This window comes from Pan paniscus, chromosome 2, assembly GCF_029289425.2.
Source record: "Pan paniscus chromosome 2, NHGRI_mPanPan1-v2.0_pri, whole genome shotgun sequence".
Lineage (NCBI taxonomy): Eukaryota > Metazoa > Chordata > Mammalia > Primates > Hominidae > Pan > Pan paniscus.
This window is the reverse complement of record NC_085926.1, coordinates 46368228-46439616: the sequence shown is the minus strand read 5'-3', so window position 1 is coordinate 46439616 and position 71389 is coordinate 46368228. Positions and strand designations below refer to the sequence as shown.

Genomic DNA, 71389 nt, shown 5'->3' with positions numbered 1-71389 from the left:
CTAGGTTTAATTCTCACGTCTTGTATTTCACTGCTCAGATCTAGTCTCAATACGTTCTTTTGTGTACTGACAATGGTGGGCAATGCAGAGTGACCCGTAAAATAACAAATCAACTTTGTCCAAAGCTGCACACAAACCCTTTTGAGGCCCGTGAATGTGCCATTGTCCTCTTTGTAGCTGGGACACACATTTCCTGCTATTACTCTCATGGAAAGGCCATGATGCTGTCAACAATTGACCACAAGCAGGTTTTAATTTGAAATTCCCAGAGCCAGGCCCAGCACCAGATAGGGACCATGCAGAGAAAAGCTTTAGTGCCTCTCTGGGTCCACGAGCAAGGAAGGAACCAACGTGCATGAAATAAGGCAGGAGAGTGGCAGGTCCCTGCAGCCAAGGGCATGACAATCCATCACCACAGGCACAATGGGCATGGTGTGGAAACATCAGAGTGGGGTTTCAAGGGTAGTTAGGAAGGTTGCGGAGTCCAAACTCTGGAAATGTGAGAAAAATCCAGGGACATGATACAGAGCATTCTACAAACCCCAGGAGCTGGACACAGCAATTTGTGTGAATAGGCATTGTTCTTGGAGGAAAATGAGCCCATGGTCCAAAAATTAGTTTTAAATAAAGTTCAAGGCCTCTACCTTTGGCTTCTATAGCAACAATGCCATTCTGAATGGCAGCGAGTCAGGGAGCTGGCTCTTCCACGATCCACCTGGGTGTCCGGGGTCTGTCAGTCTTACCATGATTAGAATGGAGCTTCTGATCCACCTCCTCCTCAATCTGCTTTATTCCCAGTCTTCCCCATCTCAGTTAATGAAACTACCTCCTTTTAGTTTCTCAGGCCAAACACCTTGGTGCCATCATCCACCTCTCTCCTTCACACCCCACATCCCCTTGTAATGTAAGCAAATCCCATGACCTCCTCCTTTAAAATATGTCAAGAATCCAGCCATCTCACTATTTCTCCACAGCCACATCCTAATCAAAGCCACTTCTGGCCGGGCGCAGTGGCTCACGCCTGTAATCCCAGCATTTTGGGAGGCTGAGGTGGGTAGATCACTTGAAGTCAGGAGTTCGAGACCAGCCTAGAAACCAGCCATGGTGAAACCCCGTCTCTACTAAAAATACAAAAATTAGCCAGGGGTGGTGGCACTTGCCTGTAATCCCTGCTACTTGGGAGGCTGAGGCAGGAGAATTGCTTGAACCCTGGAGGCAGAGGTTGGAGTGAGTTGAGATCGTGCCACTGCACTTCAGACTGGGCGACAGAGCGAGACTCTGTCACAAACAAACAAACAAACAGAAAAGCCACTTCATCTCTCTCCCAGGTCACTGCTGGAGCCTCCCTAATCATCTCTCTGCTCCCCACTTGTTCTGCCTCTCAGTCCATTCTCAGCCTTCTGCCTTGGCTCCTACATCCTCAGAGTAAAAGCAGATGGTCTTCTAGGTACCCACAGGGCCCCACAATTCCCGGGCCCTATAATCTCCCCCTCAATCACTTGGTTCCGGCCAAACCCACTTTGTGGAAGTTGCTGGAAGATGCCAGGGTGGGAGAGAGGGGGCTATGGGCTTTTCCCTGCCTGTCACAGGTCAGGCTGCCCCTCCTCCAGAGCTGCCACAGGTGGGAGGCAGATTCCCTACCACGCACAGAGCCTTGGGCACAGGCGTGGTTCTCCATGCTTCTTCTGTTACCGTGGTCCATGGACATTCTCATCTCCTATGGTGGTAACTGCCTATTCCCTTGTCTGTTGCCCTTGGGGGCAGAACTGAGTCTAACTCAGTTTGGTGACCCAGTACCTAACAAGGACCTGGTCCAGGGTAAATGCTCTGTGAGGATGGCTTTAGTTGAGGGAACCCCTCTAAGTGCAAGGAGTCAGGAAGCTGGATTCTACCTGGCCGCACCGTGTCAGGTCTGAGCAGGCCACACGCCCTCTCTGGGCTTAGAGACCTCATTTGTAAAATGGCATAAAAAATATTATTTTCTGAGAGTGTCTGATTTTCTTGGTCAAATTATTTCAAGGTAGTAACCTCAAGCCAGAATATTTCCAAATATCCTGGAAATTGCTCACTTTTGTGACTCTTTCCTCCATTTCCAAATAGCCATCAGGTTCTGCTTCATCTATGAGGTCCGGAGGCCCACCAACTAGTTCTTCATTCTGCCAGTCATCTTCTGCCCTACCCTCTTCTGTCCTCCCCTTGGCCCTCTAGCATCTACGTTGCATCCTGCAGCTGCTTCCTCATCCAGCTGCACTGTCCAGGAAGATGGGGAGTGATGGTTAAGAGCGGGGTGGACCTGGCCTCACCCCTTGGTCCCTGGCACTCTCTAGGGACCCTGCCCATGCCTGCTGATAGCACTGTGGAGAGCAAAGTGTATCACCTGCCCTTTGTCACCAACATAGCGACCTTCAGCTTCTGGGGAAGTGACTGAGTGGCCACATGGGTTCTGGGAAAGTTTCCCTTGTAGCCCAGAGACCCTTGGAGGGGGAGAGAGAAGATGTGTGGAGCAAAGCCAAGACTGACAGTCGGGACGCAGCTGGGTTACTGGTGAGCAGAAATTCAAGGAGGCCGCCCAGGCTGCTGAGAGGGGCCATTAGGAAAAGTCTCAGGGCAGTGGGGCGGGAAGAAGGCATGATGGTGAGAGAGACAGAGAACTGGAGAGAGAGGTGGACGTCATAAAAGAGAGAGGAGTGAAAGAGCTACAAAGGGTTGCAGATAACAGGACAGAATGTGGGCATAAGGAGTGTGGGTGTGGAGAGGAGCCCAAGGAATCACAAAGACAGATGTCTGTAAAAGGGCTGGGGCACACTGCTGGGTTAGCTTGAGAAGGAAGACTGGGGAAAGTGGCTCCCGCTCGGCCCTCTGTCCTCCCTGTAGGGTGAACTTGCCTTTGCTAACACCTTCTGTTGGATTGTGACTCATCTGGAGCCTGGGGAAAGGGAACTCTTTGCAGATTCCCAGGACTCTGCATAGGTTCTGGCTCATAGCGGGGCCCAGAAATGCATGGAAACAATAACAATAATAGTTAATATTGACTGAGTTTTCACTGTATGGTTTGGCCTTATACTGAAAATCTTACATCCATTCATTTATTAATTCACACACCCATTCCTTCGTTCAAAAAATATCTATTGAGCAGCCCCTATGTGCTGGGCACTGTTCTAAGCATCTTTATAAGTTACTTCATTAAGTTCTAACAATTTTATGAGGGAGATGCTTTTAGTATTCCTATTTTCACATGGGGACACTGAAGCTGAGACAGGCTGAATGACATGGCTAGATCTGGGGAGCGGAGAAGAGGTAGAGCTGGTTTCAAACTCCCCTGCCTGCGATGTTTAACCACTCTCATCACTGACCCTGCCTTTCGGGCACCAGACTACCCAGTGAATCAAAGGGACAAGGGAGTCGCCTAGAATGCAGGTGTGGCCTTGGGATGTGCTCAGAAGGGCCAGGCTTCATCTGGGCTTAGAAGAGCTGAGGGAGGAGGAGCCCTGGGCTCCCTCACAGAGGCAAGTGGAGGGAAGTGGTGACTCTGAAGAATATTGAAAGAACTATCCGCCAATGAGAAAAAGCCTTACCAAATAATCAAACAATGGACAAAAGACATTCCCAAACAGAGTGGCTGAAATGAAAAAGACAGACAATGCCAAGTCTTGGCAAGGATGTGAAGCAGCTAGAACTCTCATATACATTGGTAGGAATATGAATTGCTACAATTAACTTTGGAAAACTAGCAGAATTTTCTAAAGCAGAACGTAGGCATATGCTGTAAAACTCCATTCCTAAGTACATGACCAACAGAAAAGAATACATATGTTCGCTTCAGCACCATTGTAATAACCCCAAGTTAGAAACGACCAAAATATCTATCACCAATAGAATAGACAGGTAACTTTGGTACACTCACATACATAAAGATTATACAGAAGTGAGCATGTAAGAGCTATTTCTTCATGGAACAACATTGGAGAATCTAATAAACAAAATTTTAAACAGAAAACCTCAGGCACCTTCTATACAATTCCATTTATAAAAACTTCACACACAGTCATAATGAATACATTGTGTTAGATGTCAGGATAGTGATCACCTCTGGGGTAGTGATTGGAAAGAGGCATGTATAGAGTTTTTGTGGGCAGGTGATCTTCTCTTACTTTATTTGAGAGTTGTTTTTTAGCGAAGTGTTCAAATTTTAAAAATTCATCAAACTCTACATGTATGATTTGTGCATCTGCTGTTATATATGCATATGTATGCTACACTTTAATAAAAAGTGTGTTTTTAAAAGACAAATATTGCCATTTACAGACTGCATGAGAAATGTAAGTTTGGCTTGGTATTTGAAAATAAATTGGTATGATTCATCACCAAAGAGAAAAATCAAATGATTATCTCAGTTGATGCTGAAATTCAACATCCATTCATGTTTATAACTAACTATCTAAAGGGACTTCCTTAATCTACAAAAGTTTCTATAGAATCTACATATCTATAAAAAAGCCAACAGCAAATAGATATCATATTAATGGGGACAATGTTGAAAGCTTGCCTTCTGAGATCGGGAACAAGACCCGGATGCTGTTATCTCCATATCTGTTCAACATTGTACGGAAAGTCCCATCTAGTGCAAAATCACTGGAAAGAAAGGATAAAGCTCTCATTATTATGTTAGTGGAAACTCCCAAGTAATTAGATTTTATAAGTGAATTTAATAAGCTTGTCAAACAGAAGGATAAATACAAAAAGATTGTATTTCTAATACTAGCAATTATTACCAAATGAAATAAAAATTAGAAAATGAATTAAAGGATGATCTCACAAGCAGAATGTTGAATGAAGGAAATCAAATACAAAAGAATACATATTATATGATTCCATTTATATAAAATTCAGAAGTAGGCAGATCTCAGGTGTAGTGTAGAAATTATAGTAGTAGCTAGCTTTAGGGGTTGGGAGATGGTGTGGGGTTGAGCAGAGGCATAAGCGGTTTTTGAATGTTGGCAGTTTTCTTTGACCTGGGTGGTGGTTACATGAGTGTTCTTTGGGATAATATGCTCAACTGTACATTTATGTTTTATATTTCTCCATATGAGAGTTTTTTTTAACTTAAAAAAGATTACTTGGCCAGCTTGAGTTGGGTGGTCTCTAATGGTCAATTGGCTGCAGCTGGATCAAAGGAGCCACATGGTTCCCATGGTAATGCCTTGCAGGGCCATAGAGTTGGAGAGTAGATGAAGAGAGGGTGTGTGTGTGTGTGTGTGTGTGTGTGTGTGTGTGTGTTTAGGGGGAGAGCAGATGAAAGTGACTGACATCTCATAGGGAGTTTCTCCCAAGAATAACAGAGATGACCCTCTCCTTTTTCTTTCTTGCTAACAAACGGGCCTCATGGAATGTATTGGAGAGTATTTCCTCTTTTCGGTTTTGGAAGAGGTTGTGTGGAATTGGTGATAATTATTTAAATATTTAGTAGAACTCGACAGTGAAACCATTTGAGTCTGAAGATTTCTTTTTTGAGAGTTTTAAAATCATGAACTCTGTTTCTTAATTCAGATGATCTGTTTCATATTGTGAGTTGCAATAGTTTGTTTTTTTGGAGAAATTGGTCAATTTCATATCAGTTGTCAAATGTATGTGTGTAGAGATCTTTTAGTAGTCCTTGAGTTATCCTTCCATTGTCTTTAGGATCTGTTGTGATAGCTTCTGTTTTCTTTCTTTTGCTTGCTTTAGGTTTATTTTACTCTCCCTTTTCTGGTTCCTTGAGGTGGCAGTTTAGATTACTGATATGAGGCTTTTCCTCCTCTAATGTAATCATTTGGTGCTACAAATTTCCCTCTGAGTACAGCTTTAGCAGCGTCCCACACATTTTGATATGCTGTATTTTCATTCTCATTAAGTTCAGTGTATTTGAAAAAAGTTTTACTTGAGGTTTCCTCTTTGACCCACTGATGATTTAGAAGTGTGATATTTAGTTTCTAACTGTTTGGAGATTTCTCTGCTATCTTTTTGCTAGTGATTTCTAGTTTGATTTTATTGTGATCAAAGAATAAATTTTTATGATTTCAATTTTTAAAAAATTGTTGAGGTTTGTTTTATGTCCCAGGAAATGGTCTATCTTGGTAAGTATTCTGTGGGAACTTGAAAAGAATGCATATTCTGCTATTGTTGGGTAAAGGGCTCTATAAATGTTTATTCAGTTCTCCTGGTTGATGGTGTTGTTGAATTCTTCTACACTCTTGCTAATTTGCTCTCTGTTCTATCAGTTGTTGGTAGAGGGGTTTGAAGTCTTCAACTATAATTGTGGAGTCTATTTCTCTTTCTAGTTCTATCAGATTTTTCTTCATGTATTTTGCAGCTCTGCTTTTTGATGGGTACATTTAGGATTGTTATGACTTCTAGGTGTATTGACTCTTTTATTATTACATAATGTTTCTTTCTGCCCCTAATAATTTTCTTTGCCCTGAATTCAACTTTATCTAATATTAATGTAGCTCTTCCTGCTTTCTTTTTATTAATGTTTGCATGGTTTATGTTTTTCTATCATTTTACTTTCATGCTACCTACATTGTTATTTTTTCTAATGAGTTTCTTGTGGAAAGCTTAGAGCTGGGTTATGTTTTTTAATCCACTCTTCCAATCCCATTCTTTTAATTGGAGTATTTAGACTATTTACTTATGTAATTATTGATATGTTAGTGTTAAGCCTACCATTTTATTTTATTTTTTTCTCTCTGTTTTTAGATTTTACTGTTTTCTTTTTCTCACTGTCCTGTGGGTTACTTAAACATTTTTTAGAATTCCATTTTGATGTACCTATAGTAACTTTGAGTATATATCTTTGTATAGGTTACGTAGTGGTTACCGTAGGTATTACTTAGTATACACATGATCGGCCTTATCACAGTCTACTGGAGTGGTATGCTGAATAATGGACCCCAAAGATGTCCATGTCCTAATTCCTGGAATCTGTAAATATGTTAGCTTAAATGGCAAAAGGGACTTTGCAGATGTTATTAAGATCTTGAGATGGGGACGTTCTCTGGATGGTCACAGTATAATCATGACAGTTCTTACAGGAGGGAGGCAGGAAGGTCAGAGTGTGAGATGGAGATGTAACGAGAGCCACAGAGGTGAGAATGATGTACAGCCCAGATCCAAGGAATGGAGTCAGCCTCTAGAAGCTGAAAAAAAATAAGGAAATGGATTCCCCCTGGAGCCTCCAGAGGGAAAACAGCCCTACATTCTTTAGTTCACTGCTGATTTTGAAATTCTGATCTTCAGCATTGTAAGATAATACATTTGTGCTGTTTTAAGCCACTACATCTATAATCTTTAGCATTTTAATCTGTACTTAGTGGGAGGAATAGAGAGAGATATGCCTACTCCATCTTGATCCAGAACTGGAAGTTGGACATGCTGTTTTGAGGCGCTGGTGGAACTTCTAGGCTGAGCTGTTCTGTTCACAGTTGAGTACACATTGCCAGAGGAGAGTAGAATAAAGTAGTTTTCAGCACAGAGAAGGTATTAATCCAAAGGAGGAAGGAGAATGAGGTTCTTCAGGAGCAGATTATGGGAGAAGAGAGGAAGGGCAAGAAAATATTCCTTGGAACCATGGTTAGCTCTGTGATTCTGAAAGTTTCCCTCAGGGAAGTGTGCACTTGGGGAGATGAGGGTCAGGAGAGTGGTCAGAAGCTGAGGCAGGAGTCCAAGGTCATCTCCAGACCATGGAATGGAAAGGAACAGGCAGGCGCAAGAGGCAGGATGGAGGAAGAACTGAGTGCATCTGGGCCCAGATGACATGTAGTGACTGAAAGAGAAAGGGGAATCTGTAAGGACACACATGTATTGACCTAGAGACATGGGGAGTCTGGCCCCCGCCTTGCCAGATGAAGTGGGGAGAAGGCCACCTGGAGGGGTTCCAGAGAGGGATGATGAAGACAAAGGGAAGAAGCAGGAAGGATTGATTCAAGCTGAGACAAATTCTTTGATTGCTGAGTTTCCTTTACAAATGGGGCAACATTTGGCAACAACATTATTGGTTCAGAGGCATTGCTGTCCTGGACCCCAGCCCCATACCCACAGCTTCCCCCTAATTCCTCCAACAACACATGTTCTGGAGAGGTCAGCTTTACTCAAAAGGGCTGACCATGTGGCTGAACTTCAAGAGGATCTCTTGAGCCTGGGAGCTCGAGGCTGCCGTGAGATATACTGTGCCACTGCACTCCAGCTTGGGCAACAGAGCAAGAACTTTTCTCTCTCTCTCTCTCTCTCTCTCTCTCACACACACACACACACACACACAAGAATCTTTTCCAAAATTGATTTTCTGGAAATTAATACCCTCTGGAGGAAGACTTTGCTTAGGATGAAGTTTTGCTAGGTTGATCACGAAAAAGGGGCGTCTTGCTCCCTGTCTCTGCTCCTTCTCTGTCCTTCAACAGTAGCACACAGGAGGCTAAGGATGAGTGGACAGGATGCCCCGGAGAGGACTCTGGATGAGAACTCTCTGTAGCTTGCCTGCCACATGGCCTTGGGAGGGTGTAATTTCAGTAAAAACACATACTCTAAATACCACAGCTCATGGCAGGCACCTCCTAAACTCATATGAGTTTGTGCTAGCTTTACTTCTGGTTTTAGCTGAATAAGAGTAGAGGAAGAAATGGGGAGGGTAGAATCTAGAGCTGGGAGGGAGAAGGGAGGGAAGGGTGAGAAGGGAGGAGGGTCGCTGGAAAAGACTTATGCCCAGAAAGAGCGACACAGGGAGGCCCTGGGCTGCCAAGGACCCTCTGGAGGCTCCAACAAGCCTCTGACTGCAAACAAAATCGGCTAACATGACAGCATCTCGGCCTTAAAGTGGTGCGTGTTAAAATTTGGGGGAATTGTCCCCATGGCCCCCAGCCCCTATATTTCTTTTTGCTCATCATTGGCACTGCCCTGATACTCTCCCGGTGCCCTTGCTGCTTACCCTTAGAAGCTGATGGGGCTGTAGGAGAGGAGACCTTTCAGTAGGAGAAGTAGGTCCCAGCTTCTCTGCAGGCAGATGCTGGGTGCTGGGGCTGATGGAGAAATCTCCTCTTCAGCCTCTCCATCCTCAAGACACACACAGGTAGGTGCTACACAGGGCAAGGTAGGGGCCATCGGGTGGCCCGCTCCCTGCTCCTTTCTCCGTGTACCTTTATGCAGGGCTTGTCCTCCTCTGCTCCCCACACTCACCTGGTCAACAGCCCTGAGGGAGGCTCTCCACTGGGCCAAGCCTGGAGGTGGACCCTGGGGATGCACAGCTAGTCAACCATAGTCCTTTCCCTCCTGGAACTCAGAGTGAAGGCATGGGTGCAGGGACAGGTGTCGGTAGTTACAAGTACTATGCTAGAGGAAGCTCAGTCAGGGTCAGAGCCCCTCCCTATGGCAGGCATCCATAACCCGTATAGACATAGGTGTTTAAGACAGAGAGGGAAATAGAGACAGAGAGATAGAGAGGGAGAAGGTAAGCCAAGGAGAGAGGGAGAAACAGACAGAGAAAGAGAGGAGGCAGGGATTAGGACAGAGACACAGATGGAGAGTAGGCCAGCCAGACTGTGAACACTCTAGAAAAGGCAGGCAGCTGGGGGCAGTGTGTGCTCTCCTAGAAGGGCCATGTTGGAGAACAGACTCTGCCACTCTCTCCTCCACTCTCAAAACTCCCCGCAGCCTCTGTCAACACTGTCTGCAAGTAGGATGGCGACTCTCTGGGTCCATGCAGCCCCTCTCACTGACCAGGAACCGCTGGAAGCTGGGCTCCTTCCTGCTCAACCCTGAACCTCTGTGCCCAGCTGAGGTTTTTGCACACAGTGGGGGCTCATGAATGTCTGCAAATATCAATGACAGCTTGCCTGTACTGAGCACTGCACAAGCATCTCAACATCGGGTTTTAATTCTACCCACCTCATATGGTGGATATTATTTGTGTCTCTTTTTTACATATGGAGAAACTGAAGCTCAGATAGGTTGAGAGACTGACCTAGGTCCAGGGAGCTGTTTAGGGTGGAACTGGTTCAAACTTAGCCAGCCAATCCCATCTCTGAGCTTCTAACCACATCTCTCCCCATGCCTTCCCGTCTGCCCAGCTGTCAGGTGAATAAAGGAATGGTGGGATGAGGAAGTCCACTACCAGAGCAGTAGTGAGGCTTGAGGACTGGTCAGAGGAGCTGGGCATCTCTAGCCTGGAAGAGCTGGGGATGAGCAGCCTCACCCAGAGAAATGGAGGAAAATCATGCCTCCTCACTCCTCTACTCGCCCATCTCAGGCTCCTACTGAGTGAAGTATCCAGCTGATCTTGTCCTTGCAGGACACAGACAGCAGACACAGAGGCCTCCAGCACAGTGAAGCCTGTGGAGCAGTCCCCTCCAGAATGCAGCCTTGTAGGAGGGCAGCACCATGGGTCAGCAACTCAGGTACTTTCTGCCTGGAACTTTCCCTGGGCCAGGGCCTCATTCCTTCTGGGAAGAAATTTGCATGGCTGGCCTTGGGCCACACACATGCTCCCTCCAGGCCAGCACCTTCCCAGAAGGCTCTCCCCCAGGGCCTGACCTGCTGTACATTCTCAAAGGATATGGTGATTAGGTGCTCATTTCAGATTCTGCCAGGAACTTGGGGTGCTATCCCGGCCAGGAGAATTGAAAACTCAGAAGTGGGGTGGGACTGGAAGCATGAGCTCATTCCACTGCCCCTTGCCCACTGGGGAGCAAGCTCAGCAGGTCTTTGGAGAAGCCAGCCCCAGGAGGGCTGTCCCTGTGAGGAGAGGGCCAGAGGGCAGAGGGTCCTGCAGAGGAGGAGGGTTAGGTGAGGGGAGGGAAGAGGAAGAGGAAGAGGAAGAAGAGGGCTGATCCAAGCAGACAGAAGCTCCTTGTCTCTGTGGGGCCTTTGTAAATTGGGCAACATTTGGCAACAATACGTGTTGGCTAATGAAGCCACTGTTTTCCTGCCTGCTGCCCTTCAGCAGATCTTCCCTCCTGATGGAAGCTCCCAGGAGCCCAGAAACGTTCCCAGACTCTCAGGGCCTTTGGCTGTCTTCAAAAGGGCTAATGTGGGGCCAAATGTGAGGGCCTTTCTCTCAAGGTCATTGTCTGTGTTGGGATCTTGTGGGGACTTGGGTGGGTAGACACACAGGCAGCTCTCCATCCCTCTCTTTCTCCTTCTCCCCCATTCTCTGCCCCTCTCTCCAGGGTGATCAGCAAATAAATGATCAATACTAAGACACCAAGGCCCTAAGAAGTCACTGGATGGGGTCCCGGGTGGATTTCTAGCTCTACTGTCCACTGGCTGTGAGACCATGAACAGGGTGCATTGCCCAAGTCCACTCGGCTGGAAACAGGTATAATAAGCACCTTTTGGTATTTCCAGAGCATCAGAAGCCAGCTGATGTGTGGAAGGGGCCAGGCAGGGCCTGCTTCACGGAAGGTTCAATTCTTGCCAGGTTCCCTTTGTGCTGAGATCCCTGGGCCTCAGTCCCTGCACCCTGAGCTCTCAGAGGGTTCTTGGCTCATGGAGGAGAAAGCCCCTGGCTGTGGGCCTAATGGGAGACTCAGGGATAGCAGTTGTATCTCACTCACTGTGTGACCTCAGGCGACACTCAGAGTACCTGTTTTTAGAATGGAAAGAGTGACTGTCTTAACTCACAGAGTCGTTGTTAAAGCCGTGTGAAACAAAGTCACTGACAGCACTATTTGGATTTTAAAATGTCATCCAAATATTAAAGATTATTATCCTATTTCTCTGCTAGGGATGGCACAGCCACCCATACACAAACACACCCACACTAATGTGGACACTGCATGCCACCAAACGGTGATGAACGTAGGCAGCTGTGTGCTGGTCAACTGGCCCTCTGGGGGTGTGGAAGGAGGAAGCCCTGATTTAGAGCATTTGCTAATTCCATGGCAAAAATACATCGACTATGCCTGATATCAAGCTGCCATCAGTTAACCCACCCCAAATCCCTAAATATTTAACAAGTGGCTCTCAAGTCAGCAATCTCTCACCACTGGCAGGGAAAAGATACAGGGCCCAAGGTCTCCCATCTGCCAAGCTATTGTCCAAGCGTGAGTTGATGTCTCAGGAAGGCCTTTTCTGCCTTATCCCACTTGAAGCCAGTTCTACTCAGATCTCACACTTCCTTCCCAACACTCTTCTTGGGGTTTGAAGCTAGAGGCTCATAGAGGGCAGGGTGTGAGGTTTACTGGCTTGCAGGGACGACTTAGGTTGGCCAGAGACTATTGCCTGCTGATGGGGCTTGGGCCTGCAATTCTGTAAAGGCTCCCTGGAGGAGTTTTGAGGGTGGGGGCAGAGCAGGGTTAGGAGGAAGGGAGTCAGCCTCACACACCTGCCTGTTGAACACTAGCTCTTGCCACTGCATGGCAGTTTCCACAGCAGCTACCTTCTTTGTGCTCCTTAAACTCATGTTACTGTCTCAGCATTTGGAAACCTGCATTCTGCTTCCCTGCAGGCTCTTTGAGATCTGACCCAACTCCTGGCACGTTGGAGATGTCCCATAGACCAGTGTTGAATGAATGGATAAGTTAATGAGTCCATGTACACAGGCTTTGGCATGGCCTGGCTTAGCCAGCCCTGACCCTCACTATCCTTCAGACCCAACACATTACAAACAGGATCCTTTGTCCCTTTCTTAGCCTGTTCCTCCTCCTCATTTATTCATTCCTTCAACAGATATTGATCATCAAGTGCCTATAACATGCACAGAGCTAACTGGCCAAAGGATTTGAGGGTGCCTCTGCGGCTCTTTGGTGGGTTTGGTGGAAAGCGGTAGGAAATATGAGAAAAGGTTCAGGGTTGGAGGGACTGGGTGAGTTGCATTTTTGATGCATTAAATTTAGGCGCCTTCAGGACCTGCAAGAGTACCTTTCCAGAGGCAGATGAACACATGATGTGGAGCTCAGGATAGAGGAGGAGGATTTTGTTAATCCTTCTTCCAACAAGAGTTCCAAGCCATGGCTGGGTGCAATGGTTTATGCCTGTAATTCCAGCACTTTGGGAGGCCAAGGTGGGAGGATTGCTTGAGGCCAGGAGGTCAAGGCTGCAGTGAGCTGTGATTGCACCACCACTGCATACCAGCCTAGGTGACAGAGGGAGACCCTGTCGGTAAAAAAAAAAAAAAAAAAAAAAGAAAAGAAAAGAAAAGAAAAAAAGAATTCCTGGCCAGAAAGCCAGAGGGAACTTTTGTTGTCCCTAGTGCTCAGGTAATTGGTCACTGGGTTCATGCTCCCAAGCCTTTACTTGTTTGGTTGTTTACTTTACAGAATGCTCTACCTGTAGAAATCCCACTCTTCCTTCAGGTACCCAGGCTAAATCTTCCTGGAGTTCTTCTGGAGCCCTCATGATGGGTGCTGGTCATTCCTCCTCTGGGCCCTCACACTCACTTGCTTTATGCTGCTTGGCCTCTTCTTAGGGAGCCTCTGTGATAGAAGTGCGTTCCTGTGACTGTCCCTCCCACATAGTGCTGTGAGCTCCTGAGGGCAAGGACAGACCCCTCTTCTCTGTCTCTCATGGCATCTACCAGTTCTGGCATGAATGAATGAATGAATGAATGAATGCTGTTAATAGATCAGTGAAACTTCATTGTTTTTTGGGGCAGACTCATCCCCTACATCAGCCTCCTCTGCAAATGGCCTTGAGGGGCTGCTCTGCCTGTGTCCAGATGCACACATCCCTGCCCTGGGGCTGGGCTGTTCCAACAGGCACAGCAGGAAAACAGTCTGCCCTGTTGCCTACCCATGCTGCCTTCAGGGCACTCCTTAAGCTGAGCCTCTTGGTAGTGCCCCCAGGTTCTCTGTGTTCTTGCCAACACTGTAACATACTTAAGAGGGCCCAGGGCCCTCTGACCTCCCAGTCATCCTTTTTTTAAATTTGGACTCAGAAAAAGAGACATGGGTTATGATGTTTCTTAATTCTTTTATAATGATGAAAAGGCAAAGTCTTATTGCCAATTTAGGTACAAAGATGCTTCAGCACTCCTGGGAATTAGTCAATTTTGTATTTCTTCAGTATTTTTGAAAGAACTTATTGCAATTATTGATGATGGCAACTTTAAATGGTGCAATATCATGTTTCCAAACAATGAGAGACCTTGGATCTGTCACCCCAAAACCCAGCTGGTGATTCTAGCACCAAATCTCAGACCCCAGTCTCATGGCAGGCAAACATGATCCCTGATTAGCCTCCACCCTGTGCCTTGTCAGGATCATGCCCAGAAATGGAGGGGCTCCCTAGCCTCCTTAATGGCCTCTCCACCTTGGGCTGAGCCTGCTTCTCCATGGCTAGGTGCCCACTGCATGCTCACTCTTGGCAGAGCTGGCTCCCTGGGGCATTGCCTATCTGCTCCAGGAAATGCTTTTTAGTACCAAGTAGTCTAAGCAGAGTCAAGATCAGCTTTTCAGAATAAGCAGATTTCAGAGTCACATATTGGTCAGACTCACCTGCCAAGAAAGGTGTTCAGGTGACCTATTATTTCCCTCACTGTTAGTACCTTTTTTCTTCACTTAGTTACCCTTTTTTTTTTTTTGGTGGGGGTTACAGAGTCTTACTCTATTGCCCAGGCTGCAGTGCAGTGACATGATCATGGCTCACTGCCACCTTCATCTCCCAGGCTCAAATGGTCCTCCCACTTTAGCCTCCCAAGTAGCTGGGACCATAGGCATACACCACCATGCTGGGCTAATTTTTGTATTTTTTGTAGAGATGGGGGTTTCCCTATGTTGCCCAGGCTAGTCTTGAACTCCTGGGCTCAAGCGATCCTCCCATCTTGGCCTCCCAAAGTGCTGGGATTACAGGCATGAGCCACTGTGCCCTGCCTAGTTACTCTTGGGCTAAGTTCACATCCATACACACAGGATATTCTTTCTGAGGCCCCCAATGTGTCCCACAGGCACCATGCTGTATGTGACACTCCCCTAGAGATGGATGTTTAGTTTGCTTCCAACTGATTAATGGCATGCAGTGGTGCCTGGAAACATTTGTACCTGGGCTGCTGTGTGTCATGGGAATGTATTTACGAGATGTATTCTTAGAAGCAGTATTCTAGCTTTTGAATTTTAAAATCTGACATTTATGGCGATTGTTAAAATGAGGTTACCATTTCCTACTGAATACTATCAACACCAAAAAAGAAGAAGGAGGAGATGGAGAAAAAAAAGACAAAAAAAAAAAAAAAAAAAAGTGGTAGGGCATCTTAGCCATAGGGCATCTTTCCCATTGGCAAACAAGAACATGGAACCAGCCTTGGGTGGTGGCCATTCCCCTCTGAGGCCCCTGTCTGTTTTCTGGGAGCTGTATTGTGGGTCTCAGCAGGGCAGGGAGATACCCCATGGGCAGCTTGCCTGAGACTCTGGGCAGCCTCTCTTTTCTCTGTCAGCTGTCCCTAGGCTGCTGCTGGGGGTGGTTGGGTCATCTTTTCAACTCTCAGCTCACTGCTGAGCCAAGGTGAAAGCAAATCCACCTGCCCTAACTGGCTCCTAGGCACCTTCAAGGTCATCTGCTGAAGAAGATAGCAGTCTCACAGGTCAAGGCGATCTTCAAGTAAAGACCCTCTGCTCTGTGTCCTGCCCTCTAGAAGGCACTGAGACCAGAGCTGGGACAGGGCTCAGGGGGCTGCGACTCCTAGGGGCTTGCAGACTAGTGGGAGAGAAAGAACATCGCAGCAGCCAGGCAGAACCAGGACAGGTGAGGTGCAGGCTGGCTTTCCTTTCGCAGCGCGGTGTGGAGTCCTGTCCTGCCTCAGGGCTTTTCGGAGCCTGGATCCTCAAGGAACAAGTAGACCTGGCCGCGGGGAGTGGGGAGGGAAGGGGTGTCTATTGGGCAACAGGGCGGGGCAAAGCCCTGAATAAAGGGGCGCAGGGCAGGCGCAAGTGGCAGAGCCTTCGTTTGCCAAGTCGCCTCCAGACCGCAGACATGAAACTTGTCTTCCTCGTCCTGCTCTTCCTCGGGGCCCTCGGTGAGTGCAGGTGCCTGGGGGCGCGAGCCGCCTGATGGGCGTCTCCTGCGCCCTGTCTGCTAGGCGCTTTGGTCCCTGTGTCCAGTTGGCTGGGCGCGGGGTCTCTGCGCCCCGCGGTCCCAGCGCCTACAGCCGGGAGGCGGCCCGGACGCGGGGCCAGTCTCTTTCCCACATGGGGAGGAACAGGAGCTGGGCTCCTCAAGCCGGATCGGGGCACGCCTAGCTCTGCGCAGAGCTTCTCAAAAGGCCTCCCAGGCCCCTGTCCTTTGTGTCCCGCCTAAGGATTTGGTCCCCATTGTATTGTGACATGCGTTTTACCTGGCAGGAAAGTGAGGCTCAGAGAGGGTGAGCGACTAGCTCAAGGACCCTAGTCCAGATCCTAGCTCCTGCGAGGACTGTGAGACCCCAGCAAGACCGAGCCTTTATGAGACTTAGTTTCTTCACTTAAAGAAACGGCCTAACCATGGATCCACAGGGTTGTGAGGAGGAGATGGGGCATTCGCACACCTTCCGTGGCAGAGGGGTGTGGAGGGGTGCAGTGCTCCTGATGGAACCCTGTGTCAGAGGGTTTGAGAGGGAAATGTCAGCCGAACAGAAGGAAGGAGTAGAAGGAAGGAAACAATTGTCAGTTCCATAACCAAAGTAATTTCTCGGGTGCTCAGAGGGCACTCCCCAGCGCTGCACATTAGTGACCTAAATGCGTGAGTGCGGAGTTCCCTGCAGCACCGGGAGGGGAAGGTCCCAGGCCGCAGCAGAAAGGGCTGTGATGGGCATCAGGACCTAGGCAGTGGGAGGGGCACAGTGAAAGCCCAGGTGTCACACCTCCCCAGCCCAGTGCAGCCTCCACTTGTCTTACGGCATCTACCTAAGGCTGGGAGCTTCCTGGATGGAAGTTGTGGCGGTGGATAGAGAGCAGCAGTGGGAGCCCAAACCCATCCTTGTCCCTGCCCTTCTGGTCTCCTGCTCCAAATACCTTCCCATGGGTGTTGGTCATCCTTCTCTTCTCTAAGACAGATTGGGACTGGCCAGGACCCGACTGTTCTCTTCCCCTCAAGCTCCCTGGCAAGTGGCCTGTTGCACAGGGTTAGGGCCACCTGGGAGGGTCAGGAGAGGAAGGAAACCTTGCCTTCCTGGAAGTGGTCATGGGCTGTGGTCCAGGATTCTGGCTCAGAGTTGCACCACTGGGTTTTATATTCACTTGGATCTTTAGTTGTTTTGGCGCCTACTGAGGTCTGAAGTTTGAATCCTGCAGTCAATTGGGATGGTGGCTTGTACCCCAAAGTGCCATTGCAACCCTTGTTCTTCCTGAGGAAAGGGTGGCAGTTGCCCTATGGAATTCCTGCCCTGCTCCCCGTGGGTGTCCAGGCTGACAGAAGTTGGGTGAGTGGGGCCAGCTGGATCTAAGCCGTGTGAGCATTGGGTGGAGGAGTCTGTCTGCTTAGCCCTGGAGCCATGGGCTGAGAGGCACTCATGAGGTTTCCCATCAGTCTGAGCAGTCTGCTTGGGCCCTATCATGAGCTGTGTGGGTAGGTGGGGAGAGTAACTCCTGTCCTGGCCCCTGCCTTCGAGGCCAGTGCACTGCATGTCTGCCCAGAATGTGTGTTTTAGCCAGTGTCCAGCCAGGTCCAGTGGGCAGCATCTGAGTGCCTGACACTGAATACAAGTGCTGGGTTGAAGATTTTGGAGGGGCCAGACCTAGACCTGCTTCAGGGGGTCACATAGCTCCAGAGCTGGGAGGTAAGAGCTTGTGGGTCACACAGCTCCAGAGCTGGGAGGTAAGAGCATGGAGACTTCACCTGGTGTTTGGGGGGCTGGGGACTGGGAATCCTGGAAGGGAGCTCAGCGGTCCTTTAGTCACTCTGGTTCAGCTCCTCTTAGGGGAAGAAATGAACTCTGCCCACAGATTCCTGTCATTGCTCAGCCCCCACCTCTGACTTGAGGCATGGTCTTCCATTTTACTCTCTCCCTTCACCCCCAGAACCCACCCATTACCAAGCCGATTTCTGATACCAGCTCCCTGCCCCCTTCTCTGTTCTCAGTGCTGTCCCCCCTCTCCACTCAGACTAGCCCTTCCCTGGTGCCTTCCTTGGCCACAGCTTCTCTGCCTGTTCCCAGGTCTCAGTTCACTCTGCCCCTGCCCTAGGGAGAGTCTCCCGTGAGTCACAGCTTCACTGCATCCTGAATAAGACCTCCCTGGATCAGCATTGGAGACTTTCTAGGATCTGACCCAGACCCTTTTCTAGCCCCATCTCCAACCTGTCTCTAACTTTGCCAACCTAAATAGGCAGGCTAGCCCAGTGGTAATTGTAGGGGAGTTTAGTGCCTGACTGCTTAGGTTCGAGTCCTAGATCCAACACTTACTTATTAGCTATGGGAACTTCCACAAGCCACATAACTAGTTAAAGCCATAGCTCCCTCCCCTGGAGAATGGAGAGGTTGGCAGAATTCACAATACAGAGGAGCTGTGGCAACTAACGGAGACACGTATGTCTCCATTAGCTGGTATTTGTTTGGTATTTGTTCTCTTTTAACACATCCACCATTCTTAGCTTCCTCGTTTTGGATTTTTGCCTCTCCAGTGAGAAGTGAAATCTGGTCCTGTCCGCTTACACATTCCTTGCGTGACACACAGTGCTGTTTATACAGCAGGCATCCAGTTAATGCTCACTGGGTCACAAATGGCTGCATCTGATTGGGTTAATTCTCAGTGTGGGATAGTTCTATAAAGGCTTCCAAGGCAAGATTATATTCCCTGGGATTTCCCCGGGATGAGGGTGGATGAAGGGGGAGTATGGCAGCTAGGTGTCCCCAAACCCCTGCAGACTCAGCCAGGGAGCTACAGGCCTCTTGCCCACCCAAGGGCCATGGGTGGCTCTCACCATAAGGGGATGGCTCAGAAACAGGAGACAGCAGAGGCTGAACATTCTACCCCATAGCACATCCAAAGGGCAGAGGGCTTTTACAACTGTGTGTTTATTTTGTTTTTTTTTTTGTTTGTTTTTTGTTTTAGTTTTTGGTAACAGCTTTACTGAGGTACATTTTCTGTATCATAAAAAAATCACCTATTTGCGTACAATTCAATGAGTTTCAGTAACCTTACCGAGTGTGCAACTATCACCATAAATCTGTTTTAGAACACTTTTATCCCCCCCAGTAAAGGTCCCTCATGCCTGTTTATAGTTAATCCTCATTTCTACCCCAGCATCAGACAACCACTAATCTATTTTCTTGTCTCCATAAATTTGCCTTTTCTGGACATTTCATTCAAATGGAATCATACAGCATGTGGTCTCTTGTGTCTGGCTTCCTTCACTGAGCATAACTGAGGCTCGTTCATGTTGTGGGGCATGCCAGTAGTTCTTCTCACTGCTGAGTAATATTCCATTGAATGGATGTACATTCACCAGTTATTGGACATTTAGGTTGTTTCCAGTTTTCTACTATTCTAAATAACACTGCTATGAATATTCATGCACAAGCCTTTATGTATGATAGGCTTTTATAATATTTCTTCTGGCTATATGCCTAGAAGTGCAATTGTTGGGTCCTATTGGAACTCTGTGCTTCACATTTTGAGAAGCTGCCAACCTGTTTTACAAAGTGGCTGGTCATTTTACATTCTCAGCAATGTATGAGGGTTTCCACTTCTCCACATCCTCATCGATATGTGTCATTGTCTGTTTTAGCTATTATAACCTGTTTAGTGGCTGTGAAATGATATTTCGTTGCATTTTCAATTTGCATTTTTGACTAATGATATTGAGCACTTTTCATGTGCTTATTGTCCATTCATATATCTTCTTTGGTAAAATGTCTGTCCTTATCATTTACCCGTCATGTACTAAATCCTTTTTGATGTTATACTATCTAGCATTATGTTCTTAATTTCATTTTTAGATTGTTCTGTGCTGTATGCAAAAATATGATCAATTTTTGTATATTGATCTTGTATCCTGTGGCCTGGCTGTACTTGTTTATTAATTCTAATAGTACTTTGTAGATTCTTCAGTATTTTCTACATAGAAGATCATGTTATCTGAAAGTAAAGTCCGTTTTACTTCTTTCTTTCCAATATGGGTGTCTCATTTCTTTTCTTGCCTTATTGCTGTGACTAGAATCTCTAGCACTGTTGAATAGAAGAGTTGAGTGTGGACACTCTCTCATCATTCCTGATCTTAGGTGGAAAGCAGTCAGTCTTTCACCATTTTAGTATGATGTTCATTGCAGGTTTTTTGTGGATGCCTTTTATCAGGCAACCAGGTGAGTAAATTCAATGCATCTTCCTCCCTAATTACATGGATTTGAGCAACAAAAGCAGGCTCAACAGAAGAACCAGTATTTGAGCAAAAAAAGCAGGCTCAACAGGAGCACCAGTCTTTCTGTACAGAGTGAATGGTGGTAGCTCAGGCACACCAACCAACTGATTTGTCCCCATTGACATTGACTTACCATTTACCTCAGCTACCAACCGAGTCAGGTATATTTTCCCCTGTTCTCTTGGCATTCCCTGGGAAGAGATTTATGCACAAAACAATCTAGAGAGACCTGGATTCTCAGCTGGGCTCTGCACTGCTGAGTGGCGAGTCACTCAGCCTCCTTAGGAGCCAATTTCCACATCAATAAAACAGGAGCAATGACTCCTTTCCTGCCTACCTTCCAGGTTCAAAGTGGGCAAAGCTGGTAGAAGAATTCCATAACTGGTCTGAGGGATCACCATCATTTTTTAAGTGGTAGGAAACATATCAAAGTCATAGGAATAAAAATAATCTAGAGGGACTTTCTCCTTTAATTTATTGAGAACCACAGACCTCTAGCCAATGCAGAGATCCTATTAGTCCAGCAAGATGCCTCCACTTGTGGAGAATGGCTGGACATAGCCATGAAATGGAGAGGGAAGGAGGGCAGCCGAGAGAGAGGGAGGAGTCTGGAAAACTCCATCAGAGGGTGCGGTGGTCACCCCCTCAGTCAGTGGTTGAATCCTTACTCCTTGGCCCTTCTCTCCCAGGACTGTGTCTGGCTGGCCCTAGGAGAAGGAGTGTTCAGTGGTGCACTGTATCCCAACCCGAGGCCACAAAATGCTTCCGATGGCAAAGGAATATGAGAAGAGTGCGTGGCCCTCCTGTCAGCTGCATAAAGAGAGACTCCCCCATCCAGTGTATCCAGGCCATTGCGGTGAGTCAATGCCGGGTGTTGGTTGGGACCAAGCTGAATGGAAGGGAGAGAGAAATGGAAAAAGATAGAACACGAGCTCTCCTTACTTCCTCTGCTTCACCTGTTGGGCAACGAAGTGGGGAGCCGTCCTCTCTCACAGGGAACTGTGCTATTTTCAGAGCAGAAAGGAAGGAGCTTAAGTCAAGAGACCATGTGTGAGGAACCTGGAGCCTCCACATAAACTATAATAACAACTGTTATTCATTAATAACAACTGTTCCAAAATGAAATGTAAGCAGTTGTATTTGATGAATACATAGGATCAGCAAAAAGCAAAGTTACTCAGAGAGGGAAATCCTCCAAAAGAGTCATGACCTCTAAACCCTGTGAGAAAGAAGCTTGTCCTGGTCACCGTTGCCACATCACATGGCTGGGGCAGGGCCTGCCAGGGTGCTGGGTGTTAGAAAGACTTTCGTCCAAGACACTTTCAGAGAGAGAGAAAAGGGTATCATGACTTGTATATGATTTCTGATTCCTTTTATTTTTTGAGATGTAAGATCTACTGAAATGATTTTTACTCATTCATTCAACAAATATATTCTGTGTACCTGCCATGTGCCATAATCATGTGTACTCAACTCCAGCAGAGTGAATAATTTGCATAAAATTTCCCGAGGCAACTTCATAGGATTATCTTATAAATACAATGGAGTTATTAGAATAGCACTTAGGGAAAAATCTAGTTTAATCAATGTTTTAGGCTATTATTTTACAACTATTACCTGCATACAAACAGTACCAGTGGCTGGGCGCGGTGGCTCACGCCCGTAATTTCAGCACTTTGGAGGCTGAGGTGGGAGGATCACCTGAGGTCAGTAGTTCAAAACCAGGATGGCCAACATGGTGAAACCCTGCCTCTACTAAAAATACAAAAATGAGCTGGGTGTGGTGGCACATGCCTGTATTCCCAGCTACTTACAAGGCTGAGGCAGGAGAATCACTTGAACCCGGGAGGGGGAGGTTGCAGTGAGCCAAGATCATGCTACTGCACTCCAGCCTGGGCGACAAGAGCGAGACTCCATCTCAAAAAACAAAAAAACAGCACCAGCATCTCTTGCTTGTTTAAAATGCAGATTCCTAAGCTCTATTCTAACCTACTCAATCTGAATATATGTGAAAGAAGCCACAAAATCTGCCTTTTAAAATAAGATCCTGTCTAAGGCCATACCACGCTGAATGCGTCTGATCTCGTCTGATCTCGGAAAATAAGATCCCTGTTTGAAATCAGTACTACATACCATTCATTCAAATAAAGTTGAGATAGATTAAATGATTAAAAATAAAACTTGTATTATTGAAAAACTGGGGGGCAGGTTAACTAGCAGAACTGTAGAGGAAATAGAAATCTCTTAAACGATGATCTAAATCATGAAACAAACAGATATTCTAAAATACAGAAAATGTAATTCATAGCCCATAGAAAATATTTAAATAAAAAATTTAGAAAGGACTGGAATGAATGAATATGCACCAGCTCTGACACATGATTACTATTTACACTCTATAAAAGAATAACTCAAGGCCGGGCGTGGTGGCTCACGTCTGTAATCCCAGCACTTTGGGAGGTCAAGGCAGGCAGATCACGAGGTCAGGAGATCAAGACCATCCTGGCTAAGATGGTGAAACCCCATCTCTACTAAACATACAAAAAAAAAAAAAAATTAGCCAGGCACGGTGGCACACGCCTGTAGTCCCAGCTACTCAGGAGGCTGAGGCAAGAGAATCGCTTTAACCTGGGAGGTGGAGGTTGCAGTGAGCTGAGATGGTGCCACTGCACTCCAGCCTGGGTGACTCCGCTCGAAAAAATAAATAAATAAAAGAATAACCCAAATTGGAAAAAATGTAGAATCATAGAAGAAAAATGATATGAACAGAGTTACCAGTAATTTTATTCATAATTAATAAAAAATACTTGTGAGATGTTCCCCTTACTAATCAGACCTGAGCGATTTGTTAGTACTCACATTTTCTATAGTAATAACAGCTAATAGAATGATAGCCTGCCCTGCTGGTGATTCAAGAGTGAAGCTGGTCCTCACGGTCAGTGCCATTCTGAATTGGTATTATAAGTCTTCTGGAAGCAGAATGGCAATGGCAGCCAGGGTCACAGGGGGAAACATGCTCCTCATCTGGGGGATTCCACCCTCAGGTGCCTACCCAAGGACACAAGTGGTCACAAGGAAAAACACTGAGGACAAAGATATTCATGAAAATACAGTCCTCACAGGCCACAGTTAGAAATAAACTCAAGTGCTAAACATTGGGGGAAATTATTCAATACACAATAGAACACCCACATTATGAGAAAACATTATGCTGTCTACAAAATCAGTAAAGGCTCTGCAGAAGTTAGAAAATGTATCCAGTTTTAGATGAATAAGCAGTCCACAAAATATGATGTATCCCAGGGGTCCCCACCACCTGGCCGCGGACTGGTACCGGTTGATGGCCTGTTAGGAACTAGACCTCAGAGCAGGAGGTGAGCGGAGGGCCAGTGAGCATGACTGCCTGAGCTCCACCTCCTCTCAGATCAGCGGCGGCATTAGATTCTCATAGGAGTGTGAACCCTAGTGTGAACTGTGCATGAGAGGGATCTAGGTTGCACTCCCTATGAGAATCCAATGCCTGATCATCAGAGGTGGAACAGTTTCATCCCAAAACCATTCCCCATCTGTCTGTGGAAAAATTACATTCCCTGAAACTGGTCCTTGGTGGCAAAAAAGTTGGGGATCACTAAACTGTCCCACATTGCAAACCAAAGAAATATGTAGTCATGTGGGAAGCAATGTGCTGAAGCGGAGGAACACGGTTTCTTATGAAAATTTTAGGATATCTTAATAACTATATTTTCTATCCAATAAAACAGAACTTAAAAGAAATGAATATAGAGCAAAAATAGAAAGTATCTAGAACAAACGACTTCAAATATAGATGACTGTGAGGGGTGTGATCGGGAGAGTGACACAGGCAGGCAGAGGAGAAAGAGGGCAGGGGCCAGTCTCAGGACTTAGAGGGCTGGTGCTCACTGTCCCAAAACAGGGGTCCTTGGCTCTCACCATCTCTCATAGGAAGAGAGGGGACAGGATGGAAAGCGGACCCCTTTGACGACCCTTCCAGCCATGGAGACTTTTTGAGGTCCTGAAGTCCCACTTGCTGGGTTTGGGTGAGTTTTCTGCTGAAGCCAGTCTGGCCTCTTTACTTTCAGGAAAACAGGGCCGATGCTGTGACCCTTGATGGCGGTTTCATATACGAGGCAGGCCTGGCCCCCTACAAACTGCGACCTGTAGCGGCGGAAGTCTATGGGACCGAAAGACGTGAGTTCTGCCTGGGGACCCAAATGCCACGGTGGCCTCAGCCTGTGCCCTGAGCTCTGTGGATTGAGAGTGGGGGAACATGTGGAGGTGGAGTCTCGGTCACATCACACATGTAGGGAATGGAGTCGCTGGGCTCTGGGCCAGATGAAGGACGTTCCTCCTGACGCTGACCCATGAGAGGAGGACACACGTGAGCTGTGAGGAAACTGCAGCACAGCATTCCCCCTTCCCACCGGAGACTTTTCAGGATGGGTTGTTTTTGTCCCTCTTGTCCAGGCTAAGAGCTTTCAATTCTGTCTGCCCCTTTGCAGAGCCACGAACTCACTATTATGCCGTGGCTGTGGTGAAGAAGGGCGGCAGCTTTCAGCTGAACGAACTGCAAGGTCTGAAGTCCTGCCACACAGGCCTTCGCAGGACCGCTGGATGGACTGTCCCTATAGGGACACTTCGTCCATTCTTGAATTGGACGGGTCCACCTGAGCCCATTGAGGCAGGTAAGATGGCTGGGGGATAGTGAGTGGCCTCAGGCAGGGGGCTCTATTCCAGTTGTAAGCACAGGCCACACAGATCATGCAGGTGAAAGTGTGGGATGAATCAAGGTGGGGGTGAGGCTGGCCAGCTTGTAACATCCTGCTGGCAGGATCCGTTACCCCAGCAGCCCTTGGGAGGCACAGCTGAGTCTGCTCTCAGCAGAGGTGCATGTCTCGAGCTCCCAGCCCCATGACAGAGTCTCTCCTGCAGGGGTGGAGAAAGGGGCCTTGCCCACGGAGACCTCAGGATGGGAGGTATAACCTGCTGTGACCAGGGCTGGCTCACACTCTGTGGTCCACTTCTCTGTGTTTAACAGCTGTGGCCAGGTTCTTCTCAGCCAGCTGTGTTCCCGGTGCAGATAAAGGACAGTTCCCCAACCTGTGTCGCCTGTGTGCGGGGACAGGGGAAAACAACTGTGCCTTCTCCTCCCAGGAACCGTACTTCGGCTACTCTGGTGCCTTCAAGTGAGTGACCCTGTCCCCTTCTCTTCAGTGGCCAAGTGTCCCTTGGCCTCAGGCCGGGAGGCCTTTTCTCTGGCCCCACATAGAGCCCAGCCTGCTCTTGGGGATGAGAGGAGGTCTGGTTCTCCTACTGCTGTGTATCCAAAGAGAGTGCAGGCCTGCCCAGTGTGTGTTCCCCTCCAGCCTTCCGGGCCCAACTGTGCCCCCAACTTCTCACCAGCCCCACGGACAGTCACTGTGGCTGTGGGCCCTCCTGTTACCTCAGAGAGCCCTGAATCCAACTTGGCTGCCCTGTTGTCCTGGGTTCCTCATACTAATTTCTGCCACCTCCCTAACCACAGCAGGACTGAAGGCATCTTGTCATGAGATGTCCAGTCCTGGCTCCTGGTTGGGCAGGACCGCTGCAGTGTCCAGGCTGATGTCCTTCTGCCCACCTGGGCCTCTCCCCATGGCTGAAGGACAGTGAGCAATGCCTGATTCGCCCCCATCCTCTCTGCCCCCACGCGGAGGCTGAGCTCCCCCTTTTCCCATTCTGTCTGCTGGCACTAGCGTATTTTTGCAGAGGGAGGCCTCCACACTTCCCCACTGGCCAGGGCACACCTGCACACTCAGTCCTGAGGGAAACAGCCACATGAACAGTGATGCTAAGGCTTTACCCTCTTGGGTAGAGGCTTCAAAACTCTCCTTTATATAGAAAAAAGTTTTGTCCTCTTAGCCCTCAAAGCAGAAGATGGGGGCCTCTGGCTAGCACCTGAGTCATTCTTCAGTATCTACCTGGAGGGGGCCCCTACCTTCCCAGCTGGGATGCCCCAAAGCTTCAGAGCCCTGCCCTGCAGGGAGTAGAAACCCATAGATGCTGAGTGCCAGGGCTACTGTTCCACAGGGAGGGGCCGGGGAGGGCTGCCTGTGCTTACCCCTGATGGTTTCTCTTTTCACAGGTGTCTGAGAGACGGGGCTGGAGACGTGGCTTTTATCAGAGAGAGCACAGTGTTTGGTAAGAGCAGGGTAATGAGCCGTGGGTACTGACCCCTTTTATCTTACTTGATCATGACTCTGACCTTTGAGCTAATTAGATTCCTAAGTTCATGGCAGACCATTTTCAAGATTCCTACAGGGCACAGATCTGATTTTATGATCTTTCCTATTTTAAATGATCAGTTTTCTTCAAACCTCCTGTGCCTACTGCCTTTCTCTTCCCCTCATAGACACCCATGGCTAGGTGCTTGGCAATGCGTCCTCCAAGACACATGTGCTCATGCAGAACAGATTGTGCTGGTTTGTGTTTCTGGTTTCTGGGTTCATAGAGGTTTTAGTGAGCATTAGAAATCCTGCTGCTTGGGTTTTCTGCTCAGCATTTTGTTTTAGAGGTTTATCGGTATTGTTGTATACATGTCTAGCTCAGGGGTCCTAACAGTTGAGGAGTGTTCCGTGGAATACATCCACCTTTTACTTCTCTGTCACCATAGTGATGGACAGAGGTTGTGCTCTCTTTTCCTCTACCACATGCAGCCACACGACTGATACCTTCACCTGTGTTCCTTACTTACCTGCTGGACAGCGTCCCTCCTGGACTTATACTAAAGCAGTTGATGAGTAGGTAGAGGCTAAACACACTGCACCCAGGACTAGTGGACATAAGCTCACTACATTTCATGCAAGACCAGTAGAGACAGGGCTACTATATTCCACCCAGGGCCACTAGAGAAAGTGACAGACACCCACATTCACTCAGGACCATCAGAGACACACCCCACATCCACCCAGGACCACCAGAGAAAGAGACAACACCCACATTCACCTAGGACCATCAGAGACAGACCCCGCATTCATCAGAGGCCACCAGAAACAGACCTCCACATGCACCCAGGGCCACCAGAGACAGACCCCACATGCACCCAGGATCACCAAGCTGCTGTCTGGAATGACACTCTGCAAGTGTTCTAATTTCCCCACAACTTCAGTTAGAAGTATTTTTGACTTTCATACTTTTTGTCCGAATGATGGTTGTAATGCAATAGATAGTTCATTTTATTTTTAATTTTCATTTCTCTGACAGCTGGTGAGTTTGATCATTTCAACATATTTGCTAGCCGTTTGGGCTTCCCTTTCTTATTTTGTGACATTTGACTACTTTTTAAATTGAGTTTCACACCTTGTTTCTGCATGATTTTGATTCAAGGACAGAAGTTCCTTCTATCTAGGTATCAAAATATTGCTGATTTTAAACTTTAGTAAAACCTCTTCTCAGTCAAAAATCTGACAACCGTAGTCTCTGTTGATCAAAAATCCTTGATATTGATAAGGTCAAATCCACAAGCCTCACCTTGTTGGTTTGTAGTTTTGAGATCTTTCAAAGATGCCCTTCTTCACACCCAAATCATAATTATTTCCTAAAATAAGATTGAAGATCCCCTTCCTCATCTATTTATATGTGCTCTACCTAGAAAGTCAGATATAGATTTGGCTTTAGAATTTTATCCCCTTTACAGTGAGGCAATTTACCTTACAATAAAAAAAGTATATTTTTTCTGCCATACGTGAAACCAATTCTACACCAAGTTTGTATATATCCAAGTGGACCAGTTTCTGAGCTATTTTATTTCATTGGTGTATTTGCATTTTTTCTGCTTTTGTTACTGTGGCTTACTAATGGGTCTTACTATCTGGTGGAGAGAAAGAGAGAGAGCCAGTGAGAGGAAGAGAGAGAGAATGAGAGAGAGCTCCCTCTCCCCTCTCACTTTATTATTCCTTTTCAAATATACTCAGCTAAAACTTCAGAATTATTTTGTTGAATTTCTGGAAAAAATCATACTTTAATTTTGATTCGAATTGTACTGAATTTAAATTGTTCCATGAAAAATCAGCATATTTATAACATTAAGTTGTCCAGTCCATGGTGATGCTAAATCTCCCCCATTTGATCACACCTCTTTTTAGTTTCTTTGATAGAACTAAAATTTTTCCTTTGTGGGTCTGATGTGTCTTTGTGGGAGGCTAATTATTAGCTACTTAATGGTTTTAGTTGCTATTGTAACATCTTATAGTCCATATTGGTTTCTATTTGGTTATTGTTAATGAGGATAACATCTGATTTTTGTAGGTTGTTCTTATAACTTGTTACTCCTCTGAGTAGTTTTATTAGTTTCTGTTGGTTTCATTGGTTTTTTGTAGATGACGATATCATCTTTTTAAATAAGAGTGTGTCTTTTTCCTCCCAGTGTTTATATCTCACATTTCTTTTGTAAATTGTGTGATCTGGATATCTAGAATTGTGCTGGCATTGTAACAGTGGGCATCCTTGCCTTGTTCCTGATTTTGCAGTGAATGTCTACATTTTCTTCTTTTAGTAAGATTTTTGCTGTAGATTAATGGCATTTATCAAGCCAATAACTTATGGCCAGGCGTGGTGTCTCGCCCCTGTAATCCCAGCACTTTGGGAGACTGAGGCGGGTGGATCACATGAGGTCAGGAGTTCGAGACCAGCCTGGCCAACATGGTGAAACCCCATCTCTATTAAAAATACAAAAATTAGCTGGGCCTGGTGGCGCGTGCTTGTAGTCCCAGCTACTTGGGAGGCTGAGGCAAGAGAATCTCTTGACTCCAGGAGATGGAGGATGCAGTGAGCTGAGATCGCACCACTGCATTCCAGGCTGGGCAACAGAGTGAGACTCCGTCTCAAAACAAACAAAAAAACTTTACCAGTTCTATCTATTACTATTTTTCTGAGGCTGAAAAAAAAAAACCACACACAAATAGATGTTGAACACATAAACAATCGTTCTGCATCTATTAAGATGAAGACGATCTCATGGTTTTCTGCCATTAAATGCAGATTACTTTAGTTTTTTTTGATGTTCAGCCATTCTTTTATTAATGGAATAAACTGGTAAACCTTCATTCCAATCTATTAGCTTTTTAAATACTCTGTGAGATTGAGTTAGCTAGTACGTTATTTACAATTTTTGCATTTATGTTCGTAAGTAAAATAAACCTTTAATTCTTCCCTCCTATACTTTCTCTGATTTTGACATCAAGGTTGTACTAATCTCATAAAATGACTCGGGCAAGATTTTTTTCACTTTACACATTCTGAAGCAACTTATATATGATATTCCACATTTGCCTGAACTCATTCATAAAACCATTCTTCCCCTTCTTTTGATATACTCAGTGTTGGAAAGTGTCTCACCTTCCTGCCTTATTTCCTGCCTTGTTAACATTTTTGTCATTTTTATTCTTCCCAGAGATGTGAGTAAGGGAGCAACCCTTGGTGGCCCCCTGAGCTTGTCTCTGCAAAGTGACTTTTCCAGGCAGAGATGCCGCAGAAACAGACGGGTCTGGTTTGGCCTCTCTGGCCTGCCAGGCAGCAGCTGCATGGGAACCCCAGGGTGGCCTAAGTGATTTAGGATCACACCTCGGCTGCCCCCTGAGGCTTTTGGGGCACTATCTTTACCTTTCTGAGTGTTCTGGAGCAAACCCCTGCCTTTCTGACCCTCAGTTTTGTCAGCTATCTCCCCAAGCTCAAAATTCTATAGGGAGAAGGGGAACTATAGCTCGAGTTTACTGCTGGAGTCGGCTTATCTAGACTCCCTCCCACCTCACCTTCCCTGCAGAGGACCTGTCAGACGAGGCTGAAAGGGACGAGTATGAGTTACTCTGCCCAGACAACACTCGGAAGCCAGTGGACAAGTTCAAAGACTGCCATCTGGCCCGGGTCCCTTCTCATGCCGTTGTGGCACGAAGTGTGAATGGCAAGGAGGATGCCATCTGGAATCTTCTCCGCCAGGCACAGGTATCTTCACCCATGGTCCTCCCCACTTGCTTGGATTTGGGGGGCAGGGAGCAAGGTTTCTTACGTCCCTGACTTCTGACACTCCAGAAGTCCTGTAGTTTTGCTGCAGGATAGCACACTAATGCATTGGGCTGCTTGCCCAGGCTGTACTGTGGACAGCAGAAGCAATGAAACTCTTCTGTCACACGGGCTGACAGCGTCTTATGATGGGAGCAGAAGCAGGGGGTGGTCGATGCAATCTTCTCAGGGCCCAAAGTGCTTGGACCTCAGCAACTCTTCAAAGAATGAGCCATAGCTGAGCTTGGGTCTCCGAGATGGCACAAGTCCTTCTGCAGGAGGGTCTCAACCGAGGCTCCTGCTCTCAGTTAGAATGATCTCAAAGCTCCAGATACTCTTTTTTAACATCATTTTTTTGTTTCCTCCCTATTTACCATTGACACCATAATTCTATTTTTTCTTAATTAGGAAAAGTTTGGAAAGGACAAGTCACCAAAATTCCAGCTCTTTGGCTCCCCTAGTGGGCAGAAAGATCTGCTGTTCAAGGACTCTGCCATTGGGTTTTCGAGGGTGCCCCCGAGGATAGATTCTGGGCTGTACCTTGGCTCCAGCTACTTCACTGCCATCCAGAACTTGAGGAAAAGTGAGTGAGCCCAGGAGGGTCCTGAGGTCCGCCTGGTGTGGTCTTCTACTTCCCAGCAGGTGGCCCTACTTTGTGGCGGTCACTCCTTTTCCCAGACACTGTGGGGTCATCGTGGAGGTTTGATGCAGGTGTGAGTGTCTTCTGTGGATTAGGTCAGGTGTCTCTAAAAGAATAGTCTGGCCACCTGATCAGTGCACGTCAGGCTCCCCAGGCCTGGCAGAAAAATCAATTTGCCTCCTATTAAGTGAGAAACATGAACATGAACAAAGAGAGCCAGGACCCCTCCTGGATGAATCCGGGGGCCTGGATTTACCCACACTTCCCAGGCCCAGACCTTGAACTTACTTGGGGACACCATGGTGGGGGAACTCAGCTATGGCTCCTTCTCTACTGGGGGGCTGGGGGTGGGAGTCTGGGGGAACCCAGAGGCTGCACCGTAGTTATTGGTGGTGATTGCAGGCGTTAGGGGAAGTCAGGGCTGGGCTCAAGGTCCCCTAGGCCATCTCTTGGGACTGTCACTGGTCTCTGGGTCATGGAGCGTTTATCCTCAGAGACAGAGACAATAGGCGCCTCCTGACTCTAAAGATTAATGGATAGATTAGAAGCCAGAGAACTTCTCCAAAGGAACAGAAATGGGAAACACAGGGAGCTCTGTGGACCTGAAGAAGGGGCTTGGAGCTGAGAAGTGGAGGAGGAGAGGGCATGGGTCCACATGTCCACACATGTACTGTAGCTCCTGTTCCAGGGAGAATCTGGGCAGGACCCTGGCTCTGGGGAGGTTGGACAACCTGGCAAAGCTCAGGTTGCCCAGCCACCTGCGGTCTTCCCTCTGGCAGGTGAGGAGGAAGTGGCTGCCCGGCGTGCGCGGGTCGTGTGGTGTGCGGTGGGCGAGCAGGAGCTGCGCAAGTGTAACCAGTGGAGCGGCTTGAGCGAAGGCAGCGTGACCTGCTCCTCAGCCTCCACCACAGAGGACTGCATCGCCCTGGTGCTGGTAGGGAGCTCCATCACAGGGGCGGGCGGCGGGCCCGGTGGAAGACCTAGGGCCTGGGCATCTGCTTAAAGTGAAGTCAACAGTCAAAGAGGCCACGGGGGCCCGGGTGAGGCAGGGATGCCTGGAGAGGTGTGCTCAGGGCCAGAAACCATTTTAGTTTCAAAAAGCAGTTTACTGTGGGTTTCCCACTCCTCTGGTTATAAGAACAACTCAGGATTATTATAAGGAATTTGGAAAATATGGAAAGGTATTATGTTAAAACAAAACAACAACAAACCCCCCAAACCACCTGTGATCTCACACAGAGGGACAGACATGGTTAAAGTCTGGCTAATTCTCCATTCCAGTATTTCTCTGCACATCTGCAGATATGCATGCAACAATAATGAAGTGTTGCAGTATGTCGTTTTTAAGCCCTTTTCACTAAACAGCGTATAATGGGCATTCTTCCACATGAATATTTACTCTTGGAAGGCATTAATTTTTTTTTTTTAAGAGACAGATTCTTGATCTGTCACCCAGGCTGGAGTGCAGTGGTGCGACCACAGCTCACTGCAGCCTGGAACTCTTGGGCTCAAGTGATCCTCCCATCTCAGCTTCCCAAGTAGCTGGGGCTACAGGCATACGCCACCACACCTGCATAATTATTATTATTATTATTGTAGCGACAGGGTCTCGCTTTGTTGCCCAGGCTCGTCTCGAACTCCTGAGCTCAAGCAATCTTCCTGCTTCGGCCTCCCAAAGTGCTGGGATTACGGGTGTGAGCCACAGCACTCGGACGAAAACATTTTTTAAACATGCTTCCAGGATATCTTTTATGTGAATATGGCTCAGTTTAGTCATGCCCCCATTCCTCTTTGTCCCTTACTTTGCTATTATCAATAACCCTGTGGTGAGCATTCTTGAGTAGAAATCTTTGTCCACTTCTCTATTTTTAATATAGTTGTAAAAATATTACTGGGCCAAAGAGGAAGTTTCATACTACTGATGAGTCCATGATCCTGTGTTGTAGCCTGGACTTGTTCATTCTGGTGGTGGGCCAATATGACGACTTCAGCTTATGTGTTGGACAACTTCTGTGTAGCACTTGGAGTGGAGTGCTAATGAGTTCAGATTAGATGAGGCCAGCTGTTCCCATCTGTGTCCTCAGTCAGTGAGACTGCTCCAGGAAGGTGTCCCCAAAGTGCCAGGGACACAGAAAAGGTTTTGCTCAGAGGACAGAGGATTAGTGCAACCTGTGCCTGGTCTTTCCAGTTGAATTGACAGCCCAGAAAGTAGGCAGGGCTGGGAGAGAATTAGTGGTGCACATGGTGTTTCCTCTGGCTGCTCAGTTTGAACAGTCCATCTCTTTCTGCTGTTTCACTGGTCACCTGACAGAAAACCATTCTCTCAGAGAGCTATATAGACAGGCAGGACGGGATGCAGCCTCACTGTGGTGCTGGAGATCTGCTCTGTCTTTGCAGAAAGGAGAAGCTGATGCCATGAGTTTGGATGGAGGATATGTGTACACTGCAGGCAAATGTGGTTTGGTGCCTGTCCTGGCAGAGAACTACAGTAAGTGGAGTTAGCATCCTCTGGTATATTCCCTCTGGGTCATGGGAGTGGGGCTATGAGTAATCCCATTCGGTGAATGCAGGTGAAACATTATGATGAACAGATACATTCAAAAGGGAGAATCAGGGAAAGAAGAAATGAAAGGGGCCGTGTTACCCACAAAGCCTATTGTGTTGAGAATTAACAAGGGACAGGTTGGTTTTATCTTCTTAATTTTCCAGAAGATCTCAGTGAATTATAACATACAAACAGAAAAGTGCACATAAATGTACAACTCATGACACTTCACACACTGTACAGTCCATGCTCTCGGGCCCAGAACAAACACTGCAAGTTTCAGAAGCCCCTTATGTCCTCCTGTCCCCCGCCCCCTTACTCCTGCAAGGGAAGCCTCTCTCCTGACTTCTAAGGGCGCAGATCTAAGTTTGCCTATGTTTTAAACTTCATGTTAAAGGAATTGCACAGCATGTGTTTTTTTATGTCTGGTTTCTCTTGCTCATCGTTATGCTTTTCATCCACCTAAGTGTGTAGTTGTAGACTGTTCAGTCTCGTCGCTGTGTGAGTCTACTGTGATTATTCATCATTTGAGTGTGGATGGGCATTTGAGTAGTTTCCAGTTGGTGGCTGTTGTGAATAATGCAGCTGTGAATCTCTGTGCCATGTCTTTTGTTGAACATATAGACGCACTTCTCCTGCATGGAACTGCTGGGACGGTCTCTTTGGATTTGATTCTGCATCATTGAGATTTAAGAGTTTGTGGCTTCTCGCTACATCTGAATGGATAATGATGTCTGGCTTGTCTTTATTCTTTCAGAATCCCAACAAAGCAGTGACCCTGATCCTAACTGTGTGGATAGACCTGTGGAAGGTGAGTTGGCATTAGCCACTTTCAGGGTCAAGGACAAGTTCTTGTTGCTGGAAGAGGAAGTGGCAGGAACTGTAAAAAAACAGAAAGAATTGCAGCCCTAGAAGCTATAGGGCTTCTAGGAGCAATAATTTTAAGGGTGCAAATAATTCACAGAGGAATAGTTCTAATTAACGTTTATATTGACCTTCACACTTGGCAAAGAACATCCATATAGTCCCTCATTTTGTCATGGTCATGGAATGGGGGGTGCTACTTCCCCACCTCATGGGGATGAGGAAACAGTGGCACCGAGAGTCCCCAAGTGCCCAGGATCTCACTCACAGCCATAGGTAATACTGTGGTAGATCCTGGTCTTGACCCCGGGTCCTCGTGACCTGGGACTCGTGTCCCAGTGCTCTGTGCACCACTCCCCCTGCCCACCAGAGCTGGTGCTTGCTCAGTTTCAGAAGAGACTTGCCCTTGGTGGGTGTCTGTCAGATGCATTCTCTCAGGAGGACAGTGGCAACCATGTTGAGTTCAACCAGTGCAGGGTGGGTCCAGACTCAGCTCAGGGCAGTCCCTGGGGACATGTGCCCCTGTACCCACACAGCAGTTAGCTGGCTGGATGTTGGTGCTCTTGCCTGATGCACACTGTGGTTGGTGATTTATGCACTGTTGGGGTCTCTCTTGTTGTTTATAGCGTTTGTTGCTGTAGAAGCTTACACTGAGAGATGCATTGCTGGTTTGTAACTCAGGGACATTGTGTGGCTGGTTGAAGACAGTCCCCTGTAATCACTAAAAGAATCAGCTTTTCTTACTGTTTTATTTCATCAGTCTCACCTTAACATAAGGCAGCAGCTTATGCTTTCTCGGTCTACCTAAAAAGGCCAGTTCTTTGCGGGAATCATTGCCTGGTGTTGCTTCTTGGCCTGTTTTGGCCTGGGCTGCAGACAGCTCCACTGGAATCCATGTGCCAGGCCTCCTGGAGGTTAAGACTTGTTTTTCTGTCATCTGTTATGCCAGGATATCTTGCTGTGGCGGTGGTTAGGAGATCAGACGCTAGCCTTACCTGGAACTCTGTGAAAGGCAAGAAGTCCTGCCACACCGCCGTGGACAGGACTGCAGGCTGGAATATCCCCATGGGCCTGCTCTTCAACCAGACGGGCTCCTGCAAATTTGGTAAGGAGTTCCAAAGGTGCGGTGGGTGGGCCACCCTGGAGGGTAGGCATATTGTGCTGTGGAACCTTAGGGAAGGGAGGGGAGGGGATTTGCAGGCTGATAGTGGCCTGCAGGCCTCTTCCAGCATAAGGAAATTCTCCCTGTGGCTGCCCCCTGGAGGCGTGGGTGCACTGGGGGTTTCCCTGCACAGCACTTCCCATGCCCCATTCACCCCACCCCAAGATTAAAGATTGGAATATCTGCCTATTTCGCTGCACCCTAAGAATAAATGCAAGTTCCAAGATGTGCAAATGCTTTTTACCTCTTGGAGCTCCAGACCTAAATTCCTCTTAAACTCTGGCTTCCCAGCTTGGGGAAAGATGTCTGCCTGCCTCATGAAAGGTGACTCCTGTTACTAAGCAAAACTGACGCTTACTCTACACTGCAACGGAGCCTGAATAAGACCTCAAGAGCCTGGCTCCACCTGCTTCTGCAGTTTTCTCTCCCCACCACACCCCACACTCATCCTAGTCAGCATCAGCCACGCCCTGCCTGCTGTGGGCCCCGTGGCGTGGTGTGTAGCACATCCTCAATGTGACTCCCTTCTTGTATGGGCGTCTCCTAGGGCAGGGGCTCCACTGCATGGGTTTTTGATCCTGGCCGGGGCAGGCGGCTTTCACATGACTCTGCTCCTCACCAGCTCCATGGCAGCCTCTGAGCTGTAGGGAAACTGCCAGGATGGAATGGGAACTCCCAGCTTTTCCTGAGGTTGACACATAGTGTGGCTCTTCCAGCAGCAGTGGGAGTCTGATAATGGGTGACATTTGCTCAGTGGGGCAGAGCTTTCTTGTCACCTTTGTTTATTCTTTCTTGGGTTAAATCACACAATGAACGAATTCAGATCAGGTTCAGCTGCAAGGAACAGAAAACTCCTGAAATAGTAGAGGCTTAAACAAGACAGAAGTTAATTTCTGTGTCATGTAGTCCAGAGGTGGTTTGCCTAGGGCTGGTATGAAGACAATATGGGGTCTGGAACCTGGGCTTTAATCATTTGGCTACTCTGCCATTTGTGTGGCTTTCATGCTCAAGGTCACCTCATGGCCCACATTGCATCTCTAAGTCCAGTCCCTGCTTCTGCATTCTATGTGCAGGATGAAGAAAGAGAAGGAGAAGAAAGGGCAAAAGGCATGTACCAATTGTCTTTCAAGGATGTTTCTGAGAAGCAGGCGCCCAACACTCCTGCTGATATTTCACTGGCCTATAGCTACCCATATGGCCATATGAGCCCCAGGGAGTCTGATAAGTCTAGTCTTTATACCAAAGGGCCAAGCACCCAGATACAAAGCAGGGTTTCCATTACTGATAAAAACAAAATCAGATCCTGGAGTAGGCAACTCACAGGCTCTGCTGCACACAGCCATCACGGTCATGAGCTGAGTCCCCAGCTCAAGGCTGTGATGATGGGACCCTCCAGGCAGCCACAGCTCTCATCCCCAGCCTTAGTTCGGTGTCCATCTGTGCCTACAGTCTGAATGAAGCTTTTCTGGTGGGTCCTATGTTGGTGACAACATGTTGCTTTGTGATGGTGAGTGTGTTCTATCTAGATTGCTGTCCTGGGAAGTCTAATGAACTGAAACCAACCTGCATCGGCTGTTAGGTAAAGGTTGCTTGTGTGGACTCAGGTTTGAAGAGCTGACTCCCCGTGTTCCTTCTCTCCAGATGAATATTTCAGTCAAAGCTGTGCCCCTGGGTCTGACCCGAGATCTAATCTCTGTGCTCTGTGTATTGGCGACGAGCAGGGTGAGAATAAGTGCGTGCCCAACAGCAATGAGAGATACTACGGCTACACTGGGGCTTTCCGGTGAGTCTGCGACTGAGCTCCATCAGGATGGGGCCTTACCTCATCCCTCAGCATGTCAGCATTGCAGTTCTAAGGAGCCAGATGTGACCTGTCACAGCAGAGTGGGGGTCATCCTGTGGGTCAGCTCATGGGTGGCCCCAGTGAGGGCTGTCCCCACCACACCCACCGCCCCAGAGAGTGGAGGCTGGCACCAGGGCTGTCTGACCTCAGCTCCACAGTGCTTCTCCCTGTGGCTTTGAGCCAAGATCAACAGCAGTAGGCCTCAATAGCCTCGTCCTGAAAATCAAATGGGTAGAGTGTGGTATCCTAAGTGCTTCCTACAATTCCATTTATGGGGAAGAATTCTCTTTCCCATCGCCGCCCCTTTTCTTCTCACCTAGGTCATGACTATGGCTTAGGTTTCCCTTTTTCTCTGACTTTGGCCTTAGAAATGGCAAAGAGATGGCAGAATTGCAGTGTTATTCTCCAGTAACGAAGTGAAAAATAAGCCAAAATGCAAGTTTTCAGAATTCATAAGTTATAACCACTTAGTGACTTGTAACCACACCCCACGTTTTACAGCACCATTCATCCGGGTGTTGCTTCTCAGGGCCACTATTTACCAGTGTGAAGGGTGCAGAGAGGATCTTCCCCTGTTCCTTTTCCTCCATTTGCCAAGAGTACATTTCACCACCAGATGGCGTCATGTGTCTGAGGGTGTCTGAACTTTTTAACATAAATTCAACAGCCTTGTTCCAGTAATGGAATGACATAAAAGTAGCTTTTGCTATATAAGTGGCTCATAAAAAAAGACCCAAAACAAAAAAAAATGTTTTGTGAATGTATAAAAATATCTTTAAGGGGCTAAGGATTTGCAAATGGAAATGTGATTCTACTCAGACATGCTGAACACACGTCTCATAAGAGCCCGAAAGAAGCATGTGCTCCTCTTTTTTTTTTCAGACCTGCAGCAAGGTATTAGTTCACTGGAAACACCCACATTTTAATATTCCTATTTATACTGGAAGAAAACCCCTTGTCTTTTGTTTAAATTATATCTAGAATCTAGATTGGGGAAATTTATAGCAAAATCATTAAAAGCTGAAACCAGTGTCATACCCCTTTATTTCTATCATCCTTATAATGCTGGCTCTTAATTTTTAACTTTCTGCTGACTCTGTAGTATAGAAGAAGATCTAGCCTCTCACACTGCCCCCAGCACCTTTTCCACCCCACAACCACAGACTTCAACTCTCTTCAGCACCCAATACGCTAATGTCATATTCAGTACTTATGACTGTGTAAGCGTTATTCTCATATTATATTTCCCTTATTGTACAAACTTTTTGTTTACTCTGGAGTTCATAAATGTCTTTTCTTATTTGCTTAATTTTCTGCACTTAAAAAAACACAACACTATCTCATCCCCAAACTGTCTGCCAGTAATGTAAATCTCCTAACAACATGCATACACACACACACACACACACACACACACACACACACACACACACACACACACTCTCTTTCTCTCTCTCTCTCTCTCTGGGTGCTATCACAGTTTCATCATTTACTTGGAAGTGCTGCTCCAGAAGGCATCCATCTTCCTGCTGCAGTTTGGACTGGTTGCTGTGTAGGCCGCCTGCACATCTGTTGTCCTGGGGGTCCCGTTGACCATTATTTTGGTGCTTTCCTTTGTCTTACTTCATGTTAGATTGCCTGTTTCCTGGGTCGAATATCTTTAGATTTCTTGGTTTTGTAATGTCTTTTATATAGGGTTTTAAAAGGAGGGCAGGTACACCTGTGTTCAATCTGCCGCTGTAAACAGTAAATTCCTAGAAATAGTTGTCTTTTAGATGTTTACTTCCATATTTCAGTTTTTGGAATGCATATTACAAATATTTATGAAAGCCCCACTAGTTTCTCTTCTGTAATTATGTGTATATTTTCTGGAACATTTTAGGTGCCTGGCTGAGAATGCTGGAGACGTTGCATTTGTGAAAGATGTCACTGTCTTGCAGAACACTGATGGTAAGTGAAGGTGTTTCCTTTTCTCCTTCAAAGCAGAGTCTTTGGCATCACAACACATCTTAGTGTTCAGATTTGCCTTTGGGAAGGTTTTATAACATTTTCCAGATTTGTGATTAAAAGAACTCCAAAATTCTTTATCTCAATAGACAACATGATAACATCTGTAGGTGTCATATGGATTTTGAAACCAAATTCATACACACACACACTCTCTCTCTCTCTCTCACACACACACACACACTCACTCTCACACACAGAGATACTAGCCATGCTCAGTAGCAAATGTCTCCCTGGCTTCCTCTAGTCAACCACAGAAACACACTGTCTGCCCACATGAGATCATGCATGCCTATTGGAAACTGTGGATGATGCTACAAACTGGGTGAACATATGCAAATGAAGCCTCCCTTTATGAAAAAGGAAGTAGAGGCCTTCATTCATCCCCATGTGAGCCTTGGTCTGGAGACTCCTTGGGAGTTAGTGGGAACAAAATTACAGGTGGTTGCAGATGATGGAAGATAATCTTCCAGCCAATGTTTGAACAATCACTCTCTCTCCTGGTCCTCAGCCATTTGCTACCTTCCAATCTGCATCTGTCTCCTTAGCCCCACTTCAGCATTCCAACCCCCAAGTCTCAGCAGGTGACTTGCTATTCTGTTTCCTGAGAAAGAACTGTCTCCACTTTCAGCCTCCCTCCTTCAGTAATCACTGCAGTCTCAGCCACTTCTCCCTTCTGCTTCTGCTCCTTCTAGTGTCTCTTGGGACAGAGATTAAAACCAGACATGTAAATTTGAAATTATTTCAATATCAAATAGAGGAATCCAAGAGAATGAATAAAGTGCTTTCTTAAAGGGAGAGAGCAGAGAGACAAACGGGAGCCGGAACAATGAGCCGGCATCTGCACAAACATAGACATGCATACAATTACATTTAGAATTTACAAGCCATTCACTGAAGTAATCTCCAGGGATCAGATTGATGTCAAATTTAATTTTAACTTTCTCCAGTACTTTACAACTGTATTTTGTTAGAATTGGCTGTATATATTTGATAAACCTATAAAAGTTCCTTTCCTTTCTCTGGTTACACTAATAGCATTTGAATATGAAAGGGAGGAGAAACCAATTTCTCCTTGAATGTAAACCATCTATTCTTTTTCTGGAACTCACTGAAAAATATGGCATAGGTGGAGGGTTTTCTTCTTTAAAAAAATAAGAACTCTTAACAGCTTTATCGAGGTAGAATTCATATACTAAAAAATCCACCCATGCAAAGTGTACAATTCAGTGATCTCCAGCACATTCACAGAGTTGTGCAGCCATCAACACAATCCAACTCTAGAACGCTTGTATCCTCCCATAAAGAAACCCCTGCACCTATTATCAGTCATTGCCCTATCCTTCTTCAGCATTGGCAACCATCAATCCACTTTCTGTCTCCATAGGTTGGCCTATTCTGGACATTTCATATAAATGGAGTCATATAATATGTGGTGGGTTTTTTTTTTTTTGAGATGAGGTCTTGCTATGTTGCCCAAGCTGGTCATGAACTCCTAGCTTCAAGTGATTCTCCCACCTTGGCCTCCAAAGGGCTGGGATTACAGGCATGAGCCGCCGTGCCCAGCCTATTGTGCGGTCTTTTGTGACTGGCTTCTTTCACTTAGCATCGTTTTCGCGGTTCATGCATATTGCAGGATGTACCAGAACTTCACTCCCTTTTATTGCTGAATAACATTCCATTGCATGGACACAGCACTAATATTTGGTATATTTGAAGTTTGTACAGCTTGTGTAGGATGAAGCTCCTTCTCTGTTCCTCACATCACCACAAACCCAGTGTGTGCATTTGGGAGGTTAGTGGAATGGCCACACCCACCCAGAAGAGACTTCTTGGCTAAGCAGGGGAGGCGTGGATGATGCCACCTTCTTTTTCTCCCCAGGAAATAACAGTGAGGCATGGGCTAAGGATTTGAAGCTGGCGGACTTTGCGCTGCTGTGCCTCGATGGCAAACGGAAGCCTGTGACTGAGGCTAGAAGCTGCCATCTTGCCATGGCCCCGAATCATGCCGTGGTGTCTCGGACGGATAAGGTGGAACGCCTGAAACAGGTGCTGCTCCACCAACAGGTATGGACCACAGGGCTTCTAGTGCTTTCTTAGCTGTGTGGGCTCATGTTAGGTGAGGAGATCACAGAGCTAGGTGCACCAGCCCACTCGATCCTCTCTAGTCCCTCTACTTGAAGCTCATGGTGAGAGTATTGGCTTCATGCTGTGGGGTTGCCCAGAGTGTCAACAAGAACAACAGAGGCTTTTGACTCTGGGCTTTCTGGGACTCACTCCATTTCTGCTGAGTCTCTGTGCTCTGGCCTTGTTGCCGTCACTGCCTGGCTCAGAGGCTGTCTTTTTCCCTCCTGCTGTTCTTCTGGCAAATGAGGAAGCCACTGAGCCTTCCTCCCACATGCATTAGTATAGTGCTTTTTACTCAGGTGACATTTCCTGAACCTGGGCCGAGTGAACAGTGCTCTAGGCCAGGCCTCTAAAACAGCAAACTCAGAAGGTGCCCTACAGATTTAGGGCTCTCTAAATGTGATTTGAAGGAAATCCCAAAATTTTCTTAAAATCTGGGATTTTATTAGAACTTCTGTTTTTATCATATAACATCATGTCTCTGTGTGCTTTTGAAGAAAACAACTCAGGAATAACAAGACTGGCCACCATAACTGGCCTTTATGGAGTTCTTACTGTGCACACACAGTGGTGCTGGTGAGAGAGCTGCCGTGACTGAGGGGTTTGGGTCTCAGTCTCCCCACATGGGAGCCTGGGACAGAGCAGGAACTGTGTGAGGGAGGCAGGGTGACCGACCTGCACACTGAGCTGGTTAGTGGCCGAGCCTGGGTTTTCCTAGCAGCCTGCCTCTCTAGAAGAGCTGCATATTAGAATGTCCTGAGCAATTGACTTGTGAGGGCAGATCTCAAAACCCCTCCATTGTTGCCTTGTCACCCATAAGAAGTTGTATGGGAAAAGGTCACAGGTTAAGAAGGAAGGAAAGATGGCAGATGGTAGGAGGTAGGACCAGAAGTGGTGTGAGGCCTGGATGCTGCCCAAGGCGGGCCTGCCACCAGGAGTGTGGGGTGGGGGACTCCACTAAGGAGGTGGAATGACTCCAGAACTCAGCTCCTTCTGCCCCATGGTTTTCTCAGGGCTGTTCTTGGGTGGAAGAAATACCCCTTTGCCTCCTTTAACCCATAAATTCCTCTTTTCCTTAGCTACTCACTGTCTGCCCTTTTGTCGCAGGCTAAATTTGGGAGAAATGGATCTGACTGCCCGGACAAGTTTTGCTTATTCCGGTCTGAAACCAAAAACCTTCTGTTCAATGACAACACTGAGTGTCTGGCCAGACTCCATGGCAAAACAACATATGAAAAATATTTGGGACCACAGTATGTCGCAGCCATTACTAATCTGAAAAAGTGCTCAACCTCCCGTAAGTAGACCCTAGCTAGCATCCCCGAGAAACCACCATGGGTGAAGGTCAAGGTTTGAGGGCCAAACAGCATTCTAGGAACGAACACAGGTGTAAAAATGTTAAGGAAAGATAATATCTCTTTACAGTTCAGGAAATTGTAATCTCATTGATAAAATAGAGAATAAAATAGAGCAGTATGTAATAAATTTTTATAAATTTTATAGTACGGATAGTGACGGCACTGTCATGAAATCTTTGGAAACTGATAATCCATTTTATTCAGTAAAATGAAAGGTGCATATATACATATGCATTGAGAAATGACAAAACCAGCCAGGTGTGATGGCTCACACCTGTCATCCCACCACCTTGGGAAGCAGAGGTGGGAGGATGGCTTGAGCCCGGGAGTTTGAGACCAATGTGGCCAACACAGAGAGACCTTGTTCTACAAAAATAATTTTAAAAATTAGCCTGGTGTGGTGTCAAGCACCTGTAGTCCCAGCTACTTGAGAGGCTGAAATAGGACGATTGCTTGATCCCAGAAGGTTGAAGCTGCAGTGAGCTATGATTGTACCACTGCACTACAGCCTAGGTGACACCGAAAGACCCTTCCTCAAAAAAAAAAAAAAAAAAAAAAATCTGATTCTAGACAGTTACCATAGATGCCAACTCTAGAGAAAACAAAATCTCAAAAAAATTCAAGTGTAGGAAAACATATCTTAACCAGGGAAATATGTTGATATTAATTTAATCCCTTAAAAATATTTAGAAGACATCACAGAGTATTGTAAGACTCCCGGTGATAACTGTGGGATTTCAGTGTGCACAGCTCCCTGTGCACTGCAATCATTCAGATTCCTATTCCTGGTCCCTCACCCAGAGTTGGGGGCATTAGGGATGCTGTTGGTCCAAGGATGGGGGCAGGGCCAGAAATGTCTTTATCGGTAGTTTTCAATGAGAGACAATTTTTCCCCTGAGGGGATATTTGACAATGTGAGAAGCATTTTTTGATTCTTACAACATAGAGGGTGCTGCTGGTAACAAATAGGTAGAGGCCAGGGATGCTACTAAACAAAGCACAGCCAGCCCCCTGCAATAAAGAGTTATTATCAGGCCCCAAATGTCAATAGTGCCAAGGTTGAGAAACCCTTTTCTGTATTGACAAACAACTCAGGTCACTGTGATGCAGGTCAGGACCACCCTCTGAGAAATATGGCTACAGGGCTCTTCTTGTGAGCAGCCAGCTCAGGACTGCATAGACCACATGCTTCTTGAGGGCAGGCCAGTCTATCCATGCTGTGTCCCCAGCACTTAGCACAGCAACTCACACAAAGCAGGTGCTCAGTAAGGATCTGTGAATGAATGAGTGAATCTGCAGGTGAACATGATTGCAAACAGGTTCACATTCCAGGAGAAGCTAGAGGACCACCAATGTCTTGTGAACTTGAGAATGTGACAGTCGATTCAATCAGAGACAAGTGCAGGGTGGTTGTGTCTCTCAGGCCAGAGCAGGGAAACACCCTGGCTGGTGAGGGCTAGACTCTGGCTCCCTTGAACACCATAGTCGCTAGGAGTAGGGGAGTGGGAATATGAGTGTGGCAAGCACTGACTCAGTGATGGGAGAAGGGCAGAGAAAACTCTTAGTATTCTCTTTGATTTATTGGATTAAATAACTGGTTTAATGGAAGAAATCAGTTTCTGAATCTCTTGCTCTGTTGTGTCCCACAGCCCTCCTGGAAGCCTGTGAATTCCTCAGGAAGTAAAACCGAAGAAGATGGCCCATCTCCCCAAGAAAGCCTCAGCCATTCACTGCCCCCAGCTCTTCTCCCCAGGTGTGTTGGGGCCTTGGCCTCCCCTGCTGAAGGTGGGGATTGCCCATCCATCTGCTTACAATTCCCTGCTGTCGTCTTAGCAAGAAGTAAAATGAGAAATTTTGTTGATATTCTCTCCTTATAAAGTGTCACTCATCTTTTCTAGAATTTTATACTGAAATCACATGCCTGACAAAATACCTGTACAGTTGGACCTTCCCTTCCAAGTTTTTCAGGTCCAGCCCCTCCTCTTTCTTGCAGTCTTGGGTATGATGCCCAAGGGTCTGGAATTTAAGGCCAGGCCAAGCACCGGTTTTCCCAAGGGGATCTTGTTGGTTATTCACATAGCTGTCTCAGTGCATGTGCATGTATGTGCCTGGGAGTGTGTGTGTGTCCCCAAGGAGGGCAGGAAGAGCAAGCATAGGAATTATAACTGAAATGTAGGTTCAGTTGCTCATCACTTGCAGAGTCTAATTAACAAGAGCTAGGTTTGGTATAAAGTGACTTTTATTCCAAAGCTACCTTAGGGGAAGAAGTACAGGCTTCTTTCCTTAAGGGTAACTGCTTCACCTTTGGAGCAGAAAGCAGAGGCTTTTAAATGGGGGGCGTGGCATGCAAGGCAGGAAGTGAGCAGGTAGAGGGTCTGGGTACTGGCTTTGGTGCCTTGTCTACCAGGCAGTTGAGTTGGTTACTGCTGGTGCCTTTGTGGGCAAAACTAGGTTGTAAAAGCAGCCAAAAAATTTCCAGATGGGAGAGTTTCATAGCGGGCATATTTTGGCTTGTGAATTGACTGTTATGTCTCAAGGTAGTCTCTTGGTGGGAGAGAGTTCTGCTCTGTAGCGTCTAACTAAGAGCACATAGTTAGATGAACTTGCCCTGTTGGGAGTGTCTGGTGAAGGCGAGATAAAAGATTATAATTGCATTTCTAAAGAGCTAAGTAGGAAGCAGAGAAAAGGAGAGAGAAGTGAAGACAGAATAATTTTAAATAATGAAGAGAGAAATGAAGAAGGAATAATTTTCCTGCTTTTCCATTGGTTCTTTGGACATAACAGGCAAAAGTGTCAATCAGGGTGAGACTGTTCCTTCAAGGGCAGAGATCAGACAAGTGTCCTGAAACTCTGCCTCCATTCTGGGGGCAACCATTTGGCCATGTTCCACACTGTCAGTGAGATGAATAGCTCTGCTGCTGCCTGCAAAATCCTCTGAAACCTGTCAGGAAAGAACATTAATTAAGGTCCCATAATGCTAGGATGAAGCTCTTTTCCTATTTGCTACTTTGAATTATGGCCTGATATGTTGTCCATCCTCACTAACATGAGAAGATTAGTCAGCGAGCAACATCTGATGGGGTAGCCACAGCAGTGATAATGCCAGCACTCTTAAACATGACATTTGAACAGTATGAACTTTCTTGTCTAAATAAGATACTAAAGTGAAATTGAGGCCCACCTATGAAATTCTCCTGTTCCAGGTTGAAAAGAAATGGAACATCGCTGTGTCTCTCTGTTCACGCTAGGTTATATTGCTGTAGCAAATGGCCTCCAAATCAAAATCTTAGTGGTTAACATGACAAAAATGTGTTTCTCTCTTGTGTCCATCTCCATCATGGGTCAGCAATGGATCTGTGGCTCATGTCTTTATTCTGAGACCCAGGCTGAACCAGCAGCCCCAATTTTGGGCATGTTGGGCTTGAGGCAGAGGGGAAAATATAAGAGACAGAGGCAGCTGCTCTGCCTATGGAGTGCTATTCTTTTATTCCTTTATTTTCTTAATAAACTGCTTTAACTTAAAAAAAAGAGACAAAAGCATCATACAATAATACTTACAGTGTCTGCTTGGCAGAGGCCATATCATCTTCATCATTCATTGGCCAGAGAATTCACATGGCCACAACATCAGTGAAGTCGCCCAGGAGGAAGGGGCAGTGATAGAGGACTGGGGTTAGTGCAACAGTGCAAGGAAAAATCTTCAGAGCATTTCATAGTGCCCAGCCAGAAGGCCATCACAGGAATGTCCCACCCACCCACAAAGGCTTCTGTGCAGTCCTAGAGAGGTGTCCTTTGCCCAGGTCCCGCCCCCTTCCCAGAGCATGGCCTGGTAGGTGTGGCTGGATCTCAGTCCCTGTGTGCCACTCACCAGGATGGTTGGGCCTCTGCCTGCACAGCTGCACAGGCCACCCCAGAAACAGAAGATTGACTAGATGCAGGATGCTTCCTGTGATATTTCACAATTTATCCTGCATTAATGATATTTTCCCATACAGAGAACCATGCAGTAGTTCCCAAGGTTGGGTTCCCTGAGGGGGAATCATTCATATTTGATTTCAGAAACCCTCCCTTCAGGCCATTGCTAACTTTTGCTGTAACACCAGTCACTCTCTGAGGTTCAGTAACAGCTTCATCTGCCTCACCCTGTGCCACAACTTTAAGACTGGTTTGGGCACATCCTCTTATCATTTTTGTGTATGTCTCCTGGGGTCTCTAAGTCCCAAATCTTTCCTTAAAAAGTTATTTCTGTAGAGCACCTGATTCTGTCGCTGTTCAGGTCGCCAATATGTAACCCACATGGACCTAGGGAAACTGAACAAAGGGGGCAAACGTGGGAATAAAAGACAAGAGACAAAAGAGTATATTTGGAAGAAGCGGTCAGGGGGCACTTTGCCTCTAGTGGACAAGGGCCCTGAGCTTTACACAACCCTCCTTAGTGATTAGACAAAAGATATAGTGAGAAGGGGGGCGTGGAAGAAGGGATCAGCTGCTCAGTCCACAGTAGGCTTGCAAGACTGCATTCTCCAGATGTCCCAGTAGATAACCTCAAGGAGCCTGGTGCCAGGAAGTGATTGCCCTCAGCAAACCTTCTGGCAGTGGGAGCAGTCGTGAGTTTGCCCACATCCTGCATTCATGATAAACAGTTTGCTGTTTTATCATATAGCCTCCAGTGGAATGATGAGTTGGTCAGTCCCACGTGCCTTAGGCTCCCTAAATATCCCCCTTTCTGTTTATGAATTAATTGAAAGAATGTAAGGCCAGGGTGGGCAGCTCTCATTTTCTGATTGGTGGTCCATCCAATTTTACAGGCTATGAACAGAAGACAGAGACAAAACAATATTATTCCAAGAACTACATGTAAGATGTTAATGTAGTGCCTTAGATAAGTCCAAGGATTGAGGCTCTCCAGGCCTTGCTGGAATTTGGTCCAGTCTTCTAAAGAAGGCTGAAACTCTTGAATTTGCCTATGTAAATCAAGAATTTTGTTTTGTAATTCACCAATATCAAAGGTGATGTTAGATGTGAAAGCTCCCTGCAAATAGGCTTTCACAACGTCCCACAGATACTCACTTTGGTTATATTCTAAGTTGGTTACACAAATATGAGTGTGATTAAAATGACAATGCAATTGCTGCTGCAATTGCAAGCTTTGTGCTTTTCCCCTAACCATAGAACTGTGGATTTCAACATTGCCACTTTATTGGGAGAACCCACCCTCAGTATTTCAACATAGGTTCCTTCTATTTTCCATAAGTGTTGGCCAGCTGAGAAATAAGGAGAGACAGTACAAAGAGAGGAATTTTACAGCTGGGCCACCAGGGGTGACATCACGTATCGGGGGAACCCACCCCCAATATTTCACGTAGGTTCTTTCTATTTTCCATAAGTGTCGGCTGGCTGAGAAATAAAGAGAAAGAGTACAAAGAGAAGAATTTTACAGCTGGGCCTCTGGGGGTGACATCACATATTGGTAGGACCGTGATGCCCACCTGAGCCGCAAAACCAGCAGGTTTTTATTAAGGATTTCAAAAGGGGAGGGGGTGTAAGAACAGGGAGTAGGTCACAAAGATCACATGCTTCAAAGGGCAAAACGGAGAACAAAGATCACATGCTCCTGAGGAAACAGGACAGGAGAAAAATCATAAACTCCTGATAAGGGTCTATGTTCAGTGGTGCACATATTGTCTTGATAAACATCTTAACAGAAAACAGGGTTTGAGAGCAGAGAACTGGTCTGACCAAAAATTTACTACAGCAGAGTTTTTCCCCACTCTGGTAAGCCTGAGGGTTCTGCAGGAGACCAGGGCGTATCTCAGTCCTTATCTCAACTGCACAAGACAGACATTCCCAGAGCGGCCATTTATAGACCTCCCCTCAGGAATGCATTCTTTTCCGAGGGTATTAATATTAATATTCCTTGCTAGGAAAAGAATTTAGTGATATGTTTCCTACTTGCACGTCCATTTATAGGCTCTCTGCAAAAAGAAAAATATGGCTCTTTTTGCCCGACCCTGCAGGCAGTCAGACCTTATGGTTGTCTTCCCTTGTTCCATAAAAATCACCGTTATTCTGTTTTCAAGGTGCTCTGATTTCATATTGTTCAAACACACGTTTTACAATCAATTTGTACAGTTAACACAATTATAACAGTGGTCCTGAGGTGATGCACATCCTCAGCTTACGAAGGTAACAGGATTAAGAGATTAAAGACAGGCATAAGAAATTATACAAGTATTATTTGAGAACTGATAAATATCCATATTAAGATGAAATCTTCACAATTTATGTTCCTCTGCTGTGGCTCCAGCTGGTCCCTCTGTTCGGGGTCCCTGACTTCCCATAACACCACTTCAGTTTGTAACTCAGTGTTAATTTTATTCTGAAGTAGCCATGCTTGGTCGGCTGTGTGTGTCCAGTTCTCCATGTACTGAGCTGTTTGAATAGAATTATGCAAAGCTACAGAGGACATCACAACAGAAGTTATTAGTGCGACCAAGGAAACAATAGCTAAAATTATTATGTCTAAGGCTCTACAGACATGATGAGTAAGCTCAGTTAGAAGAAGTTTCACAAAATGCAAAGCAGGTGTGGCAGCCCAAGCCTCGGACAGATTAACAGGAATACATAGCCCAGGGATGTGGCCTAAAATAATCAAAGTAGAGATATTATGTGTTTGCAATGTGCTATGATTAATGCAGTGATATAATTGGTAAGATTTACAGGTCAATTGGGTATTGTTTACCTGGAGCTGGTCCTTCTTAGCTGTCAAAAAGACATAAGGATACACCATGGAATACTATGCGGCCATAAAAAAGGATGAGTTCATGTCCTTTGCAGGGACATGGATGAAGCTGGAAACCATCATTCTCAGCAAACTAATACAGGAACAGAAAATAAAACACTGCATGTTCTCATTCATAGGTGGAAATTGAACAATGAGAACACTTGGACACAGGGCAGGGAACATCACATACCAGGGCCTGTTGGGGGGCGGTGCTGGGGGAGGGACAGCATTAGGAGAAATACCTAATGTAAATGATGAGTTGATGGGTGCAGCAAACCAACATGGCACATGTATACCTATGTAACAAACCTGCAAGTTGTGCACATGTACCCTAGAACTTAAAGTGTATATCTATCTATATCTATAACTATATCTATATCTATATCCGTATCTATATCTATATCTATAAACACAAACTGTAAGTTGAATGGTGATATTCTTTACAAATATAACATTAGAACTGTGTTGTGACTCCAGTTGGCCTTCTCTCCGTCTTTGCACTCAGGCTCAGCTGGCTCATGGCTCATACCGGGGGGACCGTGTCCATGGTTGGCCACCCTGGGTTCCTCTAGTCTCCTGTTCCATGGTTGCACACACCTTGAGGGCACCCACACGGCTTGTCCATCTCCTGTAAAAACACAAGCATACTCTCTTCCCCACGTCAGTAAATCCACCAGACCTTTCCATTTTCCTTCTTCCAGGGATTTCCATAACACTTTTGGATAAATTTTCCTCTTTTCTTCTAACACTTGCCAATGTCTTTCTGCTGGAGTCTTACCATCCATACCAGGAGTCAAAAAATTTAAAGTAAATAAGGCTAAATGTAGTTTTTATTGAGGTGGTAGTTGGCCTCCTATACCCGCTTTTTGTCTTTTCAACATGCATTGTAATGTTTGATGTGCCTGCTCTATAATGCCTTGTCCTCTAGGATTATAAGGAATTCCTGTTTTATGGGTTATAGCCCAAAGCTGCAAGAAATTTTTAAAAGCATGACTAGTATAAGCGGGTCCATTGTCAGTTTTTAATTGTTTAGATATCCCCATATGAGCAAATGATGACAGACAGTGTCGCTGTACATGACCAGCTGTCTCACCTGTTTGGCATGTAGCATGCAGCATATGAGAATAAGTGTCTATAGTCACATGAACATAGCTCAGCTTACCAAAGGTTGCTGTGTGTGTAACATCCATTTGCCAGATTTCATTTGGAGCCAAACCTCGTGGATTACATCCTTCTATAGGTGTGGCTCGAGGGACATACTGCATAATATAATACAAACCTGTAGGAACATGTGAGTAAGGGCGGAAGTATTTTGGTGCAGAAGCACATGAGATGGTTGAGCTTGCTGAAACACAGAAGCAATCAGTTTGTCTGTTTTCTCATTACTTAGAGATAGCGGCCCAGGAAGTTGTGTGTGAGAAGGAATATGAGAAATATGAAAAGGAGCTGCACTAGAACAAATAACTTGTTGAAGTCTTAAAAATAAATTAGCAGTTCTGGGTTTAGTGTACTTTTAATTGTAGCAGTTTCTATGTGACTGGCTACATTTACAACATAAACTGAACGCAGACAATGTTGATAGGATCTGAAGCTGTGAGCTGTGAAACCTGAATGACTGCAATTAGCTCTGAGCATTGAGCCTAAACGCCAGAGGTCATTATTGGTTGAGTATGTTTTAGTCCATAGATAGCAGCACGACTTTTGGAAGAGCTTCTAATAGAGCTATAACACTCACTGCATGGCCCAAGGATCCATTCCTTGGAATCTGTGAGGCCAAGAACTCCAGGTCAGAGAACAAAAGGCTTGCTGCCATCTTGGGAGCTCTAAGAACAAAGACCTGCCGGTAACACTGACACATCAGCTCCTGTATCCATAAACCCATAAAATTTCTTTCCTTTAATTTGTACTACACAGGTGGGTCTATTAGAGGCTATGGGTCGGGATAGATAGATTTCCCATGTAGCTGTGCTCCCAAACCCTTTATTTCCTTGTTTCTCCTTTCATGGAGAAGGGTGTAATTTGCAGGGAATAAGTAATAATTGCACTATGTATTCTCTCTGTTCAAAAACCCGAAGATCTTGTGACATTAAAACTACTTGAATTTCTCCTTCATAATCAGAGTCAACAACTTCTGGGACTACAGTAATGCCTTTGCAAGTTAAGGCGGCTTTTGTCTAAAATTATTCCCGTATATCCTGCTGGTAAAGGTCCCCAAATGCCAGTGGGAATCTTGGTGGGTTTGTCTTCCCCACCTTATGTAACCCTTTCTCTGGCTGGGAGATCTAATCCTGCACTTCCTGGAGTTCCTCGGGTGAGGGACTCAATATGCCTCTGGGAACCCATGTCTGAAACAGGGTTGAAGTCTGAATTGGGAATACCCTCATTGTTTGTGAGGCCTGGGTACAGGCCCCCATCTCATTTCCCAACAGGGGGGTGCCATTCTGATGGAATTTTGAGCAGCACTGATTAGCCGAGTTATTTCCTTTGTCATAGCGAGGACAAAGTCCTGGTGTTCTTTCCGCTGGGGGCGGAGGGGAAAAGCATTGTAAGATCCTTTCTGTCCTGAGATCTGGTGGCATTCCTTTTTAAAATGTCCAGTTTTTCCACAATTATAACATTTTCCCATTTTAGGGTTTGACCCTTGGCTCTTTTTAGATTTGTCAACAGCTAAATTAGCCATTGCTTCAGCTAACATTGCAGATCGATAAAGCTCAGTTGCTACCTCTTGACAAGCTCTGAGAAAATTTCCCAAGTTTTTGTACACCTAACCGGTGCCAGTGCACATTTACAATCTGCATTTGCATTCTCAAAAGCTAGAGTAAAGGTTAGCATTTCTGCAGCCAAGGTATGAGGAATCTGATGCCTCACTGCCTCTTGTAATCTTGCAAGAAATTGTGCGTAGGGTTCCTGTGACCCTTGCATGATATGTAAAAATGATAGTACTGGGACTCCCTCTTCAGGAATTGTGGCCCAGGCACATTTAGCAGCCTGTGTGCACTGCTGATAAGCAGCATTTGTGAGTGCTATTTGATGTACCAGGTCAGAATAAGGGCCATTACCCAATAGCCTATCCTCTGTAATTTCTCCATTTCCAGCAGCATGGTTCTGTCTAGCCTGGTCTGCACCCTGTTCTTGCCAGTTTAAATTCCATGTCAGATATGCGCTAGCAGACAAGGAAGTTCATGCCAAGTGTTTCACATCAAAGGGTAAAAGACACATAGCACCAAACATAGATTCTAGCAATCCTAAAGTGAATGGGCTCTGTACGCCATTATTTACCACACTCGCTTTTAATTCCTTTAACAACTTAAACTCTAGTGGAGTGTGTTCATGATTAAGCTGCTGTGGATTATTTGGATCAGGCCTTACGGAAATAGGAAAAGCACAAGGTCCTAAGGGCTCTCCAGCCGTGGTGGCAGAGCGTAAAATTCTTTGTATTGGGGTCTCTGTTTCTGCCACCGAAGGAGGCGGTACAGATGTTTCTGCAACTGGAGGGGGCGGTATAGGCCAATTTTTATCCTCCCTCTCCTATTACTTATTTTCAACTGGAGCTGTGGGTGGGACAACAGATTCTTTCAGATTTTTACATTCAGCCTGTTGTCCCGCAGAATAATAAGGAGATAATGGCAGAAGTACAGTACGAACTAAACTCCAAGTGGAGAAAACTGAAGAATCAACTTGAAAACCTTTTTGATGAGCCTGTTTTAATCCTTCTCCTGCTCTATCCCAATTTTCTACATCAAGAGTCCCTGCCTGTAACCATGGGTTATGCATAATGACCTCCTGTAGCATCTTAGTTAATGTGAGAACTAACTTGAGCACCAGTTTGTTTCAACAAAACTTTAAGCAACTGCACATAATGTTTTTCTTCAACAGACAAATTCTGCCCCATGTTACCCTGATTCAGAAAACTTCCCATTCCCAGTACTACTTTAAAGTACTGGTCCCAGTACCTCTTTAGGGCACTGACCTTATATCTGCTGCTGGCAGACTCGTCCCGGGATCCCCATTCACCTTGTCAATTTCAATTTCTCTGCTCCAGCAGACCTTCTTCATTCACATCCTCATAGTCCCTGTGTTCGGACGCCACTTGTAGAGCACCTGATTCTGTCGCTGTTCAGGGCACCACTATGTAACCCACATGGACCTAGGGGGACTGAACAAAGTGGGGTGAAAGCGGGAATAAAAGACATGAGACAAAAGAGTATATTTGGAAGAGGGGTCGGGGGCAGTTTGCCTCTAGTGGACAAGGGCCCTGAGCTTTACACAGCCCTCCATATTTATTAGGCAAAAGAGATAGCAGGAAGAGGGGCATGGAAGAAGGGGTCAGCTGCTGGGTCCAGAGTAGGCTTGCAAGACTGCATTCTCCAGATGTCCCAGTAGATAAACTCAAGGAGCTCGGTGCCAGGAAGCGATTGCCCTCAGCAAACCTTCTGGCAGTGGGAGCAGTCGTGAGTTTGCCCAGATCCTGCATTCATGATAAATAGCTTGCTATTTGATCATAAAGCCTCCAGTGGAATGCTGAGTTGGTTACGTCCCACAGGCCTTTGGCTCCCTATATACCCCTTCCAGGTTATTAGCCATGACGTTCCCTCTTTGTTTCTCTTTTCTATACTTTCCATGCATTCTACAGAATAAAGTATCCTGGGGCTTTAGAGTAATGTAATTCCTACTGAATCCAAAATAATCTGATTTAATCCTTGAATTTTCAAACAATTTCAATGAATTTTGTTTTTCACCAGGGTTTGGACCTCCCCCATAATAAAATCCCTTATTTCTTTTTGCCACTTCAGTCATAAAATCCAACCTACCATTTTCCATTGAAAGCTGAGTCTTTCTTTCTTATTTACATAAAAATTGTTGGATGTATCTATGGACAAACCAGGGGAAATTGAGTAGGTGGTGGGGAAGTGTTAAGAGGGCCTCAGAGTGGCTGCAGACCAACTCCATGCATCCCTAGGTGAGTCCCCATCCATTCTCTCCCTCATTCTTAATGTGTTTCCAAACAGGTGAGGAACAATGAAAACCAAGTCGGACATTCTAGTGCTAATTATATAGAGAGAATTTATGTAAAATGTGATAAATGCAAAATATTTCATCAGAAGGAGTATTAATGTTAAATAACCTCAACTCACTAGTAATTAGGCAATCATTTTCATTGATTAGCACAATTTAAAATTCAAGTTGCTAATGATATTCAGTATTGTGAGGATGTAATGAAGCAGATAGTCTTATGCAGTATCGGCAGGACCGTATTATTATACACGCCCTTACAAGGACAGTTTAGCAACATCTCTCAACATTTTAGGTGAGAAATTTATCTGCAGCTGGTGCCTCGGTGCTGATGCTGGGGGATACTGGTGAGCATGGTGCAGCATTGGATGGGGGGCTCCAGGCTTCAGGCTCCATGCTTCAGACTGCAGGACCTGGAGCTGCTTCCTGCGTCACAGCAGGGCTGCTACAGTGTGCTCTGGTGCAGAACTGGCAGGGGTGCCTGCAGGCCTCTTCCCCAGCATGTGTGTTCACTTTTTTTTTCTTGAGGCAGGATCTCACTCTGTTGCCCAGGATGGAGTGCACCAGAGCGATCACAGTTCACTGTAGGCTCGACTTCCCGGGTTCAGGTGATCCTCCCACCTCAGCCTCCTGAGTAGCTGGGACTATAGGTGCAGGCCATGCGGTGTCTCATGCCTGTAATCCCAGCACCTTGGGAAGCTGAGGTGGGTGGATTACTTGAGTCCAGGAGTTTGAGAGCAGCCTGGGCAACATGGCAAAACTCCATGTCTACAAAAAATACAAAATAATTAGCCATGCATTCACTTCTGAGGGAAAAGTCATGGACTCTGTGGTGCTGTGAACCCCATGTCACTCACACCAGAAAGAACATTGTGTGCTTTTGGGTCTTGGGAAGGCTGACTGACCACCTGAGGTGATGCATACTTATTTGTTTATTTATTTTTATTTTATTATTATTATTTTTTGAGACAGAATCTCACTCTGTTGCCCAGGATGGAGTGCAGTGGTGCGACCTCGGCTCACTGCAACATCCGCCTCCTGGGTTCAAGTGATTCTCCTGCCTCAGCCTCTCCAGTAGCTGGGATTACAGGTGCCTGCCACCATGCCCAGCTTAATATTTGTAGTTTTAGTAGAGACGGGGTTTCACCATGACTGCCAGGCTGGTCTTAAACTCCTGACCTCAAGTGATCTGCCTGTCTCCACCTCCCAAAATGCTGGAATTATAGGCTTGAGCCACTGCGCCCAGCCAATGCATACATTTTTCCTCAGGAGATTAGCTTTTACCAGCAAAGGGCATTCAGAATCAGTTAGCTGACCATTGTTTTCTGAAGTAATCACAGGCCAGTCCCTAGTGGGAAAAAGAAGTGGCCTCTGTAGCAGGACACCTGGAGCTCAGCCCCAGCTCTGCTGTGTGGCTGTGTGACCTTGGGTAAGTCCCTTAACTTCTCTGGGCTCAGCTTTCTTTGTAGGTAAAATCAGGGGCTTGAGCTTGTTCTCTCTACAGCTCTCCTACAGATTGAGTCTGTCTGCAATCACAAGGAGCAGGAGAGGAAGAGACTTAAAATGTGTTATTGTGGTCAGCAGCTATGGGCTGAATGTTTATGTCCCCCCCAAGCCATTCTACTCTTTAGCTTAGAGCTATTCTCCACATGGGACCCAGTGGGTCCATGAGGTCAAACTATTTTAATGATGATACTCAGAAGTTATTTATCTCTCTCCTTATTTTACGAGTAGAATTTTCCAAAGGTTATTTGGCATTTGACAGGCTAACAGATTGGATGGAGAATAAGACAGAGAATCCAGCTTCTGGCCAGACGTGGTGGCTCACACCTGTAATCTCAGCACTTTGGGAGACCGAGGCAGGAGGATCACTTGAGCTCAGGAGCTCGAGACCACCCTGGCTGGCATGGCAAGATCCCATCTCTACCAAAAAATATAGAAATTAGCTCGCATGGTGATGTGCGTCTGTGGTCCCAGCTACTTGGGAGGCTGAGGTGGGACGATTCCAAGGATCACTGTTGTTGCTAAATTTTTTTTCTTTTAAAAAATAGAGAATTTTTAATAAAAGTATGTTATTTATGTTAACCTGTAATGGGCTTATTATTTCAAAATCAATTAACAATGTAAATATTTAAAACTTCTGTGTTAAAATTTCTAATAGTATAAATAGCAATAGATTTAGCCCACTGTAAGGGAGATGGTTGTGCTTTAGTCAGGAGTAGGCCGAGGCAGCCTTCTGGTGCAGGATGACTCAGTGGGTTTGGAGCGCAGGCACAGAACTCTGCACATTATGTAACCATGCCAGGTGAGGTGCATTAGGTGACCACTCACATGAGCACGTGCTTGGCTCAAAGTCACTATTGTCTGTAAAAGGTAAAATTACCCTGCTGACACTACATATGGCTTGCACCCAGAGAGAGAATAAAGCCATGTCGAAACCGCCTACTCGAGTGTTTTTCCAGTTACCTGCCACTCACCCACCAACTCCCCTTGGACTTTAGTTTGGGCTAGAACCTGACAATTGGCATCACGAACAGGATCCTAAGGTAAGTGAGCCTTCGGTCCCTGCTGATTCCAGGTTGGCCATGTGACCACAACATGGGTTGTGGTACCCAGTGGTAGCCATGCTGTGAGGGTGGGCCTGAGTGGAAACCTGGATGGCAGTAGATGGGTCCGCCATGAGCATGGAGAAGGCGCTGAAGCAGCTGGAAGTGCAGAGCACCAAGAAGGAGAGAGCCTTTGCTGGCAGAGTTGGATGGGCATTTTAAACTGTGCTAAGAAAAGTACACACCCAGTCCCTGAGGGATGCAGACTGGAGGTCTGGCTACACCGATCTGGAAAATAATTGGAGGCTGCCATGAATGGGGACCGCCAGGTGCAGGCAGGACGCCTGGAGGCGTGGCTTCAGAGCTTGGAAAAGGAATTAGAGGCTACCGTGATTGCAGGCCTGGGTCCATCATCTTGTCTGGAGATCCCCACTCAGTTTCATACCAAGGAGGAAGAACCTCTGTTGTGGGCTCACCCAGTGGTCCGACAGAAGGTAGATCATGAACAGCCACTGGGGCTCCAAGGGTGGACTCAGGGACTCCCCACCATAATGCAACACATTTCATATATTGCCTGTACCCCAACTGAGTTGCAGGAATTAGACAAGCAGTGCTGCCAGTGTCCAGGGGAACCCCTGCCTGCCTGGATGCTTTGTCTGTGGAACAAGGGAGCAGATAGTATCTCCCATTCCACCTCTGAGATGGACAAGCTGGCCTCCACCATGACTCATCCCTCTCTCTGTTAGCGGCTGCAAGTGAGCAGGTGGTTAGTGGCAGGGCAAGGAGACCACACCCTGACTGAGTGGCTACAGGCAGCCATATGAACTGCATGGAATAATGCTGGTGAAATGCCCCAAAATTGTGAGTAAACGGCAGTCGTATGTCAATTTGGTGTAAGTCATTCGGGAGATGTGTATGCGGCAGGCTATGTTTGACCTGAATACCTGAGGGCCAGATGATGAATGTTTCGCCTCCCACATGAGGGATCTCATGTTGGGTTTGATGCTCCTGAGGCCCTTTGGCTCCCTAGCTGCTGTCCTCACCCCATACGTAGGGCACTGCATACATGAAGTAACCACTGCCATGGCGGCTCTCAGGGAAGCAGAAGGCCGTCAGGGGGATTGAAGGGTCCACACCATAAAGAGGGGGAAGGTACCCCACCCACAGGGGGCTCCCCCATAAAAAAAGGGGGCCCCAATGAGTGACACACTAACAGATGTGGATAGATTTGATTTTGGCTGGGGTTGACTGAGAGAAAATTGATAAGCAGCCCAATGAAATACTCCTAACTTTGTGGAGACAGTTGTATGCAGGGCAGCAATTCCAGAAAATGCCCAAAGGGGAGAAAGCCATTGCTGCGTGACCTGGTCCCACCCAGCTCAGAGACTACTTGCTGCAGCCAGGTGGAAATGTAGAGCCTTTTCTGTTCAACTAGGGAACTGGCCAAAGGTGTCTGGCTTGGGGGGACACCAGACCACCAGAGGCCACATGTGGAATTGGCAATCCACTGGTCCCCCACCAATGTACAGTGGGTGCTGGTGCTGGTAGATACTGGCATAGATTGTAGCCTTGTTTATGGGAACCCAGTTCAGTTTTTGGGCAAATGTGCATACATTGACGGTTATGGAGGCCAGTCAGTGAAAGTGAAACCTGTATCTCTGTACCTTGGCATTGGCCACTTGGCTCCTTGCTTATACACTGTGTATGTCTCTCCCATACCTGAATACATTCTGGAGGTGGATATTTTACATGGCTTGGAAGCTGTGCCATCTATCACGGATTTGATGAGCCACTCGACAATGGAATTGGGACAGTACCACTATGTGGTGGACTTGGCCAATGCATTCTTCTCAGTTGACCTTGCTCTAGAGAGCCAGGAACAATTTGCCTTGATGACAATGGACTTTCACAGTGTTGCTGCAGGGCTATGTGCATAGCTCCACCATATGTCATGGTCTTGTTGCCATGGATTTAACAGCCTGAAAATGTCCAAAGGGAGTCCACTTGTTCCATTATGTTGATGATATTATGTTAACCTCTGATTCTCTTGCAGATTTAGAAGCAGCGGCACCCCTCTTGTGGCAACATTTGGCAGCATGCAGTTGGGCCATCAACAAATCCAAGGTCCGAGGGCCTGGATTACCTGCTAAATTCTTGGGAGTTATCTGGTCGGGTAAGATGAAGGCCATACAAGAGGCTATCATTGACAAAATTTAGGCATATCCCTGGCCCACCACAGTGAGGCAGCTGCAAACTTTTGTGAGCCTCCTGGGATATTGGTGGACACTCCTGCCTCATTTAGCTCAAATGATAAAACCATTGTATCAGTTAACAAAGAAGGGAGCAATCTGGGATTGGGCTGATGTGGCTGAGACTGCCTTCCTGGCAGCCAAGTGGGCTATTCAGCAGGCACGAGCCCTGTGGGTAGTTGACAAGGGGTGCCCATTTGAACTGGATATGCATGTGACCACAGATGGTTTTCGTTGGGGCCTGTGGCAGCACACAGAGTGCCTGAGAATGCCAGGAGGCTTTTGGTCCCAACTATGGAAAGGAGCTGAGCTCTGGTATTCCTTGATAGAGAAATAGCTAGCAGCTGTATATGCTGCCCTTCAGGCTTGTGAGAAGTGATAGGATGGGCTACAGTCACAGTGTGGATGACTTACCTGACAGCGGGATGGGTGCATTCATGTGTAATGACCCCCCGGACTGGGATGGCGCAGACATCCACTTTGGCAAAGTGAGGCACTTACTTGGAGCAACAGAGTATGCTGAGTACAAGCCCATTAGCAGCAGAGTTGCAAGAGATCTTGGGACCGGCAGTCCTAATGCAAGAGAAGGCCATGGGGCCTGAGGCACCCCTTGACCCCTAGCCACTGCCATTTAAGGAAGGGCATCCCTCTATTCCTGATGGGGCATGGCACACAGATGGGTCTAGTCGAGGTGCTACTCCTGCTTGGACCAGCGTTGCAGTCCAACTTAGTACCAAAACCATATGGTTTGAAACCAGATGTGGACAAAGTAGTCAATGGGCTGAATTTAGAACAGTATGGATGGTGATCAACAAGGCGGAGACACCTATGGTAATCTGTACCGATAGCTGGGCAGTCTATGGAGGCCTAACCTTGTGTTTAATTACTTGGAAAATACAGAATTGGCTAGTTGGCCACCAACCCATTTGGGGCCACCAACCCATGTAGCAAGACCTCTGGGAAATGGGTCATCACAAAGATGTAACTATTTATCATTTGTCAGGCCATATGCCTCTGGCCACCCCCAGCAATGACGAGGCAGAAGCCTTGGCCAAGGTCCAATGGTTAGAGTTGGCATCTACATGAGATGTGGCCTTGTAGCTACACCGGAAACTGGGACATGCAGGGGGTAAACTGATGCAACAAGTCAATAAATGTTGGGGTCTGTCTCTGCCCATGCAAGACATTTGGGAGGCTTGTCAGAAATGCCAGGCATGTGCTCAGGCATACCCTAAATGGAGGCAGCTGTCCAGTGCTACACAAGTGACAACAGGGCAAGTGCCCTTGACCAGGTGGCAAGTAGACTACATTGGGCTGCTGCCGAAGTCACAAGGGTATACGCATGTGCTAACAGCTGTGGACACAGTCACAGGCCTGTTGTTTGCCTATCCTTGCAGGGTGGCCAACCAACAACACACCATCCAGACCCTGCAACACTTATGTGCTCTATATGGTTGCCCTTTGGTCATTGAGAGTGATGGGGGACACATTTTACTGGACAACAGGCACAACAATGGACATAAAGTAGGGATTCCATGTACCACACAACTTGCAAGCTGTGGGTATGATTGAGTGATACAGCGAGCTCTTGAAGAATGGGTTTTACTTGCATGTCACACTCCTGTCTTTGCAGGGCTGAAGTTCCAGGCTGGACCTGATGCTCCAAACCCTGAATGAATGGCCATGGAAAAGCAGCCCAGCCCAGGTGGAGGCTTTGTTACATGGGCCACCACCCCTATTCAGTTGCAGATACACACCAAGGGTAACCTCCTCTGACTAGGTATGGGGATGAACAGTAACCTGTTTTTGCCTGCCCCAACATCCCTGAAGGCAGGGGAACAGAAAACCTGGCTGTGGCCATAGCCCCTCCAAGCCCCCGGCTGCTGGTGGTTGTCCATCGTAGCTCCCTGTGGGGAGGACCTACAGTATGACTTGTATATCACTCTTTGGGTGTTCAATGAATGGTCCCCGAAGTTAACTGTTTGCAGGAAAAAGGCCAGGGAAGAAACTTTCCTCCAGTGTTCAAATGTACTGTCTGTGTGGCCTACGACAAGCTCCCCTGTGACTTTGGCATGAATACAGGACCCAAAGGAACCATGGGGAGCTGAAAAGGTGTGGTACTATTGCCCAGGGCAGAAGCCCTTGGGGGCTGCATTGTTATCCAGGGATGAAAGGTTAGCCTGTATTTTACCTGAGGGATGTGATTTTCCTCTGTTAGTACCTATGCCTACTCTGTCATTCCAACTGTAGGTTAACATGCTCCAATTGCACTGTGGACTGGGCCCACACCTACGCTGAAGTGACCAATGTTTCCAACTGTTGGATCTGCACCGCCCTTCTAGCAGCTGCAGATGGCTTGCCTTAGCACATACATTCAGCATCTGCAGAGAACCGGACATGGCTGGAGACTTGGGGTCCCATGGCTGATGCCTGGAATGCAACGTGGCAAGCTTTGGACAAAGGATGCCACAAGACCCACAGCACAGCTATTCCCTGGCTGGCCCATAGCATTTATGATGGGTGGGGCTGGCTAGTGGGGTAACGTGCAGTACCCCTGGCCCAGGCACTGTGGTGAACATAGCAACACTGGGGCAACAGCACTGTGGGATGGGTACCCGTCACAGCCTGTGTAAACATAATACATGTCACCACACCAAAGGTATGGTGGAAGAAGCGGCCCCACCAAGGGGCCTCGATGGACTGTGTGCCCCCTGGGAGTTTATGGGTCTGTGGGGACACAGGGTGGCCTTACCTATAAGCAAACTGGACTGGACGTTATACCTGAGGGTGGCCTCATGTACCTGCCACTGTTCTCACATTGCCCAGATGCCCGCATAACTGGGAGGTGCTACACTCTCGGTTTTTGCAAGTGTGATGAGCACCCTGGTGGTCTTACCCCTTGACAGGCACTATCCCTGGAGTGTGTGTCATAACTGTAGAAGCACAAGTTACTGCTCTTGCAGAGCATGCTGCTCAGGCTCTGAATTACACCTGAGTGGCCCTCTTCCCATTAATGGATGAGGTTGATCAGATCAGAAAGGTGGTGTTGCGAAACCGAATGGTCTTAGACATAGTAACTGCTGCCTAAGGAGGCACCTGTGCCCTTTTAGGAACACAATGTTGTACCTTTATCCCTGACAATTGGCAGAACATAACAGCAGCCCTGCAAGGGGTCTCACAGGAGATTAAGGTAGTCAAGAGCCTTACTGATGACCCTCTGCAGAGATGGTAGACATCCCTGGGCTCTGGCCTATGCTGGGCCCTGATAGTCATAAGTAGCATAGCTGGAATCCTAGTAGTGAGCTGTTGCTCTCCGTATTGTTGCTGTGGATTATGGATTCAGGGCTCCACCCTACGGGCACATGTCCCTACCTGGAAGATGCCCTTGGCCTAGGGGTGGAGTGTAAGGAAGATGGCTGCGCTTTAGTCAGGAGCAGGCTGAGGCCACTTTTTGGTGCACCATGACTCAGTGGGTTTGGAACGTAGGCACACGACTCCGCACATTATGAATCATGCCACTTGAGGTGCATTAGGTGACCACTCACATGAGCTCGTGATTGCTTCAGAGCCTCTATTGTCTGTAAAAGGTATAATTACCCTGCTGACACTGGACATATGGCTCGTGCCCAGAGAGAGGATAAGGCCATGTTCAAACTGCCTATGATTCCTCGGGTGTTTTTTCAGCTACCCCTCACCTACCCACCAACTCCCTTCGGACTTCAGTTTGGGCTAGAACCTGACACCCACATAAACTAAAGCTGTATGGGGTCCTCAGTTTTCAAGCACATAAAAGTATTCTGTATCCAAAAAGTTTGTGAACCACTGCCCTAGAGAAACTTTCCATGGTGTGCAAGATGTATGTAATAATGCCCAGTAGAGACATAATAAGAAACCAGAAAAAGTGGAAATCTCAATGCCTGTCATCAAGAGAGATAAATGCAGCGTGGTCTATTTCTGTTCTCCTCACATTGCCCAGATGCCTGCTTAACTGGGAGGCGTTATGTTCTCAGTTTTTGCAAGTGTCACAAAGGAGTGAATGGAGCATTACCTGTCATTATAGATGCTGCAAAATGAGCTAGTAGCAGGATTTTTACCACAGGTACCCATAAGCAAAATGTGGCATGGTTCACCATGGTTTTACATTGTTATGTAAATAACTTAAAATTATGTGAATAATGTAAAAGCATGGTGAACAACGCCATGTTTTGCTTATGGGTACCTGCGGTAAAAAGCAAAAATCATGACCCTGAAGGGGTGAGCAGGCCTACAGGTGCTGGGCAGGCACTGTCTTGCAAAGAGCACAAAATGTGCAGGTCCCTCTGGGAGTGTTATAGTGGGTAGCTAGTCAGGAAGAGCAGGGCAGGAGAGGGCTCCCCATCCCCCACACACACCAGGAGTGTCAGGTGACCATCAGGTGATGGTCTGGCGGTTGTTGACTGTCTTTCTAAAGTAATAATTGGTCACACCCAGCAACAGGGAAAAGCCGGCTCCTAATAGATAGAAAACACTCGAAACTGGCGAGCAGCAGTTTCCCTATAAGATCTCAGGAGTTGAGCCAGTGGGCTCAGGCAGGCACATGGGACAGCCCACCCCAAGGGAAGAACCAGGGGAGAAATAACGCAAGACCCCGGAAGCATGCTGACGTATAAAACCCCAAGTCAAAAGGTCAAACCACGCACTTGCCTTTTAAGTCATCCACTTGGCCCTCTTCCAAGTGTACTTTCCTTCCTTTTGTTCCTATTCTAAAGCTTTTAAATAAACTTTTACTCCTGTGCTAAAACTTGCCTCAGTCTCTCCTTCTGTCTTATGTCCCTCAATTGAATTCTTTCTTCTGAGGAGGCAAGAATTGAGGTTGTTGCAGACCTGCATGGATTTGCTGCCAGTAACAGGAGCAGAGGACTAGGCCTTGGAGACGGTGAGGGGGCCACTCCCTCCCTATCCCTAGGCATCGGTGAGATCTGAGACAGACTGCTCTTCCCTTGGAGTGTATTGCTGACCTTGCCAACTGAAAATAAACAGCTTCTGATAGTCTTTACTAACAGATAATAGAAAAGAAAAATTGCCATCTACACACCAGGTGCCAGGAGAAGGGTTGATTAGCTGCAAAAATGAAACAACACCTGATCCTGCAGCTGCAGCTGGAGCCCCCGCCTGATTAAGTTTACACTGGTCCACTGTCATTTTCCAACACCTATTTGTCTTCTGCACAAACCGGATAGGTGAGCTGAATGGAGAGAGGTGGACATCATCATCCTTCATCTTTCAAGTTCTTGCTACAATTCCTCCAGACGTGCAGTGTTGTTTTGTTTAGTATCTTGGCAGGTAGAGGGAGTTCCAAAGGCTTCCACTTGGCCCTCACTCTATGGATCAGAGAATCAATATGGGGATTCTTCCCCGATGCAGAGTATCTCTATTCCAATTATGCTTTCTGTTAAGAAGATTGTTTCTTTCTGTTTCTCCTATTGATGGGGGCACTGGGCTTATAGTTCTCTGTGGGAGGAGTTCTAATTACAGATTGAATTTCTTTAGTAGATGTGAGATTATTCACATTTTATATTATTTTTCCATGTCAATTTTCTTTATTTTTCTTTGTCTTTTTAAAAGATGGGGTCTCACTATATTTCCCAGGCTGGTCTCAAACTGCTTAGCTCAAGTGATCCTCTCACCTTCGCCTCCCAGAGTGTTGGGGCTACAAGCATGAGCCACTGCTCTCAGCTCAATTCTGCATTCTGGAACTGGGGGAATAACTATAGGATAAGTTCAGGGACCCTCTAGACTCACAGTGAAACAGACCTGAGCTCAAACTCTAGTGATCCCCTGACCTCTATGAAGCCCTACTTTGGCTGGTAGACCACAAAGATATTTTGGGTCTCTTAGAACTGGTGTCAGCGTAGAGCCAGTGTCCTGGAATCTCCAAATAGCCTAATTATTTCCTTTTCCTCCATGGCTTTCCCTGGTAAATGGCCCTAAGTTGCTTTGGGGAAGGCTGGGAAAAAAGATTATCAGAATAAAATGCCGGAAATGTAACAGGGTCCTTCCTCAAGGGGAGCCAGCTTACCTTTCATTCAAGGGGTTCTAGGTCTATAACTATGTCAAATCTGGGAATTGATTGAATTGACTCTCAGTTCTGGTGACTAAAGTTAGACTTCTGTTCACTAGAGATAGAACTCTTCTGCTTATACAGATCAGGTAAAAATTTAGTAGACCGTCCTTCTATTTCAGTTCCAGGGACACCATGATCAACCAGCCAATGCCAAAGATCTGTGGGGGTCAGACTATTCTGAGGACTGCTTTGGCTCCACCGTCCACAGTGGCAACCACGCCCACTTGATCTTTTGTAAGTGTTACCACGTGGCCCCTCCTTCCTCAGAATCCCACCATCCCCCCTGTATTTAGAAACTCCAGTTTTGTAGCATTGCTCACTACAGCTCCTGATCTACAGAGAAGAGCCACCACTTAGAGATTTTTTTTTTTTTTTTAAAGATGCGGGGCATGGATGAAGCTGGAAACCATCATTCTCAGCAAACTATCACAAGGACAAAAAACCAAACACCGCATGTTCTCACTCATAGGTGGGAATTGAACAATGAGAACACATGGACACAGGAAGGGGGACATCACACACCGGGGGCGGGGGGAGGGATAGCATTAGGAGATATACCTAATGTTAAATGACGAGTTAATGGGTGCAGCACACCAACATGGCACATGTATACATATGTAACAAACCTGCACGTTGTGCACATGTACCCTAAAACTTAAAGTATAATAAAACAAATAAAAAATAAAAAAAAATAAAGATGCTGGAGCTCATTTACACTTCCCAGTGTGGCAAGGGTGTGTCCTCTAGACCTGCGCTGGGTGGGTGAGTGAGTCTTAATGATCCAGTAGATCCACTAGCACTGCCATCTCCCTAAGCACTTAGATATTTTCTTCTATGTGACACCACGGAAGTTCTGGCATTCCTACTTCAATGAGTGTAGGCCACCTTTGGGTTGATTTTTATTTGACCGACAAGCAAAGTGTTAGAGCCATCTGCGGCTCCTCAGGCTAAAGCACTGACTCCTTCCAAACTCTGGAGGGGCTGCTCAGATGGAAACTGGGATTCCCGAGTGTGGCAGTCCTGCTGTGGCAGTTTAGGGAAGAGGAAAGGCCTGGCCGGGGCTGCCACCCACCACACTGTCACACTTCCTGACTGCCTGCTAAACGGAGTCCTGGGGTCATTTATCTTTGCTCTAGTTCTGACTGCCGAAAAATATTTAGTTTTTAAAAATGAATAAATACCTTAAAGTTAAGGTGGTCAGATTTCGGGGAAAAAAAAGAAAACAAAAGGAAAAACAAAACAAAACAAAAAACAGGATACTAGGATGCCCAGGTAAGTCTGAATTTCAGATAAATAACAAATACTGCAATTGTCGTATATGGGTTGTACTTATACTAAATAACTATTAGCTGCTTAACTGAAATTTAAATTTAACTGGGCATCTTATTTTGTTTTTTCAACTTCAAGTTGTATTGCTTTTCCATTCAGTATATCAACTGTTTCCTGTTTTAAAACTAGTTCCGGGCCAGGTGCAGTGGCTCACGCCTGTAATCCCAGCACTTTGGGAGGCCGAGGTGGGTGGATCACCTGAGGTCAGGAGTTTGAGACCAGCCTGACCAACATGGTGAAACCCTGTCTCTACTAAAAAATACAAAAAAAAAAAAAAATTAGTCAGGCATGGTGGCAGGCGCCTGTAATCTCAGCTACTCAGGAGGCTGAGGCAGGAGAATTGCTTGAACCCAGGAGGCAGAGGTTGCAGTGAGCCGAGATCACGCCTTTGCACTCCAGCCTGGGCAACAGCGCAAGACTCCATCTCAAAAAACAAACAAACAAACAAACAAAAACTAGTTCCATTTGTACCCACGAGTACACAGAATTGAGATGAAAAGGAGACAGCTCATGAGATTTCAATCTCTCTCTCATATGTCCCTAGTTAGAATTACCGCAATGTAACAGGAATTGTTTTTTGTATTAGGAAGTAATTTACAGGCAAAACAGAAACACCAGTTTTTCTTGAATAGACTAGCCATATTTTGCTTTTCATGGTTTGTTAGTTTTCTAATGCAGTCGTTTATGGAAAAGTGGAAAAGCATGTGCTATTTTTATCTTTAGGAAACTGTGTTCTTGGTCTGACATGGGAGGAAGACCTTGTTAGCTGTCAGTGTTCCAAGTATATTACACTACTTAAGTGTTCAGGCCATTGTGGCTGGTGTCATTCAGCACACACTTTTGCTTTTCATTAACCATTTCAGTCTCAGCCACCATAAGAGTTTACGGATCTTTATTCTCTATACGCTCCATGTTTTCATTTGGAAAATCCTGATAAGATTGTTCTTTGAGTTCATTGCTGTGTCTGTAAACATCGGAAGATGACGCCATTTCCTCTGAGATTCCTGTCCTACGTATCGGAGGAGGAGAAGTGGATGGAGAGTCCGGACCTACTTCTGCAAATGTGTGAAGAGAATTTCTGTCCCTTCTTCTCTTTTTCTTCAACCTTTCTCATCCTTTTTAAATATAGACTGGATCACTCTCTTCCCTGGTCTCTCCCTTGACTTGCCCTGGTGATTTTATTTGCCATGGAAGGTCATTCCCGATGAGACTGTGCTCCCTGTGGGGGCACCCCCAGCAGCCTCCTTCTGCTCCCTGGTAGGTGATGGGGGTGACAGGTTGTGCCCATGGGCATCCCGTTTTAGCTGCCAATTCTACTTGGGAGAAGAAACAGAGGCCCAGGCACTGGATCTCCTCCAGCAAATGCTCAGAGTGTATTTCCAAGACAAGTCACACCAACGTAATGGAGTGCCTGGAGGCTGAGAGGGGTTTTAAAAAATAGCCTTTTTGAGGTATAGTCAACACATAATAAATCACGTATACAACTTGTTACGTTTTTGACATATGTATATACCAATGAAACCATCACCACAGTCAAAATAGCAGACATATCCACTGTCTCCCCAAATTTCCTTGTTCCCCTTTGCAATCTATTCCTCTCCTCTCCCCTCCAACATCTCCAGCAACCACTGATTTGCTGTCGCTATGGATTTGTTTGCATTTTCTAGAATTTTATATAAATAGAATCACAAAATAAGTACTTTAAAAAAATATCTGGCTTCCGGCTGGGCACGGTGACTCATGCCTGTAATCCCAGCACTTTAGGAGGCCGAGGCGGGTGGATCACCTGAGGTCAGGAGTGTGAGAGCAGCTGGCCAACATGGCAAAACCCTGTCTCTACTAAAATTACAAAAATTAGCCAGTTGCTCTTGTGCATGACTGTAGTCACAGCTACTTGGGAGGCTGAGGCATGAGAATTGCTTGAACTCAGGAGGCAGAGGTTGCAGTCAGCCAAGATCACACCATTGCATTCCAGGCTGGGTGACAGAGCGAGACTTTGTCTCAAAAATAGATAAATAAATAAAAAATTAAAATTAAAATCTGGCCTCCTTCATTCAGCATTTTGAGATTTCATGCATGCTCCTGTGTGTATCACTAGCTCGTTTCTTTTTGTGGATGAGCAGTATTCCATTAGATACACAGGCCAGTATTTGTTTATCCATTCACCTGTTGATAGACTTTTTCTAGTTTGAGGCTATATAAATAAGGCTGTCATGAACATTTGGGTCCAAATCTTTGTATGGACATACATGCTCATTTCTCTTGGGTAAATACTGAGGAGTGAAATGGATAGTAGGTATAGGCTTTGCTTTTGGTGACACTGCCCATTTTTCCAAAGTGATTATACCATTTTACATTCCCACCAGCAGGGTATGAAAGTTCCAGTTGCTCCACAACCTTTTAGAAGCTAGAAAAATTGCCATTTAAAATGTCACCATCAGTTTCTTTCTTTCTTTTCTTTTATGATAGTGACCGGCATTCGCCTTTGGAATGTAGGGATCCTTTGTTCTAGGAAGGACCCTTGAGTGACTTCTTGCAGTTTTATCTATTACTTGTGCCCATTCCAGCTCACCTTGAGGTCAGACCCATAGCCCTATTATGACTCTGAAAGAGCAGAGCCAGCTACAAGCTCTCAATGAGTGATACAAGGTGCCAGAGAAGAGGCTGCCATCATGGGCTCAGCAAAACTGAAATCCCTGGCATATATCATTTTATTCCTCTTCCTAATTTCTCTCCAACTGACGCTGCTTCGTATTTCCTCTCTGCCTCCCTCCACTGCGCTTCCCACCCTCACATCTCCAAACCTCTCTACTTTCCTGAATAATTCACCCCAACTCTAAATTCCACATTGTCTTCAGCACAAAGCCAAAGCCTTACTTAGCTGAGTTTCTTCTCCATGGAACAGTGGTTCTCAGAAGGAGGGCCTTGGGTCAGCAGTATCTGCATCCCCTGGGGAATTTGTTAGAAATGCATATTCTGAGGTCACACTCCAGACCTCCTGAACCACAAACTCAGGGATGGGGCCCAGAACTCTGTGTTTTAGCACAAGGCTTGTGATGTGAGCTGGCATTTGAGAGCCACTGCCATGGAGTGTGGTTTGGAGCCAGTTATTGTTGTATAAGCATGTCCCTTGGGGGTCTCATCCACTATCCTAATAGGCTTTTTGAATGTTTCATCTAACACAAATAAGGGGTCTTTGGTTATGGGGTGGCATATGGAGAATTCTCATGTTTGGAAAATCAGATTTTCTCCACCTCATTTCATCAATATAGAGCAAATTTCCTTCCACCACTGTTGAGTAGGACATTAAGGACCCCTTTTAATTGGCCAGAGACTTGGGTTTTAATGAGTCAGACATCTCTATGTGTCCCTATGTGAGACGCTGTGCCCATGGGTATCATCATTTTTGCCTAGGAAGGAAAGTGCCTCCTATGAAGGAAAGACAGGGTTCCACTGCTTTCCTGTAAGGTTTAATGCCGTGAACATGTGCCTGATGCCAGGAGGGGAGGAGTGTGGGCTGGTGCCCTGCAGTGCAGCAACAGTGGGTGGCCTGGGTAGGTTTTTAGCAAGTATCAGTGCCAAGCCTCCAGCTCTCTTTAGTGCAAACAAGATGCTGGGCCAGCAGGAGGAGGCAGCCAGCCCAGGCCCTATGTCTGCAGGACTCAGCCGGGAGCAGTGATTGTCCCCTGGCAGCAAGGCACTGGTAGCTTTGAGGCCTCAAAGGGCCAGAAGCAAGATTATAAAGAGACCAGTGAGTGTGGAGTCCAATTCTGAACACCAGGAACAGGAAAATGTTTTTAGGATCAAGGATGCATCATCCTTACAGATCTGGGGGGTCGCCGGGGAGGTAGCTCACATGTTGAGGTGACCTTCTGCTGATGTGGCAGGTGGGAGCCTGTGTTCTACTGACTCAGCCATAGAAAGGAAGTGGGACGACCTTTTGTAGTTATGTGCTGGTGAGGCCTGAGGTATGTGTTATACTTAAAAGGACAAAGCATTCATTTTGTTAGACATTTCTAAACATAATTTCTCATTTGCTTTTGTTAAGTCTCCTGAGATTCCATAGTCTTGATAAAGTACGAGAAAATACCAGAAAACTTGGGTTAGGGGAAGCTGGGGGCCTAGCGGTGTGGCAAGTAAGCAAGAGAATTTAGAGAACTTCGACAGAACAAGTTACCTTACCTCTTTTTCTCACAGCTTCCAGCTAGCTAGTTCTTCTCATCACCGGCAAGGCGATGCGCCTGAAAAATTACTCCCATATAAATGGGCTGTTTATAATTTGGAATGTAGTTAAATTGGTTTTAAAAGCAACTTACAAATTATTTTAAAATACATTAAATCGATGTTTTAAAATACATTTATTTCATGTCGTTTGTCCCCAGGGTTTGGAGTTTGATGTTCTGGACCAAGCGTAGGCTCTGAGCAAATGCTACCAGGGCTGGAGAATCAGTTCTGCCACTTCCTAGTTGTGTGATCT

The 71389-nt window shown here is 46.4% G+C and overlaps 2 protein-coding genes and 1 long non-coding RNA gene across 3 annotated transcripts in view; 2 read left to right on the top strand and 1 right to left on the bottom strand.

Annotated features, from left to right (window-relative positions):
* The first annotated feature begins 15820 nt into the window (after window positions 1-15820).
* LTF (lactotransferrin) lies at window positions 15821-44766 on the top strand. Its single transcript, XM_003818456.5, has 17 exons — window positions 15821-15976; window positions 20982-21148; window positions 24393-24501; window positions 24813-24995; window positions 25349-25496; window positions 26432-26487; window positions 30107-30285; window positions 30751-30925; window positions 31762-31916; window positions 33380-33470; window positions 34285-34338; window positions 35341-35496; window positions 37195-37336; window positions 39279-39346; window positions 41286-41470; window positions 42638-42827; window positions 44538-44766. Exons 1-17 carry the CDS (start codon window positions 15934-15936, stop codon window positions 44570-44572), a joined length of 2136 nt encoding a protein of 711 aa, XP_003818504.1. The 5' UTR covers window positions 15821-15933; the 3' UTR covers window positions 44573-44766.
* Window positions 44767-57108: 12342 nt separating this feature from the next.
* On the top strand, window positions 57109-64264 carry LOC130541405 (uncharacterized). Its single transcript, XR_008955456.1, has 5 exons — window positions 57109-57231; window positions 57978-58092; window positions 59285-59404; window positions 61114-61260; window positions 61731-64264. It is a non-coding gene; the product is annotated as an uncharacterized LOC130541405 (long non-coding RNA).
* Window positions 64265-70775: 6511 nt separating this feature from the next.
* CCRL2 (C-C motif chemokine receptor like 2) overlaps window positions 70776-71389 on the bottom strand; it is a 2814-nt gene continuing 2200 nt past the window's right edge. Inside the window, exon 2 of the mRNA XM_055109784.2 lies at window positions 70776-71389. This exon is cut by the window's right edge and continues 1318 nt beyond it. The gene's annotated coding sequence lies outside the window, so the exon portion shown is untranslated.

Coding starts and splice junctions, on each gene's coding strand:
- LTF (XM_003818456.5), top strand. CDS start 15,934: ATGAAACTTGTCTTCCTCGTCCTGCTCTTCCTCGGGGCCCTCG. Junction 25,497..26,431: donor GGCTACTCTGGTGCCTTCAA/GTGAGTGACCCT, acceptor CTCTTTTCACAG/GTGTCTGAGAGACGGGGCTG. Junction 31,917..33,379: donor ACTGCATCGCCCTGGTGCTG/GTAGGGAGCTCC, acceptor CTGTCTTTGCAG/AAAGGAGAAGCTGATGCCAT.